Below are 72,089 nucleotides of genomic sequence, written 5' to 3' on the forward strand. Positions count from 1 at the left end.
ACAGTTGGCAAATAAAGGTACTGCAACTTGCTGAGGAAAAAACAGCAGAAAGAAAGGATGGAAATCTGGGTTTGGGGTTCTCCTTTGTCACTGTCTCAGTTTTATCTTGGACAAGTAGCTTAACCTCTCAGGTTCAATTTACTAAATCCATGAAATGAAAATATTATAAGCAAAACCCAGGGATCGAAAAGCTCTTAGAAGGACAAATACCAGAAAACCAGTCTTGAGCATGAGCACCTCTCCAGCCTCCTTTTCCCGTCTGTGCACAGGAGCCTCTCCTTGTCAGGACAGGGGGCAAGAAATGCTCTTTTAACGGCTCCCTCGCGCAGAGGTGCTGAGAATAAGAGCAGAGCTCAACCAACATACTGGCAGTGTGTGTGTGTGTGTGTGTGTGTGTGTGTGTGTGTACGCGCTCGAGCAGAGCAGGTCTCCAGTAAACTGACCATTTTCATCTTCCGTTGTCAAAAATTTTCCCGCTGATACCAGAGACCACGCCATGAAAAGCAGTTTATAAAATGCATTTTAAAAATTAGGAAGATGCGTCCCATTGACAAAGAACATTTCTTTATTGCAGTTACAGGCGGGAAAGTTTCCGGAGGAAGGTTCCAAGACCCTGGACAAGCCAGGTGCGCTGGCCTTGGTGCTGAAGGTAAAGGCCGTGGCTCTGGAGGCAATCTCCTTCAAATCAAGGACCATTTCAGGGGCTGCGGAAAGAAATGCGATCAACACCTTCTTAATACCTCGCACCCAGTGTGTGTGTGTGTGTGTGTGTGTGTGTGTGTGTGTGTGTGTGTGTGTGTGTGTGTGTGTGTGTGTGTGTGTGTGTGTGTGTGTGTGTGTAAAATGGGAATGACATAGAAGAGGCACTAACAAATTGCCTGGAACATAAAGAGTTGCTCAATAAATTTTAGTTAATTGAATGGATATTTGGGTACCTTTTTTTCAGTCTCCTCCCTAACTTGCTTATTAAATTAAGTGTGTGCAAATTTTACTAAATAATAGTCATATAATGTCTTAAAGGTACCACAATTTTTTCTAGCTTGCTTTCCATCATTTGATTTAAACGTTATTTAGGGAAAGTTTGGACAGAGCAAGACTTATCAGAGCCAAGAGCTGTTCATCCAAAACTCTGCTCCCTGATGGTAGTTAGCTTCTGTACTATTTATGGGCCCAGAATAGGGTGATCCCATCTCAGGAAAAGAGATGAAAACTGGGACAGAGTGATCTTGAATGGGTATATTGGCTTTTAATTAATGACTCTATTCTGAGGTCTCTGAGGAAACCTGTTGGTACTGGGTTAAATGAGTGATCAGGCTTCACACATGTCATTTGTGGGGAATATTTCCCTTGGGTTAAAACGTGGTCAAAAGATCAAGAACCACTATTTCTGTTCACTTTTTTTGTCATAAATCATAACAATTAATAACCCATTTCCACAACCTGCTCATTCAAAGTAGATATTAAATAGCATATGCAAATATGTACACTTTGCAGGATAAGAAAATAAATAAATGAGAATATTTGGGTTAAACATGAAAAATAGGATGTAACTGAGATTAAGTTCTGTGCACTTGCTAGAGATGGTCTAAAGTTTTGGCTCCATACTTCCCAGCAGCCAATGCAAAGGGGAAACACAATAAATGCCATGATTCAGAATATAAGACACAAGTAAACTGATTTTTCTTGGAAAAACAACTATGTATGGTATTGAAAGCTGAGAGAAATTTCTTCCAGGTGTCCTCATAAAATGATGTCTTGAACAGTGACCTTAACAATGTCCCCAAAGCAAATAGATTTGAGTTGAGTAGACTGGTTCCTATTTGTGTCCCTAAGTATAACTCTACAATATCCCCTGAGCAAGAATAAAACTACTTGCCTGGCCGGGTGTGGCTCAGTGGTTGAGCGTCGACCTAGGATCCAGGCGATCGGGGTTCGATTCCCGGTCAGGGCACATGCCCAAGTTGCAGGCTGTAGCAGATCAATGACTCTCTCATCATTGATGTTTCTGTCTCTCTCTCTCCCTCTCCCTTCCTCTCTCTGAAATCAATAAAGATATATTAAAAAAAAAAAAAAGAATAAAACTACTGAGAAAGGACCTGGCAAATGTCATATTACCCACACTCTTAATGGGATGTTGGACTCTGAGTGTTGAGGGGAAACCATCCTGGGAGTGCTGATACTCCAGTTGAAGCTTCAGAAAGATTTGCAGAAATACTCTGGGTACACAACCTGGTATTGAAGGTAAGATCAATGATAGGGCTGTCCTTGGAAAAAAGTTATTCCTTGGGCTGGAACCATCAAAGCTATTTCTGGGCCAGTGCTCCAGCTTTAGTGTCCATGAAAATATCACATTCCTAGGCCCCATAGATTCTGATCCAGTTGGTCTGGGTAGTATATGTGTGTGTGTGTGTGTGTGTGTATTTATATATTTATATATATATATAAATATATCACATACATCATATATATATATGTGTGTATTATTCAAACACATATATTATTCAACAAACATATATACATGTTATTATATCTGTCATATCATATGATATACCCAGACCTACTGAATATATATATTTACAAGTATGTAACAAATATGTGCACTGAAATCTATATATTTACAAGCACCCAGGTGTGCAATGAGATCACTAAAATTGTTTCCTTTTCCTTTTAGGTAGAGCAGCTGTGTGGGACTGTGTAATTGAGTCCTGATAATAGAATGTAGGCAAAAGTGATGTACGTCACTTCTAGCATTGGTCCCTAAAGCCACTCGAGTCCTCTACATTGGTTTTTTTCCTTCTGTTATCTGCCAGCTGATCAGAGGATCCAGCAGAGGACTTGGAGGCTCTGCATGATGCAGAGGCACTGAGCGGAAAGAAACAGGGCCCCTGGATGGGAAGACCACCCTTTACGACCTGCTGATGAACAGTGAGCTATGAAATGAGCAACAACTACATCTTTATGCTGTTAAGTGACTGAGATTTGGGGACTGCTTGTCACGGCATCTAGCTTTGCTTGCCCTAATATACCAGGTGATTCTAAAATGGTCAAATTAACATATTTGGAAAAACACTACCTTAGACAAAACTATGAAGAGTCAAGTGTTTCAGACTTCTGGTGACAATTCCTTAGCTTATAAGAATGACTCAACAGTAAGATTCCCAGGTGTGGTGGCAGCCCAGGTAAATGCAAGGTTTGGGATAAGTGCCTCTCTAATTCCATCCTATACATGTTACTGCCTCAGAAAATACACTTGGCAGTCATGACTTCTACAGTGTTCATTTGTTTCCTGAATATTTACCTCCTTTTTCTCTTTCTTCCTTGATCCTGTCACCATTCGGGGGAAAGATGAGTCCCAGGAGGAAAGGGAGGAAAGGAGCTCATGTCTGTAGACAGGCTGTTATGTGGCAGACATTATAGTTAATACTTTTTATGCATTATATAATTTATACTCAAATATTTCTTCAGAATAGGCATTAATATTCTAATTTTCCAATGAGGATTCTAAAATTTTGCTAGAATTGTTGCAGTAAGCATTTAGAGACTTATTGATGAGCTTATAGCTCTGCTCCTTTATGGAATCTGACCTAAGTACACCCAAGCTATGCATCTCAGTGGGGAGACAGAGAAACGGACATGAACTCAATTCAAGGGGTATCATCGGGCTGGAGCAGCAGTTGGGGGGAGAGCTATTCTTTTTTCTTTTCCCCCCCACACTGTAAAACCCCCTTCAGTGCTCACAGCCCACAGGTAAGGAGGCTGGGCAATGGTTTGAGGCTGCAATTTACTCTGGCATGGATACACTGTGAGGCCCACAGAGAAGGGCCTGACATACATCCAGTGTCATGTTCTGGGAGGAGCTATTCTAAATGATCTAAGATGAGCCAATTCAGACTTGTTAAGCACCTTGAACCCTGACTCTGGAAAAGGCACATGCTTTACATAAAAAGCCTTAGAAAGGGACTATCTTAGGTTCTAGAAACTCCATCTCCAAGAATGAGTTCTAAGGAAATAATTTGAAATATGTAAAAAGCTAAACACAAAGTTCTGCTGTAGCACTATTTACAACTAGAAAAAAGGGGAAACAACCTAAATATTTTTCAAGTTGGTATGTCATTTAATGATGCATCACCAAGTGAACTATGTGGTCATTGAAATAATCATGCAGAGAAAATGTTTACAGGATAATGTTAAGTGAAAAATATTAAAATATAAATCTGAATAAATGTGGTCATCTACAATCAAAATGAAAAAACATAAAAAACTACTCACAGAAGATGATTAAAAGGAAATATATCAAAATGTTAACAGGGTTTGTCTTTGGGAGAAAGAATAAGAGGTGATATTTTCCCCAGCTTTCTGATTTTCTTTAAATGCTCTCTTAGGCTCATGAATATGTGTCATAATGGAAAATAAAAATAACAACAGTTCAAATTTAAGAAATTTGTTTTTAGGGAAATTGTTCAGAATAAAAATATTAAACTTCCTTTTTAAAAGTGTAAACTATAGTACACAGACAGGAAAATGTATAAAATATACAACTCAGGGATTTGCCACTGGACAAGCCCCACTACTGTGAAGAAACAGAACATGACTAGAGCCCCATGAGTCCCTCTCCTGTCCCCTCCCGGTCATCATCCTTTCCTGGCTCCCAAGAGTAATGACTATTAAACTTCTTTGGTAATTATTTCTTTCCTTTCCTTTAGAATTGTGTCTCCTAAGTCTGAATCCGTAAGCACTGTGATTTCATCTGGGTTTAGAATATTATGTAAATGGAATCAGAGAACATTCCTATGTGTTTCTTTTCTTTTATTTAACATTATAAACATGGGATACATTCATGCTGTTGCATGTAGCAACGTTCACTCATTACATTGTATAAACACACCACTTCAGGGAACATTCTCCCATAGATGTTTCCAGTTTCGACTGTTATGAATAATGCTGCAACGAGCAGTCTTGTACCTGTCTTCTTTGAGTATAAACCTAGAAATGGAATTTCTGGGTCATAAGTTATGCATATCTTTAACCTCAGTAGATAATGAACTGTTTCCCACAGTGGTTTTAACAGTTTACACTCCCTGGGGCAGGAGGCATGTGCTTTAACTCTTTCTGGAGTGGGAGCATATGGTCCATAAAAAGAGATTTCAGGGAATTTGTTTTCCTTCCCAGGAACAGACTGGGGGAAACTTCTGTGTCAGATTATGGGGTCTCCAAGGCTCACAATGATGTCACCATTGCTGAGCAGATCAGAATCTAAGCTGACCTTGAAGTGAATCTCCCAAACAATGAAAAAAATGTACCACCCACAGAGCTGAAAGGCACCCAGAAATAACACTTAGGTGAAAGGAGTTAGATACTGAGGAATAAAGTTCTGGATCTAAAAGGATCACGCAAATAAAATATTTTTTAGTGTTTCTCAATCCAGGCCTTTATGAAGCGATAGAGGTGGTAATGGGCTTCACCAAGTATTATAAATATTAAATAAAAACTTAGAGAAGTCCAGCGTTCACTGAGGATTGGACTGAGAGGGGTTTCTAAAGTTTCCTGGCTTTGTTTTTGCCTGGAATTCTATGAGCTCATTATGGGAGCTCTGGCTCCTTCATGCTAATCACAAGCTTTAGTTGGAAGTTGTATGTATCTCTGATGAATGAAAATAAGAAAATTAGCTAAAAATTAACACGCGTATAATCTCTTAAGCCTTGAGGCCCATGGGTCTGTAGTGATGACAAGGTTGCGAAGCGCAGAAGGGTTTTTTGAGGCAGAACGTGGGTGCTCTGGGCAGCTCTGGGACATGCTCAGGACCGCTGGCTCCACTAAGTTCGTCTTCCTAGGGCAGGCTCTCACTGAGGTTTCAGATGTGATGACAATTTGTACCCGTATTTGCAGGGCATAGGGGCTTAGCCTGTTCCATCAGGGTACATGAAAAATCATGTGTGCCACCTCCGTAACAAATACATCCTGAGGGGCAGAATAATGCCACCAAGATTCTGAACAGAAAGACCCTCATTAGTTTTCTGCGGCTGCCATAGCAAATGCCCACAGACTTGGTGCTTAAAACAATACCTGTTTATTCTCTTATAACTTGTAGGTTGAAAGCCTGACACAGGTCCCACTGGTTTAAAATTAAGGTGTCAGCAGGGCTCCTTCCGTTCTGGAGGCTCTAGGGAGAATCTGTTCCCTTGCCTTTTCCAGCTCCTGGGGGCCGCTCACATTCCTTGGCTTATGGCCCCTTCCCCCAGCTGCAAAGCCAGCAACATTGCATCTCTGCTATTTTTCCTTAGTCGCATCTCCTTCCAGGTCTCTTCTTCTGCCTCCTACTTCCATTTCTAATAACCTTGTGTTCTTAGGGCCCATCAGGATAATCTTTCTTAAAATCGGCAGATTACCAACCCATCTGTAACCTTAATTCCCCTTTGGCATAGAATTTAGCACAGTCACGCGCTACAGGGTTGTAGGTATATTCAGGGGCCATTATTCTGCATCTTGCAGACACTTTGTAACAGATGGCTGACTGCTGTGCTGGGCTGCACAGGGGAGGAGGCCCTGGGTGGAAGAGGGAAAGTGTGGGAGACTGAGTGGGAAAGTATGAACCCGCCCCCTCTTGCTTCCTCCAGGTGAGGCGGAATGAGCAGGAGGGTGAGCAAACCCTGCAAATGAGGTGACTGCATTGCAACCCTGGAAGTGACATCCTTGGGTTTATCGAAACATTTGTCTACTATCCAGGTGTGTTCAGGCCACCTGTTCACCTGTTGGTGGGACACTGACATGCTAGTGGTATGGCTGAACACTTTCCCCCTTGCATCTCAAAAGGCATATATTTGCAATGTTGCCAGATGGGTGGAGGAACCAGAAATCCCAGGTGAAGGGACTATAAAAATACTAGAAACCAACCATAACAGCATCATTGAAACTTCTATGTGCCAGATGTCAGGCGTAAATACTTTATATGCATTGTCTCCATCTATGCAAAATAGACATGATTATTATTAAATCGACTTAGAGATGAAGAAAAGAGACATGTAGCCCGTGCCCTTGGCCATCACGATCCCACGGCCGTGACCAAGCAGGGAAATCCGGGAAGAGCTGGGCACGCCTGTATCTTTCCTCGTGGATGCCTGTCATTCGGAAAGGGCTGCTTCTGGGTTGTGCTTTCTCAGCTTTTGCTAAGCAACTCTGGTACATGTGGCTGCATGTGCCTTCTCCCTGCCCGCCTGGCTAATGGAAACAAGACGTCCTTACATTTCTAAATGAGCAGATTGAAAATGCCAGTTCCCAGGAGTGCATGGCAGACTTGCCCTGGGTGCCACCTGGCCCCTTGAGGCCGCAGCAATGCTGAGAGGGGTGGGGGTTGGCGCTGGCCAAGGGATTTAGGTCTCCTTTGTCCCCAGACTCTCTTGTTTGGGTGGGGCTGCATCTGCTCTAGGAGACATCTGTCCTGTAATGAGGACTATGGTGTGGCGTTTCTGCACCCTGGCCTCGTTGGCACAGGACCAGCCTTTCTGGATGGGTGTGAGCCTCCTGCCCTCTTTATGGAGGAGGCTGGTCAGAGCTCTTGGGAGTGGGTTTCCAGACCTTCATTCTGATCTTTTTTATTTATCACTGTGGTTCTCATTGATCACTCCTTCTGGAGCTCACACATAAGGAGGTAAGGTCCCTGCCTGCCACCCACCCTAGTATCGACGTTTCTACTATTTCAGATTTCAAGTGATTTCCTGTGTGTATTGTTAGCTCCCAATGAAGTTTTTAGAAGACAAATACCCTTCTCATTCTCTGGTTTCTCTTCTTTCATTCACTCCAGTGTTAAGACAAGAGGTACACAAATAATTGCTGGGGTTGTGTGTGTGTGGCTGAATTATAGCAGAAATTAAGCTGTTTAAACTGATTTCTGACATATGTGGAACTCTGGTAGAAATAATAAAAAGATCAGCAACCTCTGAGCAACATACATAAATATAAAATAAAATGCTTTATTAAAAGTGATTTTTTACTATCTAGATTTCACCCTCTAAAACAAAGATTCATGTCAGAAAATTCTGTTGCCTGTTGTATCAGGAAATCTTTTATATCTTGAAAGTGTAGTATGTCTTCTCGTTCCTGAATATGAGAATTATTTGCATAATTCCGTATCCTCTGTCAGGGAGCTCAAAGGTAAACTCCTGATCTAGTCCGAGCAATGGTAGAAGGTCCAGTCCATGGCTCAAACTTTCTATTCTGTCCTCAAATTATTTTTGGTGAGGGGTGGAGTGTAAATGAACAAAAGTAGAGCTGACATTTTAAGAAGCAGAGGGAGTGAGAGAATGGCTTGCTGATAAGAAAGCATAATTGGAGAGATTTTAAAAATATCTTATCTGCTATGGTTTTGATTTTCTTCTCAAACTCGTTTGATTCCTGACTACCCCACTTCCTTTTTCATTGGTGCCCACAAGGAGCCTGGGAACAGGACTGCAGGGCAAATCCCCAGCCCACAGCCTTGCACCGAGGGAGCATAGGGCTCAGACCCCGGCCACCCCTCACTCAGACCCTGTGGGGCCACAGCAAGCATGTGAGCCACAACCAGCCCCGCACGAGGAGGCCTGACACTCTGACACAGAAGCCTTAGCAATAACTGCCTTTAAGATGTCAGTTGTTTCTGTTTATTTCTCTTAATAGTGAGTTTAGAGCTGTGAGCATCATCTTTGTTGACTCTGTTTTCCAGGGCACTTAATTTTTTTAACTACTATTATTTTTAAAATGTCTTTATTGATTTCAGAGAGAGGGAGAGACAGAGATAGAAACATCAGTGATGAGAGTCATTGATCCGCTGCCTCCTGCACGCCCCCTACTGGGGATCAAGCCCGCAACCTGGGCATGTGCCCTGACCGGGAATCGAACCTCGATCTTATGGATCATAGGTTGATGCTCAACTGCTGAGCCACGCCGGCCGGGGCTTCCAGGACACTTTAAGACATAACAGTCCTCGGAAGTTCCAGTGGGAGAGCACAGCCTTGGACTTAGTGTGTTAAAAGGCTCTGGCAGCCCTGTCATGCTGTTTGCTCATAATGAGCTTAGGATATGCTGGGTCCCTGCCCTCATCCCTGGAGTCCCTGTCAAGCCCTGTGGCTCCTGTCCTGCATGTGAGCAGCAGATTTTCAAAGTCTACAAGCTGGATATTACCTGGAGATATAATAAATTTCATCTTGTTAGAGTGAGCCCTTTGTTCTGGCTGTTTATGATTTTTAATAGCTTTATAGTATAGTTTATATCCAGTACTGTGATCCTTCAAACTTTCTTTTTTCTCAAGATTGCTGCAGCTATTTGTGGTCTTTTTGGTTTCATATAAATTTTTGGAATATTTTTTCTAGATCTGTGAAATATGCCGACGATATTTTAATAGGGGTTGCATTGAACCTGTGTATTGCTTTGCATAGTATGAACATTTTAATAATGTTAATGCTTCCAATCCATAAGCATGGAATATGCTTCCACTTGTTTGTATCTTCCTGTATTTCTTTTTTCAGCATCCTGTAGCTTTCTGAGTACAGATCTTTTACCTCGTTGGTTAAGTTTATTCCTAAGTATTTCTTTTTTGTTGTTGTTGCAATGGTAAATGAGATTGTTTTTTAGTTTCTCTTTCAGAGAGATCATTATTGGTGTATAAAAATGCCATCAATTTCTGGATGTTAATTTTGTATCCTGGTACATTACCTAATTTATTTATTAACTCTAGTAGTTTTCATTGGATTCTGTAGGGTTTTCTATGTATAATATCATGTCATCTGCAAATAATGACAGTTTTACTTCCTCCTGTCCGATTTGGATGCCTTTTATGCTTTCTTCTTGTCTGATCTCTGTGGCTAGGACTTCCAGTACTATGTTGAGTAAGAGTGGTGAAAGTGGGCACCCCGTCTGGTTTCTGTTCTTAAGGGAAATGCTTTTATTTTTAGACCATTGAGTATGATGTTGGCTGTAAGCTTGTCATATATGGCCTTTATTATGTTGAGATATGATCCCTTTATTCCCACATTGCTGACAGTTTTTATCAAAAATGGGCGTTGAGTTTTTATCAAATGCTTTTCTGCATCTATTGATATGACCATGTCATTTTTGTCCTTCATTTTGTTTATGTGATGTATCACGTTTATTGATATGAAGATATTGTACCAGCCTTGCATCCATGAAATAAACCCCACTTGGTTTTGGTGTGTGATCTTTTTCATGTATCGCTGGATCTGATTTGCTAATATTGTTGAGGATTTTAGCATCTGTGTTCAGCAGGGATATTGGCCTGTAGTTTTCTTTCTTTGTAGTGTCTTTATCTGGTTTTGGAATTAGGCTAATGCTGGCTTCGTAAAAAGAGCTTGGAAGTGTTTCTTTCTCTTGGAATTTTTGGAATAGTTTGAGGAGGATGGTTGTTAGTTCTTCTTTAAATGTTTGCTAAAACTCACCTGTGAAGCCATCTGCTCCAGGACTTTTGTTTGTCAGGAATTTTTTTATTTATTACTGCTTTAATTTCATTAGTTGTTATTGGCCTATTCAGGTTTCCTGATTCTTCCCTATTCAGTATTTTTTAAAATAAATCTTTCTTGTTGAAAGTATTACAAATGTCCCCTTTCCTGGACATTGAACCCCTCCTCCTTGCACTCCTCCTCCCAGGCCTTCACCACACTATTGTCTGTGTCCATGGGTTATGCATATATTGCATATCAGTTCTTAGGTTGATCTCTCCACACTCATCCACCCACCCCCGCCTTCTGGATTCATCAGTCTTTTCCATGCTTCTATGTCTCTGGATTTATTTTGTTCATTAGTTTATTTTGTTTATGAGATTCCTCATTTGAGTAAGATCATTTGATACTTGTATTTCTCTAACTGGCTTATTTCGCTTAGCATAATACTCTCCAGTTACCACCATGCTTTTTCATAGTCTAAGGGATCCTTCTTTTTTACAGCTGCATAGTATTCCTTGGTGTAAATATATGAGAAGATGCTTGATATGATTTCAGTCTTCTTGAACTTGTAGAGACTTGTTTTGTGCCCTAACATGTGCACTTGAGGAGAATGCATATTCTGCAGCTTTGGGGTGAAATGCTTTGTAAATGTCAATTAAATCCATCTAATCTAGTGTGTCATTTAGAATCACTGTTTCCTTGTTGATTTTTTTGTCTGGAAAATCTATTCAATAAAGTCAGTGGGGTGTTAAAGCTCCCTACTACGATCGTATTGCTGTCGACCTCTCCTTTAAAGTCCTCCAGAAGTTTGTTGTTTTTTTTCAGCCTGTATGAGTCTTTTGTTCTGAGGTGGGACTCTTGTAGACAGCATGTATTTGGGCCTTGTTTTTTTTATCCATTCAGCTACCCTATGTCTTTTGATTGGAGCATTTAATCCATTTAAATGTAAGGCTATTATTGATAGGTACTTATCTATTGTCATTTTATTTCTTTATGCCTATGTTTCTCATTCTCTCTATTTCAACTTCTTATTACAGCAGTCCCTTTAACATTCCTTGTAATGCTGGTTTGGTGGTGATAAACTCCTTTAGTCTTTTATTTGTTTGTTTGTTTGTTTGTTTGTTTGTTTTGGTCTGGAGAGCTCTTTATTTCACCATCTATCTTGAATGATAGCCTTGCTGGATAGAGTAGTCTTCGTTTCAGATCCTTATTTTGCATTACCTTGAATACTTCATGCCATTCCCTTCTGGCCTGTAGAGTTTCTGATGAGAAATCAGCTGACAGCCTAATGGAAGCAACTTTGTAGGTAACAGCTTTCTTTTATCTTGCTGACTTTAAGAGTCTCTCTTTGTCTTGAATTTTTGGCATTTTAATTATGATGTATCTGGGTGTGGGCCTTTTTGGATTCTTCTTGCTTGGGACTCACTATGCCTCCTGAACTTGTGTGACTTTTCCTTTACCAGGTAAAGGAAGTTTTCTGCCATTATTTCTTCAAACAGGTCTCTAACCTTTGCTTACTTTCGACCTCTTCAGGCACTCCTATGATGCGAATATTGTTACATTTCATGTTGTCCCATAGCTCCCTTAAACTATCTTCTTGTTTTTTAATTGTTTTTCCTTTTGGTTCTCTGAATGATTTTTTCTACCCCATCTTCTAATTTGCTGATCCAGTCCTCAGCTTCCTCTAATCTGCTGTTTATTTCTTCCAACGTATTTTTTATTTCTACTATGTCATTCTTCATTTCCTTCATAGTTTCTATATCTTTTCTCATGCTGTTGAGCAACCTTATGATCAGTATTATGAACTCTATATCTGATAGATTGCTTATCTCCACTTCATTTAGCTCTTTTGGAGAATTATTTTTGTTCTTTCATTTAGGGCTTGTTTTTTTTTTGTCTCCTCATTTTGGCTGTCTATTTGGATTTGTTTCTATGTATTAGTTAGATCTGCTAGAACTCTCAGTCTTTGGTCTTTGGTGCAGGCCAATGTCAGATGCTGTTTGTGACTGGCCTTGAGTATCCTGTTTGAAGGTTTTAGCACTCTGAAGCTTGTGGTTCCCTCTGCTGGGGCTGGGTGTGTTTGTACAGAATCTAGATGTGCACCAAGGTCTGCTTTTCCATGCCCTGGATCCAGAAGCAAATCCTTCCTGATTCAGTTTTGAATGATTTTATGTTTTCAGGAATTTGTTCATTTCCCCCGGGTTGTCCATTTTGTGGGCATATAGTTGTCCATAATATTATCTTACAATCCTTTGTATTTCTGTGGTATCAGTTGTTACTTCACCTCTTTCACTTCTGATTTTATTTATTTGGGTCCTCTCACTTTGTTTTTTGAAGAGTCTGGCTAGCAGTTCATCAATCTTGCTTATCTTTTCAAAGAACCAGCTCTTGTTTTCATTGATTTTTTTTTTTTCCAGTTTCTATGTCATTTATTTCCACTCTGATCTTTATTATTTCCTTCCTTCTATTTTGGGCTTTTCTTGTTCTCTTTCTAATTCTTTAAGATGTAGAGTTAGGTCACTTATTTGAGCTTTTTCTTGTTTCTTGAGGTAGCCCTATAATACTATGAACTTCCCTCTCAGGACTGCTTTTGCTGTGTCCCACAGATTTTCAGTTGTTGTGTGTTCATTTTCATTTGTTTCTAGGTAGTTTTTTATTTCTTCCTTGATCTCATTGGTAACCCACTCATTGTTTAATAACACACTATTTAGTCTCCATGTGTTTGAATGTTTTTGAGTTTTTTGTTGTAGTTGATATATAATTTCATGCCATTTTGATCTGAGAAGATGCTTGATATGATTTCAGTCTTTTTGAACTTGTAGATATTTATTTTGTGTCCTAACATGTGGCCTATCTTTGAGAATGTTCCATGTGCACTTGAGGAGAATTTATATTCTGAAGCTTTGGAATGAAATGTTTTGTAAATATCAATTAAATCCATCTGGATTATTGTGTCATTAGGTTGCTGTTTTCTTGTTGACTTTTTGTCTCAAAGATATATTCAGGGTTGTCAGTGAGGTGTTAAAGTCCCGTACTATGACTGTATTGCCATTGATTTCTCCCTTAAAGTCCTCTAGAAGTTTTTTTTATTCATTTAGGTGGTCCTATATTGGGTGTATATGTGTTTACCCCAGCCTTTTTGTTTGTTTGTTTCCATTTACATGGAAAACTTTTTTCGATTCCTTCACTTCCATCCTGTGTGAGTCTTTTGTTCTGAGGTGGGACTCTTCTAGACAGCATATATTTGGGCCTTGTTTTTTTTTTATCCATTCAGCTACCCTATGTCTTTTAATTGGAGCATTTAATCCATTTACATTTATGGTTATTATTGATAGATACTTATTTATTTCCATTTTTATTCTTTATGCCTCTAGTTCTTCTTACAGCAGCCCCTTTAGCATTTTTTGCAATGCTGGTTTTGTGGTAATAAACTGCTTTAGCATTTTTTTGTTTTTGTTTTTTTCTGGGAAGCTCTTTATTTCACCTTCAATTTTGAACAATAGCCTTGCTGGATAGAGTAATCTTGGTTTCAGACCCTTACTTTTCATTACTTTGAATACTTCATGCCATTACCTTCTGGCCTGTAGTGTTTCTGTTGAGAAATCAACTGACAGCCTCATGGGAGCTCCCTTGTAGGTAACTGGCTGTCTCTCTCTTGCTGCCTTAAATTTCTTTCTTTAATATTTGCCATTTTAATTATGATGTGTGTTGCTATAAGTCTCTGTGTTCATTTTGTTTGAGACTCTCTGTGCTTTTTGACTTGTGTGACTTTTTCCTTCACCGGGTTAGGAAAGTTTTCTGTCAATATTCCTTCAAAAAGGTTCTCTATCCCTTGCTCACCTCTTTTCCTCTGGTACTTCCATGACGTGAATGTTGTTCCATTTCATGTTTTCCTGAAGTTCCTCTAAACTGTCATGCTTTTTAAGTATTTTTTTATTTTTGCTGCTCTAATTGAGTGATTTGGTCCTCAGCTTCTTCTGTTCTGTTGATTCCTTCCAGGATATTCTTTATTTCTTCTTTGTCATTCTTCCTTTCTGACTGGTTCTTATTCATGATTTCTACAAGGTATCCTCCAAAAATGTATGCACACTTTAACAGCCGTTAGCTCAATTTTGAAAATAAAATGTATTTTAATAAACACTGCCTTTATATTTATTCAAAGTGTGTGTATACATTTTGGGGGGACACTCTATATATCCCTTTTCATGCTTAGTGGTTCCTACTAAGTTTCTTGCAGTTCTCATTAAGTTTCTTGTAGTTTTCGCTAAGTTGTTTGAGCATCCTTATAACCATTACTTTGAACTCTGTATCTGATAGACTACTTGCCCTGTTTCATTTAGCTTTTTTTCTGGAGATTCCTCCTGTTCTTTCATTTGGGGTCTGTTTCTTTGCTTCCATATTTTTGCTGTTCCTTTGTGTTTGTTTCTGTGTGTTGGATAACACTGCTGTGCCTCCTACTCTTGATTGGGTGGCCTTCTTGTGGGACCCAGTGGTGTGGTCTCCTTGATCTTTTGAGCTGGGTGCTCTAGGAATGTCTCTTGTGTGGGTTATGTAGGCCCTTCTGTTGAATTTGGGTCTTGATTGATGTCCCATTTGTGGGTGAGCTCAGCCCTCAGACTTGTTGGCTGTGAGTCTCAACCCCGACCTCATAGTGCCAACTGTTATACTAGTGCTAACCAAACAAAACCAGACAAAACCAGACAAAACAGAAAATAACATGAAAACAAAACAAAACAACAACAATAGTAAAAAGAACAACTGCAACTAAAAGACTAATAAACAAAGCACACTACAAAAAGAATACTAAAAATCATGAGAGCAAAAAATTAGAAGAGAAAGAAAAAGAAACAAAAAAAGAATATGAAAGCAAAGAAGGAAGAGGTAAGAAATAGAATAAATATAAAAATAAAAGAAAGAAAAAAATAAATGAAATAATTCAAAAAAGTAATAATGAAATAATTCAAAAAAGTAATAATACCTAATAAAATAAAATACAGAATAGGACAAGAACAATGGGAAAAGAAAAAAATTTAAAAATTTAAAAAGTAAATAGAGAAAAAAATAGACTAAAATGAAAGATAGAAATAAGAGCCTATGAAAGAAGAAAGAAATAAAAACCAATCAAAACAAAAACAAAAGACCTTTGATCTGCTATTTGTGGAGCTCGCTGGATTTGCTCTGATGTTCTTGGATCCTTCCCCTTGGTATGTGGGCCCCAGGCCTCCCCAGCAGTTGGTGCAGGCCAATGTGAATGGCTGTCCCTGAGGCGCCCTGGGCAGCCTGACCAAAGCCCTGCAGGGTGGATGCTGAAGTAGGACAGTGGGTGGGGCCTCCCTGAGCCCAGAGGCTGGGTCTCCCTTGGGATTCCCACCTTGAATGGCCTGTTCCTAGCTGCTTTCCCTTCGCCCGTAGAATTAGACTTAGCAGGGGTATCCGCTTCCCAGTCAGGATGCTTTAAACAGAGTGGAGTTGGAGGTGGTGCCCATAGCTTGTGGGAGGGGTGCAAAGGCACTTCCTCTCCTTCCAATGCCTCAGCTCTTCTTGGGTCACCGGCACACTCTTGTCACCCCTCCCCCCCAAGCAGGAGGGGATATTAAAAACACACACACACAAACAACCCCCCCCCCCCGCCCCCAAAAAAACCCCAGCCCTGCTGGGCAGGGCTTCTGCCCAGGCTCCCTCCAGGCCAGATGTCATTGTCCCGCCCCCGCACAGCCCGGCCCAGCCTCCCAGCTGCAGGTTTCTAACCTAGAGCCATTGCACAGGTGGGGGAGAGGATGGCTCCTCTTTCCCCGGGCACTCTCGCTGCTGTCCTGCTCCTCCCCAAAAGTTCTTGCAGAGTACTTGGACTCTCAGATTCACTGCTGGGTGAACCGCTCAGACCCCTTTGCTGGTCCACAGTTTTGGCCCAGGGTTCTGCTGCATAGCCCCTCACGTAGACACCATTCCTGCAAACTTCACAGGCCGGTGCTGTAACCAAGCACTTGTTTTTTGTTGGGTTAGTGCCATCTGGGAAAAGAGAAAAAAATTAAATTAAAAATTTTAAAAAGTAAATAGAGAAAAAATAAACTAAAATGAAAGAAATAAGAGCTTATGAAAGAAGAAATTACCACTGTTTCCTTCTGCCCAATGCTACCTGGGCTCCCCTTCTCTATTGCTTTGGTTTGGGGACCCCTGCATGGGGCTGAGGCCCCACATTCCTGAGGGACAGGGGCTCTGCTGCCACGGGTTTCCCAGCCCTGTCCTGCAGCTGCATGAGTTGGCTTACCCACTCCACGTCTTCTCCTGTCCCCTCTCGGCACTACCTGTTCACAGTATTTCAGATCAGCTACTTTTCAAGTCAAATGTTCTACAATTTAGCCACAAGCCTGGTTCAGTGCTGGGAGCAAGCAGACTGAGCTTTCCTGGGCTGCTGCCATCTTACCTTCCTCTGACATTTGGGTTGTTTTCACATTTTGGCTGTTATGAGTAATACTGCTATGAACATTTGTGTACAAGCTTTTATGTGGACATACGTTCCTATTTCTCTTGGGTAATACTTAGGAGTAGAACGTGGAAACTCTATGTTTAAACATTTGAAGAACTGCAGGGCTGTTTTCCAAAGCAGCTGCTCCATTTTCCATTCCTCCCCACAGTGTATGAGCGGTCCAGTTGCTCTACACCCTCGCTAACACTTGTTATGATCTGTCTTTTTTATTATAGCTGTCCTAATGGGTATAGAGTTATTTGTCTTTTTATAATCAAGCTGGAACAGCTCTTTATACATTCTAGATTCAAGTCCCTTATCAGATATATAATTTACAAAGACTTTCTTCCATTTGTGGGTTTTCTTTTCACTTTCTTGATGGTGTTCTTGGAAACACAATACATTTTAACTTTGATGATGTCCAGTTTATTTTTTCTTTTGTTGCTTGTGCTTTTGGTGTCATATCTAAGAAACCATTGCCTAAGGTTATGAATTTTTTAAAAATCCTCACCTGTCATCCAATGTATTTTTTTTTCTTTTTTCCATACTGGTGTCATTCTCTAATGTAATGAGCAGATAACTAAGGTCTATCATTATGAAAGAGATTAATAAAGTGTTGATTGGCAGAGGCTTGAGTGCTAAGTGTGGTGGAGACATCTAACCTCCATCACAATCTCCTTTTGCCTCTTTCCAGGGTAATAGACTTGTGGCTGTGTGCATGGCTGTCCAGTGAGACCTCATTTCACGCATGGCTATGTGACCACGTTCTCTCCAAAGATGGGGCATTTAAGACACTGGGTGTGCTTCCCCCATGCTTTTTTCCACTTTCCTACTGGGTGAGACCTGGACATAGTGTGGTTCAGCCCCAACACACAGAGGACAAGGCTCTTGGGAATGGCAGGGCCCAGAATGGAAGAACCTGGGTCCGTGGATGACTACATGGAGCAGAGCTGTTCACTGGCTCAGAACATTCTCCCCAGACTATTATATGAGTCAGATATCAATGATTTTCTATCCTTAAGCCACTGTATTTGAGTGTGCTGGTGGGGATGTCGTTACCACAGCTAAGCCTTTTGCCGCACCTAAGACACAAGGTGAGTTATATGTAACTTTAGTCAAGGCGTCCTCAATTGTGAATTAGCCGGCACCTTAGCACAACTATGAAGCAGGTACAGATCTGTAGAGCCGCTCTCTCTAATTCTTAAGTGTGCTGCTTTATGGAACCGCGGCTGAGTGTACTGGTCCCCCATGCTGTCCCAGGCCTCAAGCCCAGGCTCAGTTTATACTACTCATGACCTTGGGAAGTTACTTAACCTTCCTTGTCAATCACCTTTAAAATATAGATAAGGGTAGTATTGAGGATTAATGCCATGTAGTGCTTAGACAAGCACATAGTAAATACTTTCTTGCTCTTCTTATTATTTTACACTTAGTTTATAAAGCTATTATTCATTTCATAAACATTGAGTAAGTCTTAGTGTGTGCCTTACACTTTGCTGAGTTCTGGGGCTACGGAGAAAATTAAGACAAAATTCCTTCCTCGAGAAGCTGACAGTTTAATAGGGAGGTCAGGTTTAAAGTAAGTCTATAATGGAATTGGAGCTATAGTATAATACAAACAAGGTGAGTGGGATCTCTGAAGCAGCACCCACTGGGCCCAGGCCATGGGTTGAAAAGGTGAGGGTGGGTATTAATAACTTGGCTGAAATTCAGCGATACCATTTCCCAGCTGTCCTGCCTGTAGACGCCCAGCCACAGCCAGCGCCAGCGGGAGAATGCTGCTGACATTCACAGACGGTCTCACAGACCTAAAGCTAGAGGAAGCAGGGAACATGTATTTGTCTAAGCAATTGATTCCAAAGGTAGAGCTAACCCATATCAGCGTAAGAAGAAAAATGCCCTGTTGGGTAAATTGTTTACAGTTACAAATCATCCTCCACTCCCACCCCTACCCCCTAGCCCAGCAATACACGGGACTGGATTTATTCCTAACCGTGCATTCGCAATTTTATTTTCTTCCTAAGGCAAGATTGAAATAAATGATTCTATTTCCTATTAAGAGGGCAGAGAATCTTCACATTGTTACCACAGTGGTATTTGTTTAAAGTCTGTGCGTTGTTAAGTAAGAAAATACAGAATGTGCATTTCTAGTGCTATGATGGTAATGACTTCTGAATTTTAAAACATCTGAGGAGGAGAAAGGGGGAGGGGAGGCAGAGGGGAGGTGAGGGGAGCTCAATGGCCATTATCAAGTAGCCCCCCAAAGAGGAAACCCAAACCTGCATTGAATAGTTTTAAAGCAGTCATTTGGCTCCCTCTGGTGGACTTTTGCAGAATTACTTATTCCCCCAGGTACAATCTGTCACACCTAACAAACTCACTCCTGTTTGGAAAATACAAAGATGCAACCAGACAGTCTGTGAACCCAAACTCCCAGCTGTGTGCAAAGGCTCAGGGAATGGGCCTAGGACTTTAGGTCAATCTAGGCAGAACCAGAATTTAATTGAGGAGATAAAATTGATTAAATTCTGTTCTCTATGCAAAAGGGCTATGATACTTTGACATTATTGATACGTTAATTTTCTAGCTACCAGTTCCCTGGTCCCCACTCTGCCTACTCTGCTACCCTAGTGCCTTAGTTTACAGCAAAAAGCCCACTTAATACATCTCAACATCTTGACACACACCACACCACCTCCCAAAGATTCCAGTCTTATAAGGGTGAAGGATGCCCTCTGTTGGCTTGGGTAAATCTCAAATGTGAGTGTGTGTTTTTTTCATTTGAAGTAATCAGAATCTGTGCCTACACTAGGGCAATGTTTCTAAGCCTTTTAGAGTTCCACGACACACCTCTCACCCAAACCCACACTATATTAGTTCTAATTGGTTGATAAAATATATTTAATGATAAAAAGTCAATGAAGTTAATGCACAATTGGCATTCTGTTAATTGTGTGTGTGTGTGCGTGTGCGTGTGTGTTTGTGTGTGTGGTGTGTGCACACAGACGCTTTCTAAACCACACACAGTTTCTAAACTACAGCTTGTCAGTGGGACATGGATCACAGAGGTTTACCTGCCCTTGCTGTGGAAGGAGACAGGCCTTCCCAGCCCAAGTGGGTGACATGGCTCACTGGGGTCCAGGAGCCTGACCCCTGGAGGACAAGAGCAGGTCCAGAGAGATACTGTGCACCCCCTATTGTTATTCTACCTGGGGCTGTTTCCTGCATGCACTTTTATGGCGCTGCATCTTTAAATGGGACCCTTGTGCCTAGTCATGGGACACTAGGGAAAAGACGCTCATTCTTGGACGCATGTAGTACCTCATACACTCTCCTCTCCTCAGCCCCAGGCACGTGGCCTCTAATCTGCAGACAGAGGAGGGTTCACATCAGCTCAAGGAGATCTCTCCGGTGACTCCATTAACACAACTAGTTCTGGCTTAATTCAGCTACTCTGTTTTTTGTGTTTTTAAAAATGGGTTTGAAGTACTTTCCACATACAAGGTCCTGTGCTGGATGCTGTGGAAATTGAAAAGCCAGTAAAACATAGTCCCTGCCTTCAAGGAGTTGCCTTTCTAGGAGGGGAGCAGAAGACAGGTGTGTAAAATCGAGTGGGCAGCACAAAGCAGTGTGCAAACCTGGAGTACAGCACTCACCGTCGGTTTACTGTAACTACTTGTTTACATACCTGTTCTTAAGTGAAAGGGGCCTGGTCTTTCCTTTTCCCTCCCTCCCTGCCCTCTTCTCAGCATCAGGCAGGAGCTGCACGCTGCAAGCCCCCGACCACGAGAAAAAACCCACGAGCGAAGTGCAGAGGTTCAGAGGAGCTGGTTACAGGTGGTAACGGGGTGGAGGGAGGTGGCCACTGGGTGGGGTGCCTCCTCCTCAGTGGGGATTTAGCTGTGATGATGGGTGTCATACTCAACACTCCACAACCATCTAACTGGGAACTCCCCCAGTTAGGTCACACACAGCCCGTCGGGCCTCTCTGCCACCTTCTCCTGCTCCTCTCTGGTCCCACCCAGCCCACCCTAGCAGGTGGATAGTTCTCTTGCCTCTTTTGGGTTGTTTCCAGTTTGGGGGTGTTATGAATATGGAGCTGCCATGATCTTTCTTGCATATGTCTTTTGGTGCAAATAGACACCAGTTTGGTTGGGTATTTAGCCAGGAGCAGAATGGGCAGGTCTTGGAGGGGGGTGTGCTCAGCTTTAGTGGATGTTACTTGTTCTGGTGACCTCCTGCTGCTCATCAAATTACCCCAAAATTCAGTGGTTTGAAACAACCACCACTTTGAATCTATTTTGTGGGCCATGATTTCAGGTAAGCTTGGCCGGGTGGTTCTCCTCTCCGTGTGGCATTCACTATGGCCATTTAGGTTGCCACCACGTGGTTTGGAGGGTCCCAGATGACTTCACCCACATACCTTATGCCTCAGTGGGGACATATGCGAGGCCAGGCAAGGCTGCGACTGTCAGGATCCTCACTGAGGCCTCTCTAGCGTGGCACTCTGTGTGGGGTGGCTTATGTGGCAGCCGGCTCCCCCAGAGCAAGCACGCGGAGACACGGGGGCAGAAATCTGCAAGGCTGTTCACGGTGGGCCTCAGAAGTTATGCAGCATCACCGGCCGCATCCCACTGGTCCCGCGCGCGTCACTGGGGGCCACTGAGGGTCACTGAGGATGAGACCCACCTCTGCGCAGGATCGGGGCATCTGTGGCTGTCATAACTTACCTCGCTGCCCACTGCTATTCCAGAGCAGCTGCACTGATTTCCACTCCCACCAGCAGTTTATGGACTGCAGCCCTGAGATTTCTAATACTAACTTCTGTTGTCGTGAGGAAGCTTGTTCACAGGAGTCTGGAAGCTTCTTTCTTCTTTCCCCTCTCCAGCTACGGGCAGAGTCACTCTCACTGCTCCCGAGGAGTCTGCCTTAATCTCTACAGGGAAAAATGTGAAGCAATGGAGTTACCTGTTTTAGCTTCCCACCCAACGCGCACAGGGTCCCTTGGCTCCTTCCTTCCCTCCCTGCTTCTCGCCAGGACCAGCCCCTCTCCCACCTCTGCGTGACACCCTCCCACCTCTCACATGGGCCCATTTTCTCTTGTCTTCAGTCTTCCCAACTCTGCTGCTTGTTTTCTCTCAGATACAACTCTCGTTTGGACTATCTTAAAAAGTATTGAAAATTAAAGTGGACACATTAAGCATTTGGGCTTTTTAATGTATTTTTAGTGATCAACTCTGAACTGTAAAGTTGATCTCAAATCCAACAGAAAAAAGCCTACGAAGAAAGAAGGGGTGAGATTTTTAATTAAACAATTTATATACATACATGCATATATAAATCTACACACATATATATACACATACACACATATATATAATAGGATCTATAAACAGACTATATCCTATTTTCTTCTGGAAGGGTCTTGAAAGGGAGACACATTGTTCAATTTGTCGAGTATGAGATCCAGGACTTCGTATTATTGTAACCAGGGGTTAGCTGCATGGTGGTTTACAAGTGTTCAGAGCATTTTCCTAGATACCTTAGCACATGGATATTGGACTAAAAGACTCCAGAAATCTCATTGGTTACATTTCTGTGTCTGGAGAATCTTCTGGGTACCTAAGCGATTTACTCCCAAAGGGAAACTGTATTTATTGCCTCTTAAAAATGTCCCTGTTGTCCATTTTAGTGACAAAACCCCAGGAATTATTCTGAAATCGAGCAGAGTAAGTACAGGGGTGGAAGATGGGCATGTGCTCCCAGCTGGTGGCAGTGCCCGCCCGGGGCACCCCACCTGCCTATCTGTGCCTGGTGTCCCTGGCCCAGGCCTAGCAGGCACTGAGAGCAGGTGTAGCCCAGCCTGCTCTGGGTGAGATAACAAATCACAGGAACAGCAGCAAGATGTTTGGGGTCGCAAAGGTTGCATGCTGCCTGGCAACTTGCATATCTTAGCTGTGCTCCCCCCCCCTTGCCCTGGCTTTGTTGACAGACAATTAGAGCTTCTGATGTGCTAGTGGTAGTGGCCACAGTCAGAATCAGGCTCTCCTGCTTCCCAGCAGTGAGCAGCACACACAGGGCTCTGCACCTCCAAGGTTCTGCATCCAAGTTTGATGACAAAGTGATACCTACGTTGCCCTGCCTGGAGCAAATCTGCACCAAGAAAGGATGACTGGTCAGCCAGCACGCACTGCCAGTCCACCACTTAGAAGACTGGCAGCTGGACTCCTTGAGATGAAAGTGTGGTTTGCACAGTTTTTGGCAAGCACATTCCAGCTGTCCTTGTCACCGCATGACTTGAAGAGCCAGAGAAAGCATGCTGATGGCCACCCTTATTCTGTTTCCACAGGTTGGACTGACAGTAACCAGCTGCATGACCTTGGGCCAGTCACTAATTCTTCTGAACTTCATTTTCTCCATCTGGGCAAATCGGACTTGATATGAAGATCCTTTTGGGTACACACATTCTACTTTATTTCAATTAGGCTTGAATAGTAGGCATATAATGGATGCTAGATATTATTATATGCCAGACTGTGCTAAAATCATGTATTATATTGCATTCTCCTTCTAACAACCAATTTTACACACAAGGGAATGGAGGCACAGAGAACTTAAAGAACTTTCCCAGGGCCACACAACTAGTAAAGGGCAGAACCAGGATTCAAACAGTAGCTGGCTGCAGGGGCTGAACTCCTGCTGTGCCACGAGACCCTGGAGGGTCAGTGTTCGCCTCTCCGTCTCTGAGGGGCCTGCCCAGGGTTGCAGGGCTGGTAAATGGTGGGTCCCACGCTGAGAGCAGATTTTGTCAGAACCTGAAGGCCACCATCGTTCCCACTCGGCTGCAGCAGCTCCCAAGTGCCGTTAGTAACGGCAAGCCTTGGAAACCGAAGCGTAAATTCTGGTAGCGGGCTGTTGGTTACGTAAACAGTGGCACAGCCATACAAAATAACATGCCTTAAAATGATATGGCAGGATATTTATTTAGGTGGGAAGGGGTTCAAATACATTAAGTTCGAAAAGCAGTTACAGAACAGTGATCAGCTAAAATTCACATGCACTCATGTAATGAGAAAGAAGAGAGAAATACAACTCTAGCCTATTAGGTTGGCAGAAACGTGAACGGCCTGACCATACCAAGTGCCCATGGAGACGCGTGGAAGAGGCAGCCTTCGTATGCTGCTGGAGGAAGTGCATATTGGCCAAACCACTCTGGGACTCAACTTGCCGTCTGGAAATATTTATGCCCTTCAACCCAGCAATCCCAGTTCTGAATACACATCTTGAGAAACCCTTGAAGACATGCACCAGGAAACTTGTACAAGGGTTGTAATAGTTGAATATTAGATAAATCTAAATTTTAAAATAGAAGAATAAATAAAATGTGACATATTCATACAACAGGCTACACAGCTGGTTACACAAATCAGTTACTGTACATATATCAAGGTGGAGCGATCCAAAAAGTATAGGGTGGGAGCAACAGGTTTCCGATCATTCTGCACAGTAATTACCTTTTATGCAAATGATGTAAACACATGCTAAACGCATATACACACATACACAGATACATACATACATATGTACATACATGCAGTAGTCCCTCCATACCCTCGGGAGACATATCTCCAAATCTCCAGTGGACGCCTAAAACCACGGAAAGTAATGAACCCTATGTACATTGTGTTTTTTCTATACACACACACCTACGACAAAGTTTAATAGATAAATTAGGCACAGAAAGAGATTAACAACAGCAACAATATAAAAAAATAGAACAATTATAACAACATAGTAAAATAAAAGTTATGTGTGCGCTCTCTCTCTTTGATGACCGAGGCGGTGTCTAAGTCACTCACAGGTGTCTGGGGAGCGTCTACAGTGTGAAGGGATGGATAGAGGGAGGGCTCAGGTCCTGGGCAGGATCTAGAGGGATGAGAGAGATTTCATCACAGCACTCAAAAGGGCGTGCAATTTAAAACTGAAGAATTGTTTATTTCTGGAATTTTCTACTTGATATTTTTGGACCACAGGTAACTGAAACCCCAGAAAGTGAAACCTTAGGCAAGGGGGGGGGGGTGCTGTATATACGCATCTATGGCCTGGAGGGACTGATGCTATTGATTTACTGTTGGAAAAGGAGGAAGGGCCCTGGAGCTGCGGAGAGAAGTGCAGGGGGTGCTAACTTGATCTGGAGCGTGTCACTCACAGACACACAGGTGTGCAAGCACCACCCACACGTTATCACCACAGGTTCGCTCTTGTCAGAGCTGCCGGGTTACTCTATACTTTCTGTATTAAATTTTTTTCACTCCCCCCAAGTGTGCTTTCATTTTTATAAAATAAAAAGTATGTGTTTTCATGGGGGGAAAATGACCTCAAGACATTCATAGTGGTTATCTCTAAGTGTTGGGATTATGGTGATTTAAATGTTCTCCTTTTTGCATATCTGTATTTTCTAAATTTTCCAAATTGAATATTTATACTTTCATAATAAGGAGAAAACAGTGACTTAATGTAAATTTGTGCTGAATCTAGAATCCATATGAAAAAGGAATTTAGAGCCCTGAGCGAGGTATTTTCACCCAGCACTTGCATGTTAGCTGCTGGGGAAAAAGAATGAAGATGGCCTCTTCCCTTCCCCTTCAGAAAGAAGAGTTTAGGGTCAGTATTGACCTTTAGAAACCACCCGGGGCAAGGGCAGGCTAGTGACAGACCACTTTCTGTAGACAGGAGAAAAACAGCTTTTACGGTCGTTTCCAGCTCAGAGCACATGTCTAAAAGACCTGCAGCTAAATTATGTAACAGTCAGTTCAGAAATACGAATCCCTTAAAATGATTGTTATTTCTTAAGACGTTTTTATTTAATAGGAGAATTTGTATTGACTGGTACTTCTGCTGGGGTGTCCAAATGCACTATCATCCATTCTAGGCAAGGTGAGGACAACTGAGGACTATCAGGACAGTTGGACACACAGGGCACAAGGTCATCCTAACTCCGACCGTCGGAAGTACTGTGTGCGGCCCATCACCCTGACTGCGGGCATCCCACGTTCATTCAGTAACGCAAGCAGTATCTGCTGAGCTCCTTCTGGGGCCCAGGCGCTGTGTAGGTCCTGGAAAAATAGCTCATCACCTCCACTGAGAGCACCAACCCTGCCTTTGGACATGTCTCCAGGACCCCCTCTGACATAGTATAAGGTCAGACCCTGGCTTTTAAGCTACATGTGAGACTTGCATATTTAAACCTACATTTGATTCCCCCTGGTGGGGAGTGGTGGTGGAGGAACGAGGACATGGGACGGGACTACAGCTACTTATTGGGGTAATTGCAGCCCATCATCACGAGAAGGTTAAATAATTACATAATTTATGAATTCCTAGTGTAATAAGTGACTTGATTCAAGGGTGTAGAACAGGAGGATCTGACCTGGTTTAGGAGCTCACAGGTTTTCCTAAGGAAGTGACAGTAAGCTGAGACCTCAGAGAGACATAGGACTTAGGCTGGTTAGAGGGAGGGAAGAGGGTTCCACGCAGAGGTCCTGTATTTTACAAGTGAGCAGCAGCACAGGGCACAATCATGGATTCAAATGATGCCCAAATGGCCAGAGCATAAAGAAGGGACGTTCATATGTTTGGTTTATTTATTTTCCTAATTCTTTTCAAAATAAAAAGAAAGATCACATCCTGTTCTTGAAAGCCTCCCATCACCGTGAGCCTGCGACAGCAGGAAAAGGCTTTCTGGAGGTTTTGAGTGAAGCAGTCTGCTGACGGGCCGCTTTCCTGGGAAGGGCCCGGACAGCCAGGGGCCCGGGAGCCACCCCCCTCCCGCTGGTCCCGGACGGAGCCCCCGCTGCTGCAGCTCCCCAAAGCCAGTGGCACTGTGACTTGCTCTGCTGGGGCCTCCACATCAGCCGGGGCAGCAGCTGGGCTGTCAGGGTCCCTTCGTGCGTTTTTATGAGCTGATTGCTTTTGATGTCCCAAAGTCCCCTGTGTTGCTTCCTGTGTCAGGGTTTTATCTTTCAAGGGAACTAGCAATCCTGTGCCCTGTGCAGCGACAGAGACAGGGTCCAGCCGGGCTGATCAGTGGGCCAGGGCACATCTGTCGCTGATGAACACAGGCTCTTTGCCTCCGTGGGTGGCTCTGCCATGTTTTCTGGGTAGGACTTTCACTACTAGCGTCGTCACTGGGAGATCCACTGGGATGTTTGCTCCACGACAATTAAGTTGGTGAGGGCAGAGTCCATGAGCACAAGGAGCGGATCTGTGCCGAGGCCCGCGTGAGCCCACCACCGGGCGGCACTGCCCAGTCCCGGAGCCGGGACCCCCGCCTGGGGTCAGCGGGCAGACACCCCAGCTCTAGGGGCCCAGGCAGAGCTGCCCAGCACAGGGACATGCTCTTACCAGCCACAGCTACACACAGCACAGGGTGGACGTGGCTGCCCAACCTCATCATGCTCTTTCTCTGACACTCTCTCTCTGGCTTCCAGGGGAGAAAATTATAATAGTTAGAGAAAGTGGTGCTAAAAACCACAGACTTTGGAATCAGAGAGATCTGGGTTCGAATCCCAACTTTGCCCCTTGAACTCCTTAACTGTAAAACGGGACTACGGTGACCTGGCTCACAGGGTTGTTGTAGGGATTAAATGAGATGATGTTTGTCAAACATTCAGCTTCTCAGTAACATCTGAACCAGGGAGGAAATGATTTCTTTTCTCCCTTATTCTCCCTGCTGGAGCTCATCTGCTCTGCAGGCTGAGCCAGAGACACGGGGGGCTAGGAAGAGACAGTCAGCCGGAGGCTTTCAGACTCCGCCCATGATCATCACAGGCTTTAAAACTCCAATTAGAAGACTTTTGGAAGTTGGCCCTCCTCAGACCTCAAATTAATATTCCAAACCACCTGGCTTGATAAGATCTTCCAAATGATAAAAACAAGAATAAAACTTCCTAATTCAGCCAAGTTAGTGAGGTGTGATATAAAAGTTAAAACAGTGGTCATTGAGGTTTTTTAACATTTAAAGCACATTATCAATTTCTTATCGCCTCAAACAATGGTTTAAGGTTCCCTAAACATACTTTCAAAGGGACATAGTTATGCTGATGTCTCCCGGTCATTTTGGGGAGTCTCTAACGGAGACCTAGAAGGCAGCCCCGAAGCAGTTTATTAGCCGGGTCACCAGGGCTGGCTGCTGCCCTGCTCTCTCCTACTTGCTGGCAGCTCTTGACGGTGCTGGTCCCCGGCTGCAATCCCTCATCAGTGGGGGTCACTGCTGACATGTTGATGGTGACTGCTGAGAACACCAACGTACACACACACACACACACACACACACACACTGCTGCCTCAGTCTCTGGAGGTAACAGGACAGAGCTAGGGTACCTGAGGAGGCTGGGAGGATGGCTGTGCCCAGCTCTGTGCTATTCCATCTCCTGAGCCTTTGCCCTCCCCGAGCTTGGTCTCCTAAACTGCTTTCTAGAGAGCTCAGCCTGCTTCTGGCTCTGACCCTTGTCCATGATCATACGGGGACCTGCATGAAAAGGGGTCCTTCCTGGAGTGGTTCAAACCCCACACAGGGGCCAAAAGGAGCACTGAGGCCTGCTCGCTGCAAAACAAATACTCCGTGTATGTGGATGAAAAAGCAGATTCAGGAACATAGGTTAGAGCGTTATCTGCACTCGCACCACCTGGAGAGCCCCCAATGCCCTGTCCCACGGGCATTGCCCAGCATCTATCCCATGCACACGGGCAGAACACACAATGAGCTGACTTATTTATAATAGTAAAGGAGGAATTACTGATTGAAAGTCAACTCGAATCAGGTTAAAAGGCAAAATAAGTGAGAAAGTAGGCTAAATTACTTGAAAACACATTTAAATATAAATGACCATGGAGTGCACAAACATTAACAATAAAAATAGCAGTGATTTGAAAGATTTATTTTGGATCAATATTCTTTCAGAGATTTATTAGAACCAATGAGAAAATTTTAAATTCATGGGAAACATTGTTAAGCAAGCAGAGTAAGCATACTGATTTAAATGAATCAGGGAAAATATGCCCCAATTTGGAAACAATTTTCTAAAAAATACATAAAGTAGCCCTAGGACTAATAAACATTACCATTCTTGCCCCAAAACTCTTACATTAAAAAAAAAAAAAATCATGGTAAGTAAAAAAAAATGCTTAAAGGCACATAAAAGTTGTCAAAATTCCTTTTTTACTATTTATTGCTTTATTTTTTACTATCGTTTTCATCAGTGGTTATTCAGTGTCATAAGCTATCAGCCTATTTGTTTTTTAATAAATCCAAGCCACTTTTCTTTAGTGCAGACAGCTCATGGAGGGTGCCTGGGGTCCCTGCCACTTGCTATCCACAGCAAAACAATATCTAAAACATTAGCTCAGACATTGGAAGCATCGCTGAACTTTCAGTTTTAGTTTAGGTTTCACCAGCCACTGAACATCATTGTTCCGATTCTGGAACGATAGTTTAGCCTAGGATCCAGGGGTGACAAATGTCTTAGGCAAGGTGGAAATGGTCACCTAGGGCTCTAACAGGGGACCCTCCCTTTCATTCTTGACTCACATCCAGGACCCAGGTGTGATAAGCTTGACTCCTGCTGGGATATTTCTTCTCGGTTGTACCTCATCTTGATGACTCTTCCAGGTGCCAATACCCTGTCTACACCCTGCCCCTTGCCATTTGCATCCCCTGTGCCTACACCCTTTGGGGTATCCCTAGGAATAAGGGCAAAAGAGGCACCTAGAATGTCAAATGTCAGCTTAGCTGCCTCTGGGCGTCTGAGAGTGGGTGCCTACTGATCAGCGAGGTGCCTCTCCCACCTCAGACCAGTCCTAGTCCTGCTGTGGGCCTCACGCCTAATCCTCAGTGTTCCCTCTAGGGGTAGATGGGGAAGAGGTGATGCAGGTCAGCCACCTGCTGAAACAGAGCACCGCCACATTTTCTGCAGCTCAGAGACTCAAGTCCGTTCCTCTATCTGAAATCAGGATCATACCTGAGCTGCTGTGCAAAGTTATCACCTTGCTTTTGTAAGAGAGAAGCTGTTTCACATAATTTCCACTCATAAAGACTGTCTAGGGGAGAGACTGGCCTAAGGATTCAGGAACCTTGGATATGGTCATGGCCATGACTAGCTAGTTGAGTCTCTCTGAGATTCCGTTTGTTTATCTGGACAATCCACTGGGGTTGGACGCAGTGACTTCTCATTCTCTTCTGTCTGTGGCATTTTATGGTTCTAGGAATTTATTGCTATGGGAATAATCCTGATAGGATAATATCTTTAGGCAAAGCACCTTGTGGGCTATGATTGGGTCTCAGGGAGAGCACAGGGGCACCAGGTCTTCTGCCAGCACTTGCCCGGGCCAGGCGGTTTCTTAGGAAGACATTAGTCCTGCGCAGTGGAGATTTGAGAGGAGTCCTGGTGACTCCCAGAAGCATGTCCTTAGGACAAGGCATCAAGTTTGGCTCTAACATTAATGATGCAGCAATAGATTCAGCAGCACGGAGAGCTGCCTCTCGACACTTGCGACGCCCCCATGATTCCAGGTGCTGCGGGATTGGGGAAGATGATTCTCTGAGCAAAGCTGTGCCTGAGACTGAAAAATCAACCAAGCAGCCATGTTTATGTTGTAAAGTGTAGAAAATAGATTATTTTAATTGCTAATTGTTCTCGAGACCCCTACCAAGATAATTTTTTAAAATGTGGCCTAAATGTTCTCCTCGACAGGCAGGGTGAGGAATTAAGTTTATTCAGAGGCTGACATGCTGCTGATTGAAGTATAAAGAACAGTAATCAAGGTTGGTTTTTTTAAATATGGCTTTTAACATTTACAAAGAAAATGATTTCAAGGGGTGTGAGCTGCAAAGAAACAAGCTGTAAACAGTTACCAATCAGGCAGATACTCCGGTTACTAAGAATATTCCCTCCACCCTCATCTCTTACCACCCTTCCCCCACAATCACCATCTAAACGTAAGAGAAATTATTCTTTTGTTCCTAACTCTCAGGGAAGAAAATAAAGGGTCAGATGACGGTCATCCTGTGCTCTTAGACCCCAGGACCTGTCTTGGACAGACACAGATTTCCTCCCTAGCAGAGGCATAGGGGCAGCCTCGGGGGCGGTTCCCATTCCCATGAAATGAGCAGAAGCCTCTCAGCAGGCCTGCCCCAGAAGCCAGCCTCCCACCCCTGCTCCCCAGAACTAGACTTGGGGGGAGGCCAAGTTAGTGTGTTTTAATGTCAGAGAGTATGAGGAGAGGAAATTGGACAGATGTAGAAAGAAAGTCTGTGGACTATCCATTCTTTGAAGAATTTAGCCAGGATCCAGGGACTATAAATGTCATAGACAAGGTGGAAATGGTCACCCTATGGGCTCTAAAAGGGGATCCTCCCTTCCATTCCTGACTCAGACCCAGGGTTCAGGTGTTTTGAGCCACATATCAGCCCCACCTCCAGACTGCTGGATAAGGAAGGGGAAATGGAGATTGGCTTCAATCTCATGGCCAATGATTCAATCATGTCTATGTAAGGAGACTGTATACTGAGGCTTGGGTGGCCTCCTGGTTGGTGAACACGTCCATATGCTGGGAGGGTGATGCGCCCTGATTCCACAGGGAGAGGGCCCAGCTCTGCTCTGGGACCTCACCCATGTGTCTCTTCACTGACTGGTCTTGATTTCTGTCCTTTACAATAAAACTGTAATAATAAGCAAAGCACTTTCCTGAGTTCTGTGAGTCATTCTAGTGAATTATTGCACCTAAGAGGGGTGGGAGGAGCACCCTTGAATTTGAAGCCAGTTGGTCAGAAGTGCAGGTAGCCTAGGGTTCTGCAAACTTGCAGTTGGCCTCTGCCATGAGTGCAGTATTATTGGGGACTGTGCCCCAAACCTGTGGAGTGGCTGCTATCTCTGGGTAGTTAGCATCTGAATGGCATTGCAGTCCATATTTATTTAATATTTTATTTATACTATTTATAATATTTAATATTGTGTAATATTAATACTTTATTCATTTTTAATTTATTTAAAAAATTAGTTTATTTTCCAATTACAGTTGACATACAATATTATATTAGTTTCAGTTGTACAACGTAGTGGTTAAACATTATATAACTTATGAAGTGATCACCCTGATAAATCTAGTACCCATCTGGCACTATACATAATTATTACAATATTATTGGCTACATTCCCTACTCCGTACTTTAAATCTCCATGACTATTTTTTAACTGCCAATTTCTACTTCTTAATCCCTTCACCTTTTTCACTCATCCTCTTAACCCCCCTGCCATCTGGTGACCATCAATTTATTCTCAATATCTATGAGATATTGTTTTATTTTGTGTGTTTTTTTTAGATTCCACATGTAAGTGAAATCATATGGTACTTCTCTTTCTCTGTATGACTTATTTTATTTCACTCAGCATAATATACTCTAGGGCTATTCATGTTATTGCAAATGAGAAGATTTCATTCTTATAGCTATGTAATATTCCATTTTTTACAGGTGGGGCAAAAGTAGGTTTACAGTTGTTTGTATGGAAAATAGAATAATTAATAATACAAGAATAAACTCTGTTTTGCATACTCACAACTCAAAACCTACTTTTGTCCCATCCTGTATATGTACCACATCTTCTTTATCTGTTCTTCTATCAATGGACACCTAGGTTATTTCCTTTTCTTGGCTATTGTAAATAATGATGCAGTTAACATAGGGCTGCATATATATTTTCAAATTAGTGTTTTGGATTTCTTCAGATAAATACCCAGATGTAGAATGGCTGGGTCATATGGTATTTCTATTTTTAATTTTTTTTTTTTTTAGAGATTTTTTTTTTTTTTAATCTATCTTTATTGATTTCAGAGAGAGGAAGGGAGAGGGAGAGAGAGAGATAGAAACACCAATGATGAGAGAGTCATTGACCAGCTGCAGCCCGCAACCCGGGCATGTGCCCCGACCAGGAACCGAACCCCGATCTCCTGGATCCTAGGTCGATGCTCAACCGCTGAGCCACGCCCGGCCGGGCTCTATTTTTAAGTTTTTGAGGAACCACCATACAGTTTTCCATAATGGCTACATTAATTTACAATCCCACAAACAGTGCACAAAGGTTTCTTTTTCCCCACATCCTCTCCAACACTTGTTTGTTGATTTATTGATAGCAGCCATTCTGACTCGTGTGAAGTGTTATCTCACTGTGGTTTTAATTTGCATTTTCCTGATGATCAGTGATGTTGAACGTCTTTTTATGGGTCTGTTGCCCATTTGTATGTCTTTGGAGAAATATCTATTCACATCGTCTGCTTGAAATGCTCTCACATTTTGATATTCCTTACAGATCTTAAGATATAAGTCAAACCAGTCACTCATGGTGTGTTTTGTTTTTTTGCTAACAAAGAGGAGCAGACATGTAACCAACCCACCAAGACGTAATCCAATGATCATTTATTTCATTAGTTATAACTGTGTAGTTATTCAAACAAGTCACTGGTTTCAAGTTCTTACTATATCTTTGTATTTACACTGTGTATATGTGTACTAATTTGATGATGAGAGGTAGGTATAAAGTTCCTAAAGATGAGGTTAATCTATAAAGTTGTTAATCCATAAAAATGATTAAGATTCTCTCCTGTGGCCAAAGAAAATCATACCATGGAGAGAAAAAAATAATATTCTATTAAATTATAATAATCCCTCCATCTGCATTACTCAGCGCTTCAGTGTGAGAGTGATACACAGTTAGTACTTGGTCTGCACGTAAAGGCGTCTAGACAGCTGGGTAGAATGAGGCAGCAATAACTGTTGCTATTTTTGGGAAAAGTTCTTCTTAAATGAAAATGTAGTCAGTGAAAACTGTGCCAAAACAGATATTGTGGCAAACACTCCTGTAATCAGGAAATACTTAGGGAAAAAGTGCTACAGAGGTGGACACTGAATGGGGTGAAGGAATCTTTCTGATTAGTCAGTATTTTCTGAATTTTATTTTTCCTACCCTTTTAGTCCAGGGGACTATATTTGAGATTCTGTGAGAGCCCAAGAGTCTGAATTATATAGTTTCTGACAATTAGATTGACTTTAATTTCTTTCTTTTGAGTTGGGTGAAATGCAAAAAGGAAGAGAGGAAGCAGAGCCAAGCAGAGTTTGCCTTCTAGAAAGAAACAAAAAGGCAACAAAATGGAAATCAACATTTAATATTAAGGAAAAATGGCCACAATATAAATATACAACTATTCTTCTGAGAATTCCTTCCTTTCTAGAATAAATACATTTCCTCGAACTATTATACAGGGATAAAAATTAAAGTAGTAGAACCCAAATGACAGGCAAAATGAAACTGGCACCAGGAATTTTTTTTTTTTCGACTGATAGCATAACAGATAGAAAATGGAATCTGTGGTCCTTTGATCTATATTTTTAATATGATGATAACCAGCTATTAATGGTGATTTATATATTTGTAACAAGATCTCAAATGAATATATTTTAAAACTCACTGAAGTTTGGAGCCAGAATATAGCAGATAGTTTGTATTCATAATCAGGATCCAGCACAAAACACCTTCATTCATCAAGAACCACAGGGTGAGTCCAAAGGCTATTTATTAGGGCTTCAGCTAGAACCACCATCTCCCAATAATTTGTCAAAATGATAAAAACAAAGAGAAAGAGGAAAGGACCCCATTATATGTTCTCCTCTATTAAGAAGCATGCAGCTCTTCCTTTGGCGACATACATGTGAATGCACAAGAAAAGTGATATTGTAGACATCAAGGGAATGCCCCACCAATGTTACCATGGCAAAACCAGAATTGTCTACAATGTTACCCAGCATGCCTAACATTAGTGTGCTGGGTAAACTAACAAGGTAAAGGGAAAAGTTCTTGTAAAGATAATTAATGTCCATATTAAGTATATCAAGCACTCTAACAATAGACAGCTTCCTAAAACACATGAAGGAAATGATCAGAAAAATTGTGGTAGAGATTACATGATTGCATAAAATTATTAACATTCAACAACTTGTACACTTAAAATAAGTGCATTTTACTATATGTAAATAATTTGGGGGGAAAAAGGAGTCCTTGATTCTGATGGTGGGTCATAGGAACTAGAATAATGGGGTCTAGAGACCTGTGTTGTAGTCCTGACTTGGCCTCTTACCCATTATCTTATTTTGGGTAATTCATTTAACTTTCCTGAGCTTCCATTTCAAATATAAATCTGGACTAAACATACTGTCTTTGTCTCCCTCCCATGGATGCTTGTGAGGGCAAAGTTAAAATTGGAAACTAAAAATTGTGGGCTATTATCCAGGAGCAATGAGTAGTTAGCAGCATACCAACACTCTCATCCAGGAAAACTACAACAGATACACAAAATATGGGAGTTATCTCTCTGTAGGCAACAGAAATCTTCTGTAGTAACAAGAACTAAAAGGGAACAAGATTCCAGTATTAGTTTTCCATTGCTGCTGTAACAAATAACCACAATGTGGTTGCTTAAGAAATGTATTTATCTCACATCACTGTGAGAATAGAGATTCACTGGGATAAAATAGATGTCATCAGGGCTGCATTCCTTTCTGGAGGTTCTAGAGGAGAATCCATATTTGTGCCTGTTCTGGCTCCTAGAGGCTACTCATATTCCTTGGTTTGTGGATCTCTTCCTTCATCTTTAAAATCAGCAGTATAGCATCTCTTTGACCATTCTTCCAATATCACATCTTTCTCTGTCCTCAGCCATGAAAGCTCTTTACTTCTAAGGACTCATGTGATTATAACAGATTTACCCAGATAATCCAGGATAATCTATCTCCCTGTATCAAGGTCCTTAACCTGTTCACATCTGCAAAGACCCTTTTTCCATGAAAGATAATGTATTTACACTTCTGGGCACTAGGATTTGGACATCTTTGGGGAACCATTATTCTGCCTATGACAACTCTGGCAGGGGGGGCGGGTGGGGGGAGAGAAGAACCGCAGAGAACCACTTTTATCCTGGGATCATTTACCAATTGTGAATTCTGCCAAGAGTCTGAGATTCTAGGCTTTGTACCCACAAAGGGCATCTGCTAGGGGACATATAAATAATCAGAGCATTAAGCAAACTTGGAACCTCTAAGTAAATGGCTAGTTTTCCTCTTAGCACATTTGATAAACGTGGGATCTGTGTGGGTCAGGATGCTAAAACCCTAAGTGAAAAGTCTATGAAATGCAGAGTATTGTTTTTCACTACTTTTGTGAGCAGAGATTAACAGCTCAAACTGTTTTAGAATGAAGGGCCTCATAGAATACACAGGCTCTCAGTTGACCTTCAGGCTCAAAGGTCAGGGGTAAAACAGAGGTAGACTGAGCGTTATCAGGTATACAACCAGCTTCTGGATATACAATTTTAACACAGTCTCTGACTGAATTAAAACAAGTGGCCACCACTCTATCTACTCAGCACAGAGAAAAGTGTACCCTCTCTAGAGGAAGGTAATATCTGCTAGGAGTGCAATATTTTTAAAATATATATCTGAAATTCAATTTAAAAACTCCTAGACATTTCAAAAGGCATGATTTAAAAAATCAAAAGACAAAATATACCCACAAGTGACCTAGATAGTGAAGTTTAGCAAATAAGGGTTTTTAAAACTATGCTTAATATGTTCAAGAAAAAAGTTAAAAATATGAAAGAAAAATACACCTATGGAGAACTTCATCAGAGAACTGGAATTCATAAAAGAGAATCAAATAGTTATTTTTAGGACTAAAAAAGTACATTTAAAATTAAGAACTCATAAGATGTGTTTAAAAGCAGACTAGAAAAGCAAAATGATGAAACTAGTAAATTACAGAGCATGTTAACAGAAATTTCCAAACTGAAGTACAGAAATGTGAAAGAATGGGAAAATACAGAAAAGAGCCTGAGAGATTGTGGAATGCAATAAATGGCTGAAAATTTGGGTAATTCAAGTTCCAGAAGGAAAGGAGAGAGAATAGGGAAAAAAGCAATAGTGAAGAGGTAACAGGATTTTCCAAAATTAATGAAAATATCAACCTAAGATTCACAGAGCTCTATGAGTCCTAAGCACAATAAACACAAAGACAACCACCAGTGCACATCACAAACTTCTGAAAATCAAATAAAAAAAGAAATTCATAAAAACAGCTGGGGAGGGAGGGAACACATTACCTTCAAAGGAGCAACAATAAACTGATTGTTGATTTCTCAGAAGGAACAATGGAAGCCATAACACAATGGAACAAAACTTTAAAATACCAAAATAAAATTTCTCCAGATTAGAATTCTATACCCAGGGAAAATAAATCTTCACAAATGAAAGGAGACCAAACTCATAAAAATTTATACACTAAATATAGACCAAAAATTTTATATAAATTTTTCGTTAATAAAGCTTTAAAAATGAAAGAAGAAATATATTTTCTTACCAACAAAAACTGAGAAGATTCACTACTAGGAATCATGAACTAAAAGTAAAAGGAATTCTTCAGGCAGAAGAAAAATAATCACACAGGAAAACATGAGATTTTAGGAAGAAATAAAGAGCAACAAAAAGTGCTGTAAATATGCACGTAAATATAAATGATATTGACATATACATTAATAATTTGTGGGGTTTAAAAATGTGTGTAAAATTAAATACATGACAATAGTAACATAAAATAGGGGAGGGCATTAATGGAACTTAAAGTGTTCTAAGGTTAGCATTCTTGGAGGAGTAAAAAAAAGTAATACTTTTCATGACGGTAAGTTAACAATGCATGTTGTAATTTCCAAGGTAACCACTAAAAGAATTAAATAATGCATTACAAGTGAATAAAGAGAAAATGGGATAATTTTCCTTTCTGCCCATAAATTACCCCCAAAAATGATTTAAACACTTTCAATAGCAAATTATTCAAGACTCTCAATTTATAAAACACTTCAGTTCCTGTTAGTGTTAGTATAGACAAATGCCTATGACCATGTGATCCATTTGATTTAGTCATTTTTTTATAAAAGAGCAAATTCACAGATTTAGACAAAAAGCAAACATAAATATTAGTAAATATTTTATTTGAGCATTTAAAAATTTACTTTTTAGCCACTTGTGTTCACTGTTGCTTAACTCTAACAAGCTTTCATTGGAACTTATTTGAGGGTCGGTCGAAAGTTGGAACTAGAATGTTCAAAACATTCCAAAATTTTTAAAGAGTTATGCATCCCATCCATCACCATATGTACCTCCTAAAGCACAGCTCTTCTGTGGTCCTGCTCCTCAGTACTTCTTCCAATGCTACATTGTTGATTAATCCATATTTTCCTTGCTCTTTTTCACTTGATCCCTCACATATATATGTCCATGAAGGACTTAACTGCAATGGAAAGTTCAGGGTAGTTTTGTAGAAATTTTTTAGTTTATAGTCCATCAGCCTCCTAATGTTCCCAAAGAGTCATGCCCTCGGGCAGAGCTTACAGAAGTCAGTTGGCTAGAAAAGGCTGCCCTTCTGTCATTCTGCAAAATTCCATAGTCAGAGCATGAGTCAGGATTGAGTTCATTCCAGATAAATTAGAGAAGTTGTGACTTGCTTGGTGCCAGCAGCAAACTTAGTCCAGTTTGGTATTAAATAAAACAAGTCAGTGACATGAATTTTGAAATTGAGGGTGTAAGTGAAGGAGTGGCAAGGGAAGGGGACTCTTGGAGAGAGTCAAGGTTGTCCTGGTTTGAACTTCAGTGCCACACTGTTGATGCAAAACCTCTGACCAGTAGGCCCAGGTCCATCAGGAAACACATGGCCGAGATGAGCTTCACACTGGAAAGGAGAGAAGCCTCTGTAATTTCTCCACTGAGAAAAAGCTCTTTATGTAAAAGTAGACAAATGAACCCCACGGGGCCACCCAGTGTTGGACATCTGTGTGGGGAAAAAGTCCATTGAATTTGAGTAAGAAATGAAAGCATGTAGAGCACAGAAGTGGTAAATAGCTCTCTGCTTCATCAGTGAGAACGTGAGCAAGTTACTGAACTTAGGCCTTGATTTACTCATCCATAAAATAGAAATAATAACTACCTATTTAATAGAACTATTGACAATTAATTGATATAATGCATACAGAGTATTAACATAGTTCCCGGGTAAGTACTCAATAATGTTGTAGCCAGTGTATTATTTTTTTTTATTGAAGATAACACTATGCACTGTTTATCTGCTTGTCTCTGGTATTTTACAAAACCAGAACATTTGAGCACACAAGGATATCAAAATGAACATGGTATCTGGATTTAAGCATTCTCTCCTACCAAGCTCACAGAGGGAATAGTGTGCTGATGTCACCTGCCGCGTCACTCTGTAAATGACACACTGCCAAGGAGGGACGAAAGTGGAGAGATGTCAACCATACTAGGTCTTTGCTGCCTGTCCCTGTTGAAAAGAATGTATAGGGCCAACTCTTTCTTTCAGACCCTCACTCTGCTCCCAGCCCTGGAAGGCTAGAACCAGGAGAGGCTACTCAGGGAGCGGCTCAGGAAGGCTCTTTCTCTTATCTGAAGTGCCCAGAATGATGAGAGAGGGATCGGAAGCTGCATGAGTAGAAAGCCCACGTTCTTCAGTGACAACTAGATATGCCAAGGACAAGAGAGCTCTTTGTGGCACTTTGGGCAGCATCAAGGAACACCAAACAGACAAAAACAAAGAAACTCACCTGCTTGCAGACAACCTCTGTGCGAACTGCTCCTAATGAGGTGTCCACACGTCTCAAGATTCCTGTGCCACTTTCATCAGAGCCAGACGTACCGTGGGCCTCAGAAAACGAAGGCCATCCAGTGCCAGAGCAGTACTTTTTCTCAGAACTAAGGAAAACATTCCCAACACTACTGTTATTAACACACAAATAGCATTTTATACCCAAACTCTTTTTTCTACCAAGCAGATCTGATTCCCTCCCTCCTCTGCTAGGTCCCAAGGCCAGTGACATGAGAATCAATTCCACAGGAATTTTGCCCACTGCACCTTCACTATTAAAACATTGTCCCATCGCAATGAAAGGCTTTCTTGTTCCTTTGATGCTAAAGGCTTCCCTCTCAATGTCCAACAAGGACCTAAAAACACTAGGAGCTTTGTGGACTGTGTTGCATATTAAGAAACACAGGTCAAACCCACGTGTTGTAAATGTAGAAAAGGGGGAAATCAAAGTGAAATAACAGTGGCCGAAGGAGGGCATATGAGCCTGGCATATCAGAGAAGCATGAGGTCTGATGAAACAGCCACTTTCAGCAACGGAAACTTCGGATTATCTAAACACAGAGGCCTGACTACCTCAGGGACCCAAGGGCTGCCCCTGCCACTTCTCAGCTGTATGAAATTTGGCAAGCTGCTTCACCTCTCAGCCTCAGTTTTCTTATCTCTAAAATGGGGGTAATACCTACCTTATGGAGATGTTTTGAGAATTTAAAGAGCTACTCTGTAGAGCACATGATAAGTGCTTATGAATGAACATTCACTATGATTTTATTATTATTAATAAATAAGCCTGGTCACTCTGGGTCAATCACTGCAGTGAAGCCTGGCCCTGCCGGGGAAGTCCCACAGGCACCAGTGGGGCTGAAGGCTGGGGAGGGACAGGGGAGCTGGCAAGAGGAGGAGGGGGGCAACAAACAGTCTGCCCAGCAAAGACCCGCTCTCTAAGTGCTCTAAAAGATAAGCTCTTTTAAATGGCACTAGGAAAATAGATTAAAAATTTTTTAATGACAATGAGATGGCTCTAAGAAAAAATGAGAAGAAGTGAATTATATACTTAAAAAAAAAAAAGCTGAGCAAAGTGAAAAACAACAATTGGCAAATAATCAAATCCCTAGACTACGAACAGGGAAAGAAGCTCAGTTTAGAGCACAAACTCCAGCAGAAACATCTAATGTAATACAGTGATTCTTCAACATTCTGGTCTTGGGATCCTTTCATACTAAAAAATTATGGAAGATTGCTGAGAGCTTTTGTTTACACGAATTATGTATATCAATATTTAACAAATTATAAATTAAAACTGAGAATTTAAAAAAATATATATACATTATTTATAAAAAAGAATAAATTCATTACATAATATAAATGGTGTTTTTATGACAGTTATATTTTCCAAAATGAAACAAATATTTAGTGAGAAGAGTTGCACTGCTTTACAATTTTGCAAATCTCTTTAATGTCTGGCTTAACTAAGGACAACTGAATTTCCATATGCACTTCTGCATCCAACCTGCTGCAGTGTTGTTCTGATTGAAGTGTAGGAAGAAGGTGTGGCCCTGCCAGTATGTGGTTAGAAAAGAGAAGACCTCAGAGGTCCCCTAAAGGGGTCCCAGGAACTCTCGGGGTCCTCAGACCAGGCTTTGAGAACCATAGTTATGACTTTCAGGACTAAGGGCTTTGACTTCTGAAAGATTTGGGTGTGAATGCAGGCTCTGCCTGTTACATCTATGTGACCTTGGCAAGTTATTTAATCTTTTAAAGCCTTAAGGCCTGGGGGGTGGAGGGTGCGGTGGAGGGGGTTAATGAGGAAAAAGGGACATCTGTAATATTTTCAACAATAGGTAAATTAAAAATAAATAAATAAATAAAGCCTTAGCATCCTAACCAACAGATTAGTAATGGCATCATTACCTCACAGGGTTGTTGAAAAGATTAACTGAGATACTTTCCGTATAGCAGTGTCAGACACATGGTACATAAGTCAGTAGCTAGTATTTTTTAATATCATCATTATTATTAATAACAGATATCCATGACATTTCAACATCTGTGGGTCCAATTAGAAGTGTCTGCACATTCAGGCTGGGTTCTTTGCAACCCTTTTGCAAGGGTTTAAAACATTAATCCATGCCACTCTCGCCCAGGGAAAAACATCTTAAGTAACTTTTAAATATATCCTTTCAACTCTCAACATTATATATAAACTAGTGATCATTAAAGGAATTTCAATGGAGAATTATGAATACAATAAATCTTTTTAATGAATGAATCTAAGACTAATAAAAAGTCATTTAAAACATTTTATGGGAAACAATAAACCTTTATTGAGACAATTAACAGAATCTGGAGATTCTGACAAGTAATATTAGAGGGCCATCATGCATAATTTAAGACTGGGAACCTAAATATTAAGGCCAATTAGAAATTCCAATATACATATTGAAATGATTAGCAGATTATAAGGCCCACCCTTGAAAAACTAAAACCATTCTGGATAATTTCTCCTCATATACTCTTTCATTTATTATTCATTTCTGGAAATTCTACAGCCTCCAAACCAACAGCACAGGTGATAACTGACAACCGTAGTATCTTAGAAAATTTTCTGTTCATTTGAAGGAATCAAGAGTACAAAAACAGGTTTTAAACAATGTTAGTTAACGGTAACACGTAGAACATCGGATATTACATAAAAAGGGAACTAATAACAGGCTCTCTGTTTTCTTTTAAGATTTTGACAATGAAATATGTGACCCCACAGATTTTCATAAACACTTCCAGAATGGGCATCTGAAGGGAAGGAGAAGGAAGGTGAAGAGAGGAAGTAGGAAGGGCAAAGTCACAAAGTGACAGTCTGGAGTCCCCAGGGGATTGATAACATCCTGAGAGAGTTCTCTGGAAACTCTGAAAACCCTGATTTAAAAGACTCTGATTTGGAGAGTCGGCAGCTCTCCCAGAACATGCCCCATATTGGTTCTGTGCAAAGGCAAGTCTGCGGGCAACAACGAACCCATCTGCCAAGAGGCAGTGGTCCCACATCCACATGACTATTTAACTATTTAGTTTTAGTTGACTGACCTTTCACCCCCTTTTAACTCTATACAAGTATTTGAAGGAATGTTTATTTTTCTCTAACTCTGATCCCTATTATTGAGGCTGGTAACTGCGGACAGAAAGAGGGGGAAAAATGAGAGGAAAAACAAGAATAATTCCTAGGACTAGCCTCTTGAATGGGAAGCATGCTCAGGAATATAGTCTTCATTTCTAGATTCTCATTAATTAAAATATATTCTCAAGAATTCCTCATTATCAAAGATACATTCATGTATGCAGCCCTAAGAAGGATCTATCTCTATCACTGCTAGTATTGTGTGCTTAGCATGTGTCAGGCATTGCTCTGGTGCTCTTACATGTATTAACTCATAACTCAGTTAATCCTCCCAACAACCCTACAAATTTGGTACTACTGACATGCTCACTTTACAGGTGAGCAAGTTGAGGCACAGAGAGATTAAGAAACTTGCCCAAGGTCACAGGGCAATGGAGTCAGGATGCATATCTAGGCAGCCTTAACCACTCTGCTATACTATAAACAAATGTATCTTTAAAAAGAGTATATTCTGGAACCTAAATGATTCTTATGAATATATTCTTATTTCTCTTAGTCTTGGCTGCAGCAGCAACAGGAAAATGGAACAAACTCAAAAGTCCTTAAAAAAAAATAAAAACTTTTCAATTAAAATTAAGTGACTGAAAAGAAACAAATAACATTGGTGAACTGGAAGTTCAGTAAACTGGCCACTTGATAAACAGCCTTTTGGAGAATTAGCTGGCTTTCCTGTTAGAGTTGGCTGCTTCACTACTTTAGTGACCTGGGGCTGGTAGTTCAACTTCCTTAATTTAGACTACCACTGTACTAATACAGTAGCCTGGCCACATGCGGCCTTATAAGTTAAATTATTTAAAATAAAACATTCAGCTTTTCATTGGCATTAGCCACATTTCACATGCTGAATAGCCACATGAGATTAGTGGCTACCATATTAGACAGAGCAGATATAGAACACTTGCATCATCGCAGAAAATTCTACTGCACAGAGCTTTCTGCTCTGGTCTCTCGGGTCTGTCCTGCTCCCACATTCTGTGATTCCATGCCTGACCTACGTGCTGGGGTGGCAGACATTGTGTAGGAAGGTCTCAACTTTACTACTGCATAAACTAGAACACCAATGAAGTGGGGGGGGGGGAGAATAAAATGTAGGGGAATGCTCTTACAAGGATGGCTTCTAATCTTTTGTCTTCATAGCCTAAAGACAGAAAGAGAACATCTGTCTTGCTGCCTTATGGTCAAGGCAGTCCTTGATACTTTTACAACATGGTTCCTTGGCTTGAAGCGGGTTGGCCATCTCAAGGTCCTACTTCTTCTCTTTAATAGGACCAAAGATCATGGAATAATTAATGTCTGGGAATACACATCCCATATTTTACTGTGTCAAAATTAACCTTTGTCTCCTAGTTGTCCCAGGCCATCCTGGGCTGACTGCCATCTTAGATATCTCCTCACTGACCATTGACAAAATGAATGAATCTGGGCAAAGGCCTGCCTTCCGTGAGCATGAAGGAAAATCAATCCTAATCATTCCTCACCCATGAAGGCAGGTCTGGCTTTCCAAATTCAGCCCTCATTAGCAGGAAAGCCCAGTCTGCTCAAAGCCCAAAGGACATAATGAAGCACTGACTAATGGAAGATTCACAGAACTGTCCTGATTTATATTTTATTCTAAACCAATTTAGGGTTGATTCAAAAGAAAAAAAAAAACACCTTTGAAGTTCTGAAAAACAAGACTTCAAAGATGTTTTCCTTTATTCTCCATTGAGTCTACTTTTTTAGACTGTTTCCTGCATGTCTAAACAAAAAAGTCTTTGTTGAGAGATTTCAGATTCTGATTGACTCAAAAGAGGCTTTGAAATCAAGGGACAATTAAATTTACTTTTAGCTACATAGAAGAGGGCATGGTACTCACTACTGTCAAGCATTGTGGGGAATCTGTCCTCATAAAATTCTACATTTCCTAAATCGAATTATAAACCCATTTTCCCTGGGAGAGATACAGTTTTAATCACATGGCCAAGCAAATACTATTATGGTTTAGATTTCTTTAAATACTTTCCCAGGAAAAAATTCTAATAGCTTTCTCTTAAGATGCCCACCATGTTTTATAATTTTGCAATTTGTTGGGGATATAGAAAGAAAGAAAGAAAGAATATAGGCTAAGAAGCCTTGTTAACTGCTCTAAATGCTAGAAATAATTAGGACAAGCAAGTACCTTATACAAATAGCTCTCCTTATAGCAAGCATTCCAGATGCGAAGGACAATTAAAAACAACATATGGTTTTATCCAAGGCCTCAAATGAGGCAGAGTTGAAGGACCTTAGACGTCTGTTCTCCTTCAGAATTGCTTGATCTTTTCTCTCACCTGAAGAGTGGGCTGTCACAGCATACACAGTGATACATTCCGGATTCCTTGTTATTCAGGTAGATCCCACTGAAAGGCTGAAAGTCAATTAGATACATCATGTTCAGGTTTCTCATAACACCAGCAGGAGATAATACAGTAGATTTAAATCCAAGATGAAGTCCCCAAATAAAGGACTTTTTGTACTAATTTGACAAAGAGCAAATATCACCAGAGAGAAAATTACCACACACCCAGTGAAGCAGACTGCAGGCTTATTTACAACCCAGCCTTTATTGTGCCAAATATTTAAATTATGACATTAATAATGCCCTGTATTAACATAGCACCTTTCACTGGGGAACATCAAAGTCCATGAAAAAGGGAGAGAACAGTCCTCTGGATTGTGTAAGATTTCAGTCTCCGTTTGGAAAGAGTCAATACAACAGGAATCTAGTCCTCTGTCAAAAACCCTTTGAAATCTTCAATTACAGACAGAGTATAAACACATAAGAAGTATAGCTCAGTGAGATGAGGGTTGTGCCTTTATGATGTTTCATATAGTGTTTAGGACACTGCAACTTAATAAATGTTAAACAATGAGCTTGATTCTCCCAGTGCCTAAGTGACGACTTAGATGAAATTACTATGCTAATTGTGGCTTCAGAGTTCGCAGGTTTTCAAAGGTCTCCCGGGAGGAACACAAGGAGAGTTGAGGCAATGAGTGAGCTCAATCAATGTTTTTTAAAATGTTATTTTACAAACTAACCTCATTGGTTAAAAAAAACATTTTTGTCCAATTCTTTTTGTTATCTCCTTTGTCAAATAAAATTAAAGGGGAAAAAAACCCTTTCACTAGCCAACTATGAACCACTGTCCCATTTTATGGGATGGAAGGGAAACGGAAGTACAGAATGGCTCACTGAGTCACAGAGCTGACTCAAGAAATACGCTGGACTCTTCTGGCCTCTCTAGATTTCTCATCTCAACAAGTTCACAGGTCATTCAAATTTCCTGTGGTGGTATTAACAGCACATTTCTAGTGAACTAAATAATGGACAATTTCAAATTAACTTACTGAGCCTACCATCTGGGCACACTTGGATATTTTCTCTCTTTAAAGACCCTAAACTTAGTTGAAGAAATCTGAAGGGTAGTGAGCCAGTGGTTTTATGGCCCGTCCCTCTGAATGCTTGCTCCCAACATGGGTGCAAATGAGCATCTGTCATGAGGAAGAAGTTTCACATCCCTCCCACCTGGGCTGATGAGACACACATGCCCAAGGGCTTCCAGTCCTAACGCTGACCTAGAAAAGCCTATTCATAGGATCCAGACAGAATGATAACATTAAAAATATAATTTTGTCATTGCATCACTGCAGGGGGCAGCTAGACAGAGGAAGTGACAGGGAACTGGTATTATAGCTTTAAAAAACTGAAATAAAAAGGAAGCTCTAGCTGACATATTTGATGAAATGGCATCTCTGAGCTGCCTCCTTGCCTGATTTCCCAATGTCCCCACTCCCTTCCCCAATTTTATATCAATCCTTGCTCTTATTTAGGGCTAAACTCAGCTTCCATCTCAATTGTTTATACTAGTGTTTACATGAAAACCTAGTATGTGCCCAGTGGAAACTTAAACTGGGTGTGCACATGACATCCACATGAAGAACGGGGTGGAGCAGGGGCAAGAAGACACTGGAGGCAAAGAGCAGTCAAACAGCCACTAACACAGGCCTGGACTTAGCTGTTGCAGGAGCAGTGGGAATAAAAAGAGGATAAATCCAATAATCACTCAGAAGAGAGAACTGCAGTGACTGCATGGGGAGGGGGACAGGCTCAGGGACAGCATGGCACTCAAGATACCCCTTGGGTTTTCAAGGTCTGTGCTATGGACTGAATGTTTGTTGAAGCCTAATCCCCAATGTGATATTTGGAAGTGGGATCTTTAAAGGTGACTAGGTCATAAAGGTGGAGCCCTCATGAATGGGACTAGTGCCCTTATAAGAAGAGACATGAAAGAGAAAGTTGCTCCCTTTCTCCATCATTTGAGGACACAGTAAGAAGGCGGCAATCTGTACACACCAGGAAGAAAGCTCTCTCCAGTCATTGAATTGCCGGCTCCTTAATCTTGGACTTTTTAGCCTCCAGAACAGTGAGAAATAAATGTTTGTTGTCTAAGCCCTCCAGTCTATAGTATTCTGCTACAGCAGCTCAAACTGACTAAGACAGTCTGTCTGGACCAATAGGGGATCTCCCTTCTTTGACCTTGTCAATACAACATACCTGTTGGAAACAGATGACATCCTGAAAAGGGATGATTTGCAGATAATTTAGTACAGAATTATTTACAAAGTTGGGGATGGACAAGGCCAATGAAAACCAACAAGGGAGAGTGAAGCACCCCTGGGCCAGTGACCATAAGAACACACTACACCAACTAGGCCTGTGGGACAAAGGAAGGGGCAGTTACCAAAACCTGTGACACTGCAGCTACAGATGAGGGCTGCCTGCGGCGGCTGCAACCTACACTAGAGGAACACAGCTCCAGGGAGGACCGTGGATCCTAACTTCTCTATCCTGCCATCTGATCTCTCTGGCATCTCCCACTGGTCAAATTCAATTACTAGTAGCTAGAGGGCAAGGGAGATGGTTACTCTTCCCTGAGCTGAGAGCAGGGTAAAGCAAGTGGAGAGCAGATCTGGAGGGCAGACAGAGGATGGTCTGCATAAAGCCTACCTTCTATTGATACCTGACTTTTAGTTATTGCTCATCCACGCTGTAAACTCCACCATACCTAGCAGAGTGCTGACACATTACTGCTGCCTAATAAAAGCACGTGCAACTCGATTTTAATTTTGAGTCACACATAGAAACCTTAGATGTTTTACTTCTTTTTCCTTAGCCTCATGAAGCTAACAAAGGCTTATATTCTAAAAAGTTAAATGTGGAAATGGATCAAGTAAAAGGGATTTATAACATTAGTTAAAATAATGGATGAGGCTCATTTTGTAAAATGGCCAAATGCACAGAGTATAATGCACCATCTGTCTGAGAATCCCACAGATTTACTCTCCTAAACATCTGGCAGCTCATCTCCAGGCTCTGTATATACACCGAACTCTGCCTGAGAACAGGGCTGCCTTAGAATATTCTGGGAATACACACAACTGTACAGAGCACGTATGGCTCCCTTGTGCCACCACAATAATGGCGAATATTGTCTCTTTCCCAGTGAAGGTTTTATTAAAATCCTGCCCACAAGAAGTTTCCAAAAATACCAGTCTTTCATAAAAATCTTTTGGGATCTGCTGTCACGTCTTATGACTTCAGCATAGGAGAAGTTGAGGGTGAGACCATGATTATAAGGCCACATGCACATGGACAGCTACTTGAACTTTGCAGGGATCGCTAAAGTAAATATATAAACACTCTACAACTTTGCAAAACCACTGTGCTGTGGTCCACTCCCTGGGGACTGCTTCAGAAGTGAAAGCATCTAATAACAAGTTTAGTCCAGTAGCCACATTTGGGTCTAAGATAGCCCACTTGTTAAGAAATGCAGGGCTGTAAAAATGGTATTATAATGAGGAAACACTGAGGATTGTTCTCTCAGGAAATGAAATAAGGTGAGATTGTTGAATGTAGTGTAAATAATATTTCCACTTCTTAGCCTTTAGTCATTGAACATTCAGAAAATTTATTTTTTGAGTGCCAGACATCATGTTATGTTCTATGGATATACCAATGATGGATAATGCTATGAAGGAAAAGGACCAGTAAAGGCAAAGCCAGCTTGGGGCTGAGAAAAGGCTTCCCTGGGGAAGTGAGGTTCGGGTGGAGAGCTGAAACATAGGTCTGAATGAAGTTGGGGCGGTGGTGATGAGAAAGGAGAAAGGGCCCTAGGGGAGAAGGAGCCCAGGGAGTGTGAGAGGTGAAAGGACAGTGTGGCCAAAGTGCAGAGACCGAGAGGTAAAACGGCAGGATTCGAGGATGGGGAGGGGAGGAAGGGGCCAGAGCCATTAGGGCCATGCTAGCTGTTTAAACACTTCTCTTTACCTTGGAAGCAGTGGGGAGCCACTGGAGGATTCTGAACAGGGGAGTGATGTGATCAGATTTGTGTTTTGAGAAGATGTGTTCGGCGGCCGTGTGGAGAATGGCTGCATGAGGGGCAAGAATGGCTGTGAGTAGAACAGTGGGAGGCTCCTGCAGTCTGAGCAGCGAGGGATGGCGGGCACCTGGACCGCCCGGCAGCAAGAGCAGTGGGGACAAGCAGAGTGACGGGAGGCAACGCAGGAGGCAGCATGGCTGGGGAGGCGACGGAGGGCAGACGGTGACATGTCCGGGGAAGAGCTCTGGTTTCTACACCTAGATGGGTGCCGATGGCCTGAGAAGAACAATGGAGGGGACCAGATCTGTAGAGCAGATGACCATGAGCTAGGTTTGTAACTAGAGCTGTTCCAACCCCGATCTGCACGCATGTAATCAGGAAACCGTCAGTCCGCTCAGCTTACCGGCTCAGTTCCTTTTTCTCTGGTCACATAGAATTGCTCCGGAGTCAGCTTCTTTCGCCACTCACTCTTGGCCAGAGATGGCTCATGCTTTGTAAGAGACCCTGTATTGTTAAATAAGATTTTTTTAAATTAAAACAAAAAGTGCAATGACCTTTTCTTCCTCAGCCTTCCTCCTGAAGTGCACTATCACCCCGTAAAAAAAGGCGGTCACTGCCCCTCTCCCACTCCTTCCTTCTTCACAGGGACCAGAAAGCTCTGGTACAAAATGATTTAATTGAGTCATTACTTTAATAAGAAATGAGTAATAAGTAGAGAGCCAGTTTTCTACTCCCCCTGGGGCAGAGAAGCTAAAGAGGCAGCTGAAATATGAAATAATGAAGAATAAATTCTCCTCAGGTAGAAAGGGTAGAAATTGATCCTTCTTCCATTACTGCGTTCAAAGGAGTAGCTCCTGTCAGGATACAGCTGGGAGTAGTGGAGTGATTGAGAGAAAAGATGGCTGAGCTAGTGGGTTATTAAACTCCTTCCCCTTGCGGGTTTATAAAGGTATCTCTAATTTTGTTTGTCAAGGGAGGTCTTTATTAAAAAATCTTGTGTAGAAAAAAAGACTCCTATAGCATACATTCCTGAAAGGGAAACTGAGACCCACCATAATCTATTCTAACGTTTCATGGTTTTTGTTCACATTTTGCTTTCTTCTACTCTCTCTGTCTTCTATTATCAGGTAGAGCTGTTTTTGTTACTATTTTAAGAGCAAGTAGGATGAGAACTACTTTTGATGGACATGAACTATTTGTTTAAGCATAACGGAAATGGAAGGCATTCTATTTTAGACAATTTAAAAGACTGGTAGATACATGGGTATAACTACATTTTATAAGTCCTTCAACCAAGGGCAAGATGCTAAGAGATGACCAGTGCCAACAATTCTGTTGTTTTGGCCACCCAGCCTATGGTATTTTGTCATGGCAGCCTGAGCAGAGTAATACACTATGCTTTAGTAAATGACTAAAGTTTGAATGAAAATTGCATTGAGTAAATTCTGTGCAGTTTTACCAAACAGCAATTTAGGTGCATGTACATACAACACACAGTAAGGTCTCACTTGGGAATGAGTTAAGTCTTTTGACCACCAATGGCTAGAGAGCAGGACTCAGCATTGGTCTCCTCATCCTTTTGTGTGTGTGTGTGTGTGTGTGTGTGTGTGTGTGTGTGTGTGTGTGTGTGCAGGTGTATTCTGTCCTCAATCCACATCACCTGCACCTCATGCGGATCCTTTGGGGATCACATGTCTTTCAGATTCCCTCTGCATTCTCCTGCTATCTTCACTACCAAAAAGTTTGGGCTTGCTGCTATTGCATTAGATGGCTACACAGCTCTACATTGAACAATGCTTTGATAAACTCAGATTCCTTTGGGTACTTTCTTTGTGCTGTGTACTTCGCACAGGCTGTATTTCTTGTTGCTCATATGTACCATGAGGTGGTCCTTGATTTTCACATCTTTAAAAAAACACAATCATGCTCATATGGCACCCACTGGCTACCTCCCTCTACTTTTGCTAACCTTTCTGGCCACAGTTGCTGTACTGCCAATTGTCACACATGAGCCAGCCTCATTTCAGTAACTACTTGTTAAAACTAAAAGAACCTATTAGGAACTGGGGTAAAAGAATCCCAGCCCACTCTAATCTGTAGAACTAACTTTCTCTCCCACCACAGTAACTAGACTGTTTTAAACTTCCGCTCAGATGGTCTCCGAGCAGAGTAACTCTAGAAAGAATGTTTTTCTGAAACAACAGATTATTTTCTCCAAATACTTCTAACTTTCCTCTTCAATTTGCTCTTTGTCAATCTGAATGACAAAATCACAGGCGCCTTGCCTCTTATTTATCAGAAGCCTTAGTGCTGGAGAACAGTCCTCTGTCACTTTCAACATCTCATTTCTCTTTCTCTCCAACCTTCCCCAAGTCCACAATGTGGGTTAAATGTGGACTACACTTTTGTCTTTTCCACTTATTTGTGTAAGTATAACTAACATTTACTGCATGCTTACCAAGTGCCAATCATTGTGATAAAGCATTTTAAATTATATTTTTCCCATTTATTCTGTACAACCCTACTATTGTCATTATCCATATTTCATAAAAGAACAGGCTGAAGCACACCAAGTTCAAGATGTATACTGAAGCCCTTTATAACCTGTTAATCCTTTTTAATGGATGCCTAATAGTTGTTGAATTGAACTTTCATGGTTTATGTAAGCATTCGTTAACTGATGGACATTGGGTTATAGCCAGTTTCTTAAAAGCAGTGTTCTTAAAAACATCCTTGCACAGATAGCTTTGTTCTTTTGAATAATTTCCTTAGAATAAATGCCCAGGATGGGGTGTCTGATAAGTTACATAGCTCTAGTTATGTATTGGTGTCTGGCCAAATTTTAATGCTGCTGAAGAACTTCAGGTCCAAAGGCAATTCATTAGGCTGTTTCTGACAGCACCAAGTACATTCATAAAGGACAGGTTTCTGCTGAAACCACTAGCCTATAAAGGGGAGTGAGGAGAGCTCTAGCCTGCAACTGTGGCGTTTCCATCACTGGTGGCTCTCAGCAAACCAGTGCTTGGCACACAGTAGGCAAGCAACAAATATCAGCAGATTGGCTAATTATAGACACCAAAGGGTCCTGAAGGCCACCACCGGAAGTCATGTTGGATCGGCTACTGCTCCACAATGTTGGAGCTTTTATTTAACGCTACGTATTGAAAACTTGCAGGAAAAAAGAGTTCCCAGTGACTGGGTACATTGTCAGCGGCGTTAGGTATCTCTAAATGTCGTCAATGCTAGCAGAACAGAACTGGATCCAGAGATGGCCGGGAAGCCAATCCTCAGGGCCACTAAATTACCCTGACACAGATCTGAAATACAGGGGACTCCGTGCTAAAGGGTGGAATGTAAAGGTGCCGGGATATGACAGGGACGCCACAGGCATTTTACAGAAAACACACACACTCCCCTGCTCAGTCTCGGCCACCGACGAACCATGATTATCTGGGTAAAGGGGCCGGGTTATTAGCCCGTTTCCCCAGGTCCTGAAACATACACAGAAACAGAGCAGGGCAGGAGGCCAACCCACAGGAACTCGAGTCTGAACCGCCCGCTTCCAGCCGCAAGGGCGACCGCGTGGAGGCGAAGGCCCGTCACCGAGCGCCGCGTCGCCGCCAGCCCCGCGGTTCCGCTCCCGCAGCCCCAGCACAGGCGGCAGGGGCCCCTGAGCCCGAAATGTCACGCAAAAGAAAAAACAAATGTGGGCACGTTCCGGGCGAGGATCTATACCTTTCCCCAATTCTCTGCGACTCCTCTGCCGCCCTCCAAGTTTAGAGCCCAGTGTCCCGGCCGGGTCCAGAACCAGCACGCAGGCGCCCACGGCGCGGCAATGAGACGGAAAAACCGAAAGACGGGAGGCGGGGGGCCTGCGAGGCCCGCGTCCTACCTGCGTCCCCGTGTCGGGCCCTGGCGCCGAGGACATCGCTAACCGGTCGGCCGCGCGCAGCCCGCGGAGGCGCAGCTCGGAAGGGCAGGCTCGGGAGTCTGCGGAGGAGGAGCGCCATGATGCCGACGTGCGCAGGCCCCGCCCCCGCGCCAACTTGCCCCGCCCCGCCCCGCCCACCTTGCCCCGCCCCTCCTCCCCGCCCCGTCCTCTCCTCCCCCGCCCCTTTCCCTCCTCCCCCCCCCCGCGCTCCTCCCCCTCCCGCGTCCCTTCTCCTATCCCCCTCCTGCTCCTGCCCCTGCCCACCTTCCCTTAACTCTCCCTGGCCCTCCACCCCTTTGCCCTCTCTAGTACCCCTCCCCCTCTCCCCACGTTCCTTCTGGCCCCTGCCCGGTCGTGCTCCTCCCGGGGCCCTGCCCCACGCCACCCAGGCCCACTCCACTCTTCTGGAACCCAAACACTGGTCTGTTTTCGTTTGCATTTCCTAGAATTATAGATAAAGGGGACTATAGATTAGCTTGCATTTTCTTGAGTTGAATATAAATAAAATCATACAATATGTACTTAATTTGGTATAACCTCTTTCATTGAGCATAATTATTTTGACACATTCATGTTTTTTGAGTGTAACAGTTCATCCCTTGCTAGTGCTGAGTAGTACTCCATTTATGAACATACCATAATGTATTTATCTACTCACCTGTTGGTCGACATGGACATTGTTTCCAACTTTTCCTCATTGGAAATAAAGCTGCTAGGAATATTGCTGTACACATCTATGTAGGGACATGTGCTTTCTTTTCTCTGGGGTAAATACCTGGAAATGGAATGGCTAGGTCATAGGTAGGTGTATCTTTTTAAGAAATTACAAAAATGTTTTCCAAAATGGTAGTTTCCTTTTACATTTCCACCAGCAGGTGTGAGAGTTCCAGTTCCTTTACATCCTTATCAACACTCGAATATCCAGACTTTTAAATTGTAGCCATTCTAATAGTGTGTGGTGATGTCTCATTGTGGTTTTATTTTGCATTCTCTAATGACATGATGTTGACATCTTTTTTATATGCTTATCTACAGTGGATTTATTTTCTTTGGTGAAACATCTATTCAAATCTTTTGTCCATTTATTATTGGGCTGTTTTTTTATTACTGAGTTCTTTATATATTCTGGATACAAATCCTTTATCAAGTATTATGCTTTACAAAGATTTTCTCCCAGTCTGTGGCTTGGTTTTTTTTCTTTCTCTTAATAGTGTCTTAGGAAGAGTGGAAGTTTTTAATTTTGATGAAGTTCAGTGTATTGTTTTTCTCTTTTATGGATCATGTTTTTGGTATCATATTTAAGAAATTCTTGCCTAACTCAAGTTTTTCTCCTATTTTTTATTCTAAATTGTATACGGATTTTTTTGGTTTTACACTTAGGTCTATGATCCATTTTTCGTTAACTTTGTATATGCCCAAGATTTTTGTTTATTTTTTTTATTCTTTTTTTGTTTGTTTGTTTTTGCATATGGATATCCAATTGTTCGAGCACCATTTGTTGAAAAGACTACCCCTTCTCCACTGAACTGTCTTTGAATATTTGTCAAAAATCTGTTTTCCATCCATGTGTGGGTCTATTTCTGGATGTTCTACTCCATTCTGTTAATTGGTTTGTCTATCTTTACATCAGTACCATAATGTTCTGACTGCCACATTTCAAATCAGCTTGGTCAGCACTGAATTTTTCTGTTATTTCCCAAGGTGGTTTTGGCTATTTTAGGTCTTTTGTATTTCAATGTAAATTTCAGATTCAGCTTAATTTTTACAATTTTGATTGGGATTGCATTGGCTCTATCCATAAATTTGGGGAGGATTGATAGCCTAATAATATTGAATCTTCTGACTCATGTATAAGATATGCCTCTCAATTTATTTAGGTCTTCTTTAGTTGTTCTCAGCAGTGTTTTATAGTTTTCAGTGTATTATAGGTTTTACACATCTTTTTGACAGATTTATCCTGAAATATTTCATATTTTTGATACTAGTGTATTGTTTCACCAATTTCAATTTCTGATTATTTCTATATGATTTGTATCTTGATCTTGTGTTCTTCAACTTTGCTAAACTCATTTATTAGTTGTAGTAACAATTTTATAGATTTTATCAGATTTTCTACGTAGACAACCATGTCATTTGTGAGGAAGGAATTTTTGCTTTCCTTTCCAATACAGATGCCTTTGATTTCTTTTTCTTTCCTTATTGCACTGGCTACAATCTCTACAATGTTGAGTAGAGGTGCTGAGAATGAACATCCTGATCTTAGAGGGAAAGTGTTCAGTCTTTCACATTAAGTATGAAGATAGCTATAGATATTTTGTAGATACTCTATCAGATAAAGGGAATTCCCATCTATTTGTAGTCTGCTGAGAGGTTTTTATCAGGAAAGGATATTGGATTTTTATTAAATGCTTTCTCTGCAGCAATTAAGATAATCATATGGTTTTTTCTTTCTATTTTATTGAATGATTTTCAAATATTAAACCAATTTAGTATTCCTGGCAAAAACCCAACTTTATCTGTTTTATTGTCCATTATAAATATTGTAAGATGTCATAAATTAAAATTTTGTGTAGAGTTTTTGTATCTATGATCACGAGAGATAGTGGTCTATAATGCTGTTTTTCTTTTTCTTGTAACATTTGTCTGGTTTTGTATGAGTGATAAAGAAACTGATTCAGGTCCAGGGAAGTTAAGTAGCATGTCCGTGGTCACACTACTAGTTAGTGGAAGAGTATGTAAAGTCCCCCTAAAGTTTAGAATTTAGAAACTATAAAGGAATAGCAGACCTTTAACCTACCCATCTTCACTCCCCAATCACAAAGTTAAGAAATTAGTTTAACTTGTGACATTGTGAAAAAACATGGATTCTGCACTAAGAGCCAGTTCAGGAGATCTTACATTTAAAAGAAGCATGACCTTGATCAAGTATTCAATATGTTTCAGCTTCAGTTTTCTTATCCCTAAAATTGGGTTATTATTAGGATAAGAGATGGTATACATTTAAAAACATAACAAACTCTCTGGCACATGATTGGTTTTAATAATTACTTATTGTTATGAAGATTTCATTGGGAAGACAGTGATGGGTAAACAGAATTGATAACCAACCCATGTCTGCATTTCTGTGCATCCCACACTCCCAGTAAGATATTCTAAATACTGAGGAAGTACCTCCCTCCCTCCTGCTATTCTCCCTCAAACCTGCTGTGAGAACTCTTGCCTCATCTTTGCTCAGGCCCTTTCTGGTCTTGAAATGCCCCCTCTGCTCACCATCATTTTGTCTAAATCCAATTTAACCATTAAGACCATGAACTAATCTCTCTAATTAGCTGTATCATCTTAGCCTGAACAAAACACAACTTTTGCTCTTCTTTTTTCTTTATGCCTGGAAATTAGTCATGGTGGCTAGAGCGCTAGCAAACTTCTGGTATTTATGATGATGAGACCCACAATCTGATATTAAAGAAGTAGATATCAGGAAGGGACCTGGGTGCTTGGTGACACTGTGGAATCAATATAATGGCCCTGGATCTCCTACCTTCAGATTTCCCATTACAGGAGAGACAAATCCATATTTTCATTAAACTACTGCTATTTGGGTTTCCTGTTGCACTTTATGTCTGGTGTCCTGAATTTGATTGCGAGAATCTCCTGAAAAGGCAAGATTCTGTAACTTTTCTCTTTGTGTAGTTAACATACTTCTGTGCAGACAAAAGTGTACAAGAAACAATTGTTTATAATAAAATCCTAGAAAATGGGAGATTGCTTCAAAAGCCAACTCACTTTTCCTTACAAAAAAACCCCACTCAGTGAAGTGTGATGTAATGGAATAAGCTTTGCACATTCTGTCCCCACTGAAGAAACCATATGCCCAAAGTTCAACATCAATGATCTTTGTTTTCCTACTACAATCCTAGAAAATTCCTAGAAATAAACTAACTGGGATATACCTACCATTTGTAAAAGAGAGCTTTAAAGTGTTAAAGGCAGGAAATGAAGATTTGAATAAATGGTGTGATAGAAAAAGTGTACAATGAGATAGGCCCTGGGTTTTGTTTTCAGCTATTCCCCTAACCAGATACGGGTTTGGGGGCCTTGGTTTGACCATCTGTCTCTGGGCCTTGGGTTGATTGTCTATAAAATGGCATGGATTGGGGGAAGGTGGCCTAGAAGTATAACTTGAATGATAGCTAAATAGCTAAACTCTCTTAAATCTGCAATCATTTGACTTTTGGTGAAAAATGGAAGGAAGTTGAAATAATGTTCAAGTTAATTAATAGATTTAAGTAATATCATTTATAATCCCAATGGGTCACTCTAAAGAAAATAACAAAGTAACAACTAAAATAAATGTGGAAGAAAGTACATTTTTGTAATGAAGGTAATACTGGAGAAGTGGCCTCACCACATATTAAAGTGTCTTATTAAGGAACAGTAGTTATCAAAATGGTCTAACCAAATATTAGGCCAAGGAGATAAAATAGATTGTCTAAATTAATGTGTATTTAATCTATTATATACAAAGGGATATAAAATTATTCAACATATGTCTTGGGAAAAGTGACTATTAATATGGGAAAAATAACCTTAGAGTCTAATGTTTAGATTGATAATTCACTTCAACCAAAATAATTAATTTTTCAGTTAAATGTAGCATCACCTATATTTATATATACATATAAAATAAAACAATATTGCACTTATTCATTTTAGAAGAAAAAGGATTTCAGACAATGGTAATAATAAGAGGAATTACCAATGAACTGATGGTAAGGTTGACCAATTCAGGTACATGAAAATTAAAATACATACGTGCCAACAACAAAATATTAAGGTTCTCCAGAGACACAAAACCGACACAGAGAGGGAGAGAAAGAGAGAAAGAGAGAGAGAGAGGAGAGATTTATTATAAGATGCTGGCTTACATGATTATGGGGGCTAGAGAGCTGCAGGCTAGATACCCAGGAAAGCCCAAGCTATAGTTCAAAGGCCTGAGAGCTGGCGAGCCTTCCAATCTGTGCTTGAAGGCCCGAGACCAAGGTGTGTTCAGAACAGGAAAACACCCATGTCCCGGCACAAGTTGTTCGGCAGAGAGTGAATTCAACCTTCCCTGCCTTTTTGTTCTCTTGAGTTCCTCAATGGACTGGATGATGCCCACCCACTTTTAGGAGGGCCACCCTCTTTACTCGGTTCAATTTAAATGCTAATCTCTTCTAGAACCACTTTCACAGACATACTAGAAATTATGTTTAACCAGTTATCTGGGCATTCTGTGGCCCAGACAAGTTGACACATAAAATTAAACATCATAGTCCCAAACTGGAAAAATAAAAAGGAAAACATAAGGGGAGCATTGTAATAGCCTATAAACATTTATTATTAGGAATATAATGGAAGTGAATATTATCTATATGGGCAATACTCAGGTCTGACTAGACAGGTGGTTAAAGGATATGAGCAGATGGTTTGCATAAGGGAAAATACAAATAGTGAAAACACACTTGGGAAAATGTTTATCTTCCCTAATAATTACAGAATTGTAAATTAAAATAGTCTGACATACTACCTCATGCATATTAAATTATTAATAATAGATTTTTAAAACTAAAGTGAGTAGCACTTCATAGGTTCAGGTATTCTCATACATAGCTTGTAGAAATAATGGTGTAAATTTTCTGGAAATAAATCTGATAACATGGATCAAGGATCATAGAGTGCATTATATCCTTCGAATTGGCAAATCTGCTTTGGAAAGCAAATCCCAAGGAAAAAATTCAATAAGGGGAGACACCCAGTTTTGCAAAGATGATTGTAGTTATGCCTTTCATAATGGTAGAAGAACCCAAGATCATTAACAGTCAGGAAATGCCTAACTACATCTTGACATAGTAATACAATGAAACTTTATATACCCATTAAAACATCAAATATGAAGATTATCTGGACTTACGGAATGATCTATATGAAATAATGTCAAGGGGGAAAATAACACAAAACAGTTGATACCTAAAAATACTAACATATGAAAGTATGCACCATAAAACTGATCTCTCCTGAAGCATTAAATTTTGGAAGAAAATATGTTTTGGTTAAAAGATACTTTTGTACTTTTCAAATAATTATCTTTTAATTTCACAAACACTTCATATTCCTTATAGATAAAATAGAAAATAAGTGTATACACAAAACTTTTTTTGAACACTGTCTCAGAAATCTTTACTGATGATATTTTGATGTATATTCTTTCAATCGTTCTCATATATACTGTAGTTAATATGTTTTAGTTACTTCCCCTTCTCTTTGAACTAGACTCTTGAATTTTTTTTTATTTTTTTTGAAGAATACACTCCCTCTCCCCTTGTCAGTTATGTGATTTGGACAGGGTGATCAGAGCAAGGTTTCTCAGCCTCAGCACCCCAGCCGTTTTGGGCCGCATGAGCCTTCCATGTGTGCTAGAGGGAGGGGAACTGTGGTCCTGTGCATTGCAGGATGTTTAGAGCGTTCTGACCTTCACCCACTAGATGCCAGTAGCATCCGTCTCCAGTTGTGGCATTGCCAGATATCCCCTAGGAGCAAAATCACCCGTGGTTGAGAACCACTGATAGCACACAGATTACTGTATCTTAGAACAATTTAAGCTATTGTTTAGTGTGTTTTAAAATCTCACATAAGAGGCATCATAGTGTTGGTTTGCTTTTACAACTTGATTTTATCATTCAGTATTTTACTTTTTAAAGATTTATTGAGATAGAATGATATCGATCTAGATCATTAATTTTAACTGCTGTATGGAATGCATTATATCAACAAACCAGACAATATCCATTATTCTCCTTAGAGATAGATATTAAGATGTTTTCATTCTTCAGCTATTCCAAAACATACTACGATGCCACCAACAAACAACTTTACACAAACCTCCTTGTTCATGCAAGATTTCTCTAGAGTAGACATCTAGAGAATGGTTGGATCAAAGGATAATGCATCTTCCTCTTTCCTGGGCCTTCCCCTATTGCTCTTCAAAGTGGAGGCACGAACAAGGTATATGACTCTCTATTTCTCCACATCTTCACCAGTATTTAACATTATAAGATTCACTGTTTTTTGCCAATATGATGGGTGCACAATGGAGTTTCATTAATTTTTAATTTTCATTTTCCTGGTTATTAATGGGGTTGAGAGTTTTTTCAGACATTTATTAGCCTCTAAGTTTTTTCTACCTGTGAATTGTATGTATTCTTGTCTCTTTTTGATTGTTACTCATTTTGTTACAACCTCGTTGGAATTCTGTTATTATGCATACTGATTATATGTTGATCGTATGGGTTTGTGATTTTCTCCCATTATGTGGATTGAATTTACTTGGCTCATGGTATCTTTTGTCAAGAAATTTTAATACTTAGGTAATCAAATTTATCTACCTTTATTTTTATAGTTTATGTCCTTTTATTATATTTATAATCACATGTGTGTATGTGTAAAATTTTCCACAAATAGTACATATTATTGTCATCAAATGTATGTATCCTTTCCCAAATGCTTTGCTTACTCTACATTTCGTTTTAAAAGTTTACCTGTCCGGATTTTAAAAATCCATTTTATTTAGTTTAATGGATCTGAACTAATAATGATATTCTCTTAATGCTATCTTCTAAAGCTAACAGTTTTGCTTTTTACATTTAGGTTTTTAGCGATAGCACAAAATTATTTTTTGTATGTAGTGTAAGGTAAGGGTTTAATTTTGTCTTTTTCTACATGGAGGTTCAATTGTCAGACCATTTATTAAGTGTTCATTTGTTAAACCATTTATTAAAAGTCTGTTCTGTTCCATTGGCTTATTTGTCTACCCCTCCAATAAAGATTTGTGGTACCAATACCACACTGTTTCAAAACTAATAATTTTATATTAAGCCTTATTATTTGACAAATATAAATCTCCCTTCTTAAAAATTTATTGGCTATTATTGACTTCATTTATCCAAATGAAATATAAGATCACCTTCTATATGAAATGTTAGTTGCAAAAAAATAACCCTATTGGAATGTTGGCTGGAATTGCATTGAATTTATAAATTAAGGGCCAGACAATTGTTATTTTTGATAATGTTTATTCAAGTAATATAGCACTCCAATTATTTAGGTTTCATTTTCTATTTTCTAGTTTTATTATCAATAAAGGAGCTGCCATCTTTTGTTAAATTTATTCATAGAAACCTTGTAACTTTTGTTGCTATTGTGTATTTGTTGCATATTCTAATTGCTAATTATTTGTTGAATGTTTATTTAGATGCAATTTTAGTATATCAATATTTTATCCAGTAATCTTGCCAAACTCTCTTCTATATTCAAGTTGTCTTGAAGAGTTTCTTGAATTTCCTATGAAAACAATCTTATTCTTACCTCATCTTTCTTTCCGATCCTGTTATCTTTAATTTCTTATTGTGCAGGCTTGGACCTCCAATAAAGATTGAAGAGATGAAATGACTCTAAAGGAAATGCTTCTAACATTTCTCCAATACATATAGTGGTTTTTCTTTGTAGATTTTTAGTAATCTTTACTAGGCTGTAGATGTTCCCTTCAATTCCTAGTTTACTAAGAATTTTTATCATGAATGAGTGTTGAATTTTATTTGTTGGCTTTCCTGTATCTAGTGAGATGATTATATGGCCTTTTTCTTTTACTATGCTAATGATAGTCTTACATTAATAGATTTTCTACTGACGTTAAACCATTGTTGAAAGCTTGAGATCAACCCAGCTTGGTCATGTGGTATATTTTTTACACATTTTTAAGTAGTTTGCCAGTATTTATTTAGGAGTTTCACAATTATATTCAAAACTAAGTTTACTTTGTAATTTTCCTTTCTCATGATCCCATTGCCAGGTTTTAATATCAAACTTATGCTAGCCTCACCAAATGAGCCCAGAAGTCTTCTGTATATTGTTCAAAATCAATTGATGAACTATATATCATAATTTTAATGGCTTCACTGTTGTTTGAATGTAATAATTTAGTTACAAATTGAAGAAGATATTTTGTGTCTAGTTTGTCAGTAATTTTAATTGTGAAGATGGTAAATATTTAATAAAATCAATTTCAAAATAATCTGTTATTTTCTGATCTATCTGGTTCTGTTCCCATATCACAGAGGTTTCCTGGCCAAATTGGTATGACTGGCACTTACTTTTTTTATTAAGGTTTAGTTCCCCCTCCAGAGGACTGACATACCTACTGCTCTGAAGATTGGCATCATTTCAGATATCATGGGTTGGCCCAGGGAACTTTGGGTTGGTCTTTGATTTTCTGAGCCATCTTTTCTCTGTCTCCAGACTATGCTAATTTGTTTTCTTTCATTAAAATGTTAAAGCTTTTTTTGCCTCGTGCTTCTCTGAGTCTTCTGCTTTCTGAGGCTAATCTAAATTTGTTTCCATGTTCCTTAAGGGAGTCAGCCCTTATTTGATACTCAAGAATGATCCAAAGAGCTGAATTCTGACTCATGGTAATTTCCCTGTTGGTCCCTCCCTCAGCTCACAGTTTCGGGACAGCCTCCACTGGCTTTTTGTTATATCTTTAAAAGCCTCAAGCCAGTCCTTAAAATCCAAATGTCACCCTCCTAGGATTGAGGAATATTTCCATACAGAAAGAGGTCTAGATTTTCCTTCAGTTGCATTTTAATTTCATTGGGTCAACTGAACAAGGCTTTCAGAGGAAACATCATTTGTGTCGTTGAGCACCTTCAGCACTTTCTTCAAAATCGTGGTGGCAAATCTGTGAACATATTTACAGGGCCTGGTGAATCTTCTCTCTCCAGATGGCTTGCCACAACAAGCTAATCCCACTTCATGTTACTGGTAATTGAATTCTCCCCTGAGAAGGAAATTGTATGAGATCCATGCACATTTGATGTATGGATATTTCTAAACAGCCTGACTTGGAAAAGATTAAAACAGCCTTGTATTCCCAATCCCTCAGACCTCCTCACCGGCAGGACCCAGATTTTAATCTGCTCCAGGTGGCAAAACTCAGGAAGGCTTATAGCTCTCAGCATCTTCAATTAATGCCAAGTGTAATCATGGTTGGCAGAGTGCAGGGTGTGCTGGCATGTTTAAGGGATGGGCACAGAACCTTTCTGCCAAGTCCTTAGTGTACTATCTTTTGGACTGCACTTCTTATAATCAAAAGCTACTATGATTAATGAGCTACAGACAATGGGTAATCCCTACACTTAAAAATTAGGACGTGGGGAAAAGAAAGAGCAAATTATTCGACACACTCTTGGGTTTCTTGACCTCAAAAGCTTTGTGCAAAGCCTTTCTTTTAGGCCCTTTGCCATGCAGACAGCTGAGTCTGATTGAGCTGTGTTTTATCTGCATGTGTGAGAGTTTGCTGCTCTGCATCAGTGAGTGCATTTGTTTCAATTTTGCTCATGAGCCCAGAGGCATTTGGAATTGGCTAAATTTAAAAGTAAAACAAAAGCATCAAAACATTAGATTTGGGGAATAATCACATAACTGGACTCCTCTTTGCGTGTCTGATTGGCTTCTGGTCCATGCAAGGCAATCTGAAGCAAGATGTTTCCAGCGCTTGTTACAGGGACAAGTCTGCATTGAAAACTGTGACCCCTTTGACACCAACTTAATTTCAGCAAGTCATAAAAGTCCAATTTATACTCCAGAACTGAAAAGGAAATGCTAACTCAGAAAAAAACTATAGATTGAATGAATGTTTTTCTTTAATTTGATGGCTATTTCAAAGTTAAAAAAGTGAAGCTATCTAAGTTCCACTGGAAAAACAAGGAAATCAAGTTACAAAGCAGATGAAGGGGAGACTAGTTCTTTATTTAATGACACTATAGGAACATTACCAAAATGATGGGGAAAGAATCACCTCTAGAAACTATCATGGATTTACAACATTTTTTATATAGGTAATAACTTGGTTTTTATGACTATCAAGAGAACATGAGAGAACAAGAAAATAGTTTTAATACGTTTTGACTAACGTAAAAAAAAACAACTTAGTAAATCCTTGACATTTCTCTCAATTTTATAAATCACTAAAGCTTGTACTTAAATTAAGTTTTATTAGTCATTGTAAAATGGTGCATTACTTTGTTACACATTGTTTTTAAAAGCTGGAGAAATAGAATCTTAATTCTATGTTATCACACGTGGCATAAGAGTCTTTGTAATGACTGTTTCATGAGACTCTCCAGGAGTAGGGTGCATTGCAAATCTCCTGGTTCCACAGTTTATAGACAGACATAGCAAAGCACGTGGAAGTTAAGTCACTGGTGTTCATGTTACAACAGCAGCGATGGAATTGTTACTTTTTAAAATGTATTAATTTTAGAGGGAGAGGAAGGAGAAGGGAGAGAGAGAATGAAAGAGAGAAAAACAGTGATTTGTTGTTCCACTTATTTATGTATTCACTGGTTGATTCTTGTATGTGCCCTGACCAGGATTGAATCCCCAACCTTGGGGTATCAGGATGATGCTCTAACCGACTGAGCCCCTGGGCTAGTGATGGAATTAAATCTGAGACATTATCTGTGAAAGAGAAATTTGCCTCCATACATGAAGCCCAAAGTCCCTCAAGTATTTTGGCAGAGAAGAGCTGTGGAAAGGAGAGGGAGAGTCTGTGCCTGGGTCTCAATTCTGTCCCATTGGATGTCGCCTGCCCCTTTGGATGTTGGAACTATCAACGTCCTTTCTCTTGTTCCCCTGTAAACAACAAAAGAATGTACTGGGTTTCTCTTAGCATCGCCTGGGAAGAATGACAGTTTTTAAAGAATGTAATGCAGGAGGAAAATCAAATGGAAACAAACTGAGAACTAAGCCTTCACTATCCTGTCCCATCTGATTTTACTGAGCCCAGATTCCCCTTCCTCCCCAGCTTCCTTCCACATAACCTCTTTCAATGTGCCCTCTGCAACTCTTCCCACCATAAACAAACTCCCACTTTGAGGCTCGGGTTACTTATGTCCACAATACTGATGACCTGTTCCACAGTCCTGCCATCTGTCAACCTTCGGGTCACCCTCCCACATTCACTGAGGACATTAGCACCTGGCTTATTGTCCTTCTCTCCAGCCCAAATGCTGGATGACCTCGGAGTTCATGTAGAGGACTGTTTGACACCCTAATGGCAGGTCTGTTTGGCTCCACTGTTGGCCTTTTAAAGTTATACCTCTTTATTTTTTTATTGATTGTTCTAGAGATTACCACACAGGGCCTTCACTTATCAGTCTACTATACCAATTCCAATAAAAAATATTGAACTATATCCACCCACTTAGCACCCTCTCACTTTGTGCTATTATTGTTATACACCTTCCACATGCACTAGAGGGGTAGGCAAAAGTAGGTTTAGAGTTGTTCGTATGGAAATAATACAATAATTAATAATAATACAAGAGTAAACTGTTCTGAGTACTCACAACTGTAAACCTACTTTGGCCCACCCCTGTATACACCTTACAACACATAGTTTTATTTTTTCTTTTGTCAATTTACCAGTAAAGAAAAATTTAAAAACAAACAAACAAAAAAGGAATTTTTTATTTACCATTTCTGGTATTCTTCATTCTTGTGCATCACTTTGAATTTCCAACTCATATTATTTCCCTTAATCCTGAAGAACATTCTTTAATATTTATTGTAGGTCAAGCCTGCTGGCAACAGTCTCTCAAGTTCTGTTTTTGAAAATCTCCTTTTTCATCTTCATTTTTTAAAGGTATTTCTACTAGTTATAGAATTCTAGGTTGACGATCCTCCCCCAACACACACACACTCACACACCAGCACATTAAAAATGTCATCCCATTTTGCATTGTGTCTTATGGAAGTCAACAATCATTTTTATTCTTGTTTATGCAATGTGATCCTCCTGTCACCCTCACCTGCTAATTTTAAGGCTTGGTTTTTAGCATCGTTACTATGCTATGCCTAGATGTAGTTATCACTGTTTATTCTACTTGAGGTTTGTTGAGATTCTTGAATCTTTGGGTTAAAGTTTTTCTCAAGATTGGAAATATTTGTGCCATTAAGTCTTCAATTTTTTTTCTGCCTCATTCTTTCTCTTTCCTCTTGACTCATTATGTGTATATTAGATTACTTGATGCAGTCCCACAGGTCACTGAGGTTCTGTTAATGTTAACTTAAAAACTCCTTTCTCTCTCTCTCTGCTCCTGTTTTGAAGTTTCTATTGTTTTCAAGTCTTTGTGCCATGTGTAATCTAATGTTAAAGCAATACAGCGTAATTTATATTTTAGATATTTTATTTTTCAGATCTATAGTTTCCAGTTAGTTCCCTTTTTTATAGTTTTCCTTTCTAGGCTGCTATTCCATATCTGTTAATTTTTTAAGTTCATTTTTTTCTTTAAATCTTTGAACAAATTAATAATATGTCTTCTAAAGCTCCATCTAATAATTCCAACATGTGTCATCTTTGGATCAGTTCCTATTAACATTTTTTCTCCAGATTGGGGGTCACCTTTTCCTGCTTTGTATCACATCTAGTGATTTAAAAAAAATTATATGCTTTGAAAATGCTACTTAGTGCTAAATTTCTATGTTTTTCTTTTCTTTTTTTTATAAATATATCTTTATTGATTTCAGAGAGAGGAAAGGAGAGGGAGAGAGAGAGAGAGAAATATCAATGATGAGAGAGAGTCATTGATTGGCTGCCTCCTGCACGCCCCCTACTGGGAATTGAGCCCGAAACCCAGGCATGTGCCCTGACTGGGAATCGAACCCTGATCGCCTGGATCCTAGGTCAACGCTCAACCACCGAGCCATGCCTGGCCGGGGTCTATGTTTTTCTGTAAAGAATGTTGGGTTTACCTTTAGTATTCAGTTGATTTGCCCATGGACCTGTTTGAACCTGCTGAAACTTATTTTAGGTTTTGTTACAACAGTTGCTGGGTCATCCTTGCTTTAGATGTGGCCTTCCTGGATGCTCAGCTGAATGCCCGAGGACTTCAGCAAGTTCTCTCCACTCAGGCCAGTTGGAACTGCAATATCTTCCAGCCCTGCTTGGCTTCTGGAAACTCTGTTCTGCTTAAACCCTCCAGTAGCTGTTCTCTGCCCAACAGGGTCTTACCTTGCACCTACACAATTTAGTCTTCAGCCAAAGACTCCAGGGGACCTTTTGAAAATCCAAGATTTCTAGAGCTCCTTATCTGTGTAACTTCCTCCCCTGTAAGTGTCCTGTCCCTCAAATTCTACCCACTTTAACATCCTTGAACCCAATCTCTGTCTCCTCAGCCCAGTGAGACCACTGCTGTCTGTATGGGCTCCATTTTTCTGCGCTGTAGTTTAGAAAGGGCCCCCTAGAGGAGTCCAGGGTGAATGTGCTGTCTCCTTTTCTTCAAAGATCATAACCCTGTGCTGTCTGCTGTCTGCTGCCCAAAAGCAGTTGCTCCATATATTTTGCCCAGTCTTGTCATTTTTACGCTGGGAGGGTGAATCTGATACTTGTCACTTCATCATGACCAGAAACAAAAGTCAGCTCAGGGTGGTTTTTTTTTTTGAAATATAAACCTTCATGTTTGGGGGAAGGAAAGCTATACTTTCATTTGTTCATTTGTTTTCCTAAGGTGGAACTAAAAAATTTCTGCTCTTTCATTTTTCTCTCCTTCCCTCTTCCCTATATCCAGTTCCTTCTTTTTAAAATTCTCCTTAATAGGGGTGCCTAAAGTTTGCTTATATGCAAACTGGAATTTTGGCAACTAAAGTAAATTACAGTAGTAAATTTGCATATACTAGAACTTTACTTAAGGGGAATAAGAGAGTGGTTTATGTATAGGAAGCATATAAACAGCTAGGTTTAGAAATCCCAGGTAAACATAGCTTGCAGAAAGCTTGTTTATCTTATTTTCATCCCATTTCCATGTTCACATCCATATAAACAATTTAATTTCTCACTGTTCAAGAGTAGCCTCAAAACCACGTCTTTTACTCAGAGAAGGCCAAAGGACCCCAATTCGAGCTTCCTAGGCTCCCTGAGCTTTTCAGTTCATTTTCTAGTCAAGGAAAGCACCTGGATCCCAAGTGAACAGCAGGACTTCTATGGTTTATATTTTGAATCTGACCACAGTTACAGTGAAATTTCACCTTCAAAGCTTCCACACCACCACCAAGCTAGAGGGTAGTCAACCCATTATAGGTTTAAAACGTGAAATGTTTTAAAGATGCAATCAGCTTCACGTTCCTAATAACGAACTTGTGCACATAGTATAACAAGAGATAATCTTCAACGCTATGCAAGCACTGTGTTGAATGTTAGAGTAGAAGGGTCCTTAGAAGTCACCAGATTCGAGCTCTTCATCTTCATTTTAGTCCAGTGAGTCCCAAGAGGCGGATGTTTCCCCCAACCTCACACACATAAAGGGCCAGAAGCGGGTTGTCTTCTCAACTTTAGTGTAGATTCTTCATGCTTCACTATGCAAGTGAAAGATTCACTCATTCTGGTCCCCATGTCTTATTAGAAGTAGATCTGTTTTTCAATGAGCTCTGGTCACTGAAGAGCCCAGTAGGAGGGCCTGGTGACATAGAAATGGCTAAAATGATCAGATCTATTTTGTCTTGAATATACTGGTGTATTCCAATTTTCTTAATTCTTGGTTTATTGCTCTAAAGTCCCATGTTTTAATTGAACATACTCGTTTTTGTTATAATGAATGCATGCATTTTATTTAAAAGTATCCATTTCACACATACGTATCTTAGCTGAATAAGCCCGTCACTACAGCCTCTTTTGATTATATTTTATCTCATTCTCTTTATTTGCCCAGATTTGTCTGGGTTTTGGGATGACTGAATTGCAAACTAAAAAGCAGAACCTTACACACCATTTCTCTGAAAGTCAAGTTCACATAAATCTAGTAATTATCCACATGGAGTATCATCTATTTTTATACCTTTGTAAATAAATAATGTTCGCTTCAATAAAAAAAATCACCTGCTTCTTGATTATTTATAATTTTATAGAACTTCATATGTTCAAATAATGAGTTAAAGAAGCATCATCTATATACTCTCAATACTATAACTGTCACCTCATTTGAGGATGTAATTAAACAAGTATTTAGTAAGTGCTTGTGAAAAGTCATAAAATCACAGACAGGATATTATTCCTACCCTCATGTGTCTCACCAAGGTGGGCAGTCAAGGTGTAAATCCTCGTGAATGAAAACATAATTGTGGATAGTCCGGAACATTGGGAAAGTCAGGGATAGTTTTACAGAAGTGATATTGAAGGTAGGTATGGAAAGAGTATTTGTGAAGTTAAAGGGAAAGCATCCATAGCAAGAGGAGCAGAGCAAGCAGAGAGAGAAGCAGGCTGTCTGTGGGGCCTACTGTAGGCGAGATAATAAATAAGAACGAATGATACCTGGCAGTCCATGCATCCCAGGCACTGCCCCGATCCTCTGCATACTTGACCTTATTTAACTCCCCAATGATGAGGCAGTGGTTGTCATCTGACTCCAATAGGAAATAGATATGATTCCTGTCCTTCTTTCAGAGATAAATAAATTTAAGTTCCCAGAGGGAAGTGACTTGCCACAGGTCCATAGCCAAAAGCGGTGGCAGTAGTGATTAGAATTTGATATTCCCAATGCTTGATATTCCATTTCTTGTGTTCTTAACCACTGTGCTCTAACACTGATTCGACAGGGGATCAGATGTGATATTTTGTCTATTTTTCTTAACTGCGTGAGCCTATGGGACTGATTCCCACTTAAGGTTTTACAAATAGCACTAACCTTATATACTTTCACCCGCCCTGTAAACCAGGCTGTGAAGACTTGTGCTTGTGTAATATCACATTTCAGTTTCCATTCAGTGCAGTTTCTTAAATTCAGCCTCACCCCAGTTTCTACCCTTGGGTCTGGCCTCTGACCTATATTATTTGGAGATAACTATTTAGTTCTGGATACATTTTTTTCATTGCCATGATTATAATAACTTCTAATTTTGAATTTCTTACTTCCATTTCCTAGAAGAGGGGAGATTTGAAACAGATCTTGAAGAGGTCAAGTTGAGGGAGCAAATGAGCAGGAAGCAAAACCCTCATCAAGCCCTGGGTGTTGGACCTGCTACGTGAAAAATGCTCTCGCTGGCATAAAATTTCACAAATCTGCATCTAGGTTAATATGTGATGGGTAGGTGGTCAGAACTTCTCACAGCCCAAGTATAATGTGGCTTTAGCAGGACACTACTGTTCTGCCTTATTCTGCTCTGAGATATGATCACATCTGAATTTCTACCTGTCTGTTGCAGGCTTGTCACATTAAATATAAACAAAGGCCATTGAACATTCAGATGAGATATATGAGGCTAATAAGATCCCCAAAGAAAAGTGTTGCCAGAGCAACCAGTATTTCATTAGTCTTTAAAAGGCAATAGATTGGTTAATATTTTAACTCACTAATCTTGTGAATATTTACTCATGGAATCAACATTTTCCAGTTATCACATGAAGAGTAAGAACCCCTTTTCTGTTAGAATATCCATGTGGTTTAATAATAAGTCAGCAACATTTTTTGAGTGCCCCACTGCACTGAGACAGATATTTACATTCAATAGTTGACATAAAATGCTTGCATTCACTAGGGTGTGTTAGGCTAACCCTTCAAAGGAAAGTTCTGTTTTTTAGTTTTCTAACTAGATTTTAGCCATTGACCAAACTGTATAAGTCAAAGTTTTTGACACACCACACACACACACACACACACACACACACACACCACTAACGAGAAGCTTTAGTCATGCTGCATATTAATTAATTTCTCCCTGAGGACCACTCCATTAATCATAACATACTAATGCCTGACAAATCAAACCAGCTGAAGGTTCTTCTGGGGCCATGAAGTAATATTTTCCTGGGTTGTAGGCATGATGCATAAGGAGCTTTTTTTTGTAGAGCTAAGGGATAGTGTGGCTCGCAAACAATGAAAGAGCAAACCCCGGTACTTACACGGTGATAAACAATGGAAGTCTGGAGGATCACCGGTACCAGTGTGTTTCCTTTTCTTCTTCAGAGGCAGCTTTTTAGGAGTTACTCTTTCTGAGAAGAGCGAAACCACATTCTAGTTCTTTCCCTGAGGACTTTATTTTAGGCCAGTTATTGATCAGACCAAATGTGTTCCAGAATAAGACATAAGCAAACTCTGCCTTCTGTTTCTTTAATTTAACTCTCTCCTTTTCTCCAAGATAATTACTTATAGAAATAGAAGTGCCTATGAGAAGGGGACACTTGCCTCTGATCCCCTAGCTGGGGGCTTCACAAACTGGAGCAAAGAGTGGTGAGAGAATTTTTAAGAATACTTGACGTGAATTCTCCTGAGTTTGAGGCATACAAGCACCTGGGAGCTGTTGCCAATTTTTGGTCTAGAGCATCCTGCAGGAGGGTCTCCTGAAGTACTCCCCACCAGTAAGTCTTGAACCATAGGAGCTGCCTGGGAAGAAGTGGGGTACAGGCCCACTCCAGCCAACTTCTTTGTGCTTCATTAGAGAAGGAAAAGTATCCTAGCTAGTCCCATGGCTCCGCATGAAGGAGCGTGGCACCCAGATGAAGGAGAGGAGCTGTGGGGCTTCCCTAGAGGCCACTGAGCCAAATGATGGGTCTCCATTCTGAGAAAGGCTCAGGACTGTGGACTCCTGGGGAGGCTGGAGGGAGATTAGACTACTGTTCTGAGGGGTCTTCACGGACCAAGAGGACTGGGATGAAGCTGAACACCGTCCAATGAAAGGGCTTAAACCACCCATGTGGCACCCACCCCATCAGTCTAGGTCAGCAATTTTCAATGTTTTTCATCTCATGGCACACCAAAATTCTGCAGCACACCAAAAAATATATTTTTGGTCCATCTGACAAAAAAATATAGATATAATTTTGATTCACTCACACCAATGGCTGTTGTTGTGTTGACTGCTGTCATTTT

General features: G+C 40.7%; 1 protein-coding gene across 1 annotated transcript; it reads right to left on the bottom strand.

Moving 5' to 3' along the window:
• Positions 1–37,959: 37,959 nt before the first annotated feature.
• MSRB2 (methionine sulfoxide reductase B2) lies at positions 37,960–53,245 on the bottom strand. Its single transcript, XM_081141110.1, has 5 exons — positions 53,101–53,245; positions 49,612–49,712; positions 45,120–45,196; positions 39,604–39,751; positions 37,960–38,717 (listed from the first exon to the last, which is right to left on the bottom strand). Exons 1-5 carry the CDS (start codon positions 53,216–53,218, stop codon positions 38,613–38,615), a joined length of 549 nt encoding a protein of 182 aa, XP_080997236.1. The 5' UTR covers positions 53,219–53,245; the 3' UTR covers positions 37,960–38,612.
• Positions 53,246–72,089: the final 18,844 nt, after the last annotated feature.

Source organism: Miniopterus schreibersii, assembly GCF_964146895.1.
Source record: "Miniopterus schreibersii genome assembly, chromosome: 1".
In the NCBI taxonomy this organism is placed as follows: Eukaryota; Metazoa; Chordata; class Mammalia; order Chiroptera; family Miniopteridae; genus Miniopterus; species Miniopterus schreibersii.

Bases quoted from the DNA above. Each gene is read 5' to 3' on its own strand.
- MSRB2 (XM_081141110.1), bottom strand. From the start codon at position 53,218: ATGGCGCTCCTCCTCCGCAGACTCCCGAGCCTGCCCTTCCGAGCTGCG. The intron at 49,713-53,100 runs GTAGGACGCGGG...TTAACAATACAG, and splicing joins GGCCCGACACGGGGACGCAG to GGTCTCTTACAAAGCATGAG. The intron at 38,718-39,603 runs GTGAGTTTCTTT...TCTCCTTTCCAG, and splicing joins CAGAGGTTGTCTGCAAGCAG to TGTGAAGCTCATCTCGGCCA.